The following is a 69,820-nucleotide window of genomic DNA, read 5'->3' on the forward strand; positions in this document are numbered from 1 at the left end:
TCCATAATTTTTCTTCAGCCAGTAACAAATTATATGATATACAAGAGATTGTGAGATTGTCAGTTCATATACGAGATATTTAAACAAGGTGGAATAACAGCTATTATGCTTTTCAAAGGTAATGAAGAAGGCCTTAATTCTGTATTTCCCAAAGAACATTACCAACATAGCAAGACTTACTAATAACCAATGGTTAATTACATAGAAAGCAGTTTGCTTGTTGGAACTTGATGCATAAATTGATATGCCTTAAGAGTGTAAGTATTTCCTGCATGATTCCTGCTGAAAAGATCTTCCTTTGATTCTACTCCAGGGAAGATGCTGAAATTGGTGTGCATACAAGATAAGCTACAGACGGAACTTTGATTATTTTCTTAACTTGAAAGGTAATTAAATCGCTCCATTGTCACATTTCTAGATCCAAACTTTAAGGACAAATTTATTTCTGGTCACTGTGTATAGTGGCAAGAACAGACAAAAATATTACAACTTAGAATCTAAATAAATGAGTACAACCATGTTAAAACCTGCTTCTGAAAGTATCACGCCTTTTCTTGAAAGTGCACAAAACTTTAGTCAGTGAAATTGCTTCAATGGAATGCTGTCATTGCCCAAGAAATTATCAAGGCCAACAATTAAAAAGGCACAAAGTCTTTACCATAATCAGTTCCTCTTAGAGGAAGAAACACATAAATTGGTGGCAATATTACCATATTATACTGGCAGATGTAGCCTTGCTATTCCTTGAAGCTCAGTTGAAAGTATTTTATTTGGTGATGCAAATGAACCTGTTTATTGGCCATAAGGATCCAGCAGTCGCCAGGGCTGAGAAGTTACTGTTCTTGCCTTACAAAGCCAAACTTTAACATCTTAACTGCTACGCTTTTAATAATAAAACCATAAAAACTGAGTTTCCGGGAAAGTTCGTATTTTTTTTCTTTTTTAAAAGCTCACTCTGTTATGGCGACATTCTCATTTAGAGAATAGCAATTTTTAATTTTTAACTATCAAACGTTCACCACTTGACCAAAATAGATTTTCAGGTATAGCTCCAGTCTAAAGATAGTTTGTATGCTCAAGAGCAGGTGCCCCAACAGGATGGTCCTCATACTTTTGTGATTTAGTGTTACTTTGACCGTTACGGGCATTGACTTGATTCATTGGTTGAAATACAGGCTCGGGAGGATTTTCATTCACGTCGAGCATGTTCGAACTGAGGGCTGTGCTAGAAACTCAGGATTGTGTGGTTGTCTTAACTGTAACACCCACGACCTCCATAATAACACTCGGCTCTCTCCTGTTCATCGGCACAGACGCAGCAAACCGCAACCTCAATAATCCGAGACTGTAGACTTCGCTTTTGGTCCTAACACAGGCCACATGAGACGTAAGCCGCTTCACCTCGTTAGCCACAAGTGCTATGTCTGCAAATGACGGACGTCTCTTCGTCGCAGATTTGTGCCTCTCGGTCACTCGTCGTAACGCACCGGCTCGCTCCGGCCGGTCTGGCTCCCGCACTCCGCCCATCGCCACCTTTCCAAACTGGGCTGTCTTCCCGCCGGCGCGCCTCCCGTCGCGCGGTGCCCGCTAACCGGGCCCTCAGGAAGAAAGGCGCTCCCGGGAACGAGCCCGGGGTTGGGGCTGGGTCCTAAGCTCCGCTCCGACAGATACAGCCTCTGGGGGTAAGCGAGAAACCAGAAGCCTCGGGCGCCGCACCTCCACCGCCGGGGCGGAAGTGGCCGCCGGGGCCGGCAGGGGGCGCGCTGCGGCGGCGGGCGGGCGGCGCGGGCCTGCGGCGCGTCTAGGCCGGAGCCGTTTCCAGGGTGCGCTCGGTGGCCACAAAGCGCCAGCTGAGGGGCCGCTGCGGGCCGAGCGCCGCTGAGCCTGCCCGCCTCCTAAGCTTCACCGGCCGGCCGCCGTGCCTCCGCTGCGTCCCGGCGCCCCGAGCAGCCGCGCGAGTCCGGGCAGGGAAGGCAGAGCCGGGCGGGCGCCGCCTGCGGAGAGACCCGGGGCCGGCCTGCGTGGGGCCGCGCGCGGCGGCGGCGGCGGCGGCAGCGGCGACGACGACGACGACTCCGGCCCGGGCCGGACAGCGCAGGGCCATGGCCGAGGCGGCCCCGGCTCCGGTAAGAGCGGCCCGCGCGCCGAGCGCTGCGAGCCCGGGACGGTCTGGGCGCCTAGGGCTCGGCGCCGCGGACCCGCGGGAGGGGAGGAGGTCGGGTCGCCCGGCCTGTCAGGCGCGGGGCCCCGGCGCAAGGGCGCTCCCGGGGTCCCGCCGGCGGGGAAGGGCCTGAGGCGCCGAGTGGGGACACCGACGCCGAACTCCGGCCCGGGACGGCGGCGCCCCCTCCCCCATCGTGCGGTCCCGGCGCCTCGGGTGCGAGGCCCGGGGCTCCTCCTTCCCATTCGGACGTTTAGAGCCGAGAGCGCGTCTTCCGCTAATGAAAGAGGAATGAGCGAAGAGGGGCTCCTCCCGCTCGGTGTCAGCCCCGCCACTGCCCGCCAGACGCGCGGCCGGCAGGAAGCTTGGTTGGGTGTTTCCATCAGCGTTCTCCGGCTCCGGCAGCCGTCCGCACAGAATCACGTTCGGGGCCGTCCGCCTGAGCCCCGCGCGGCCGCGGATGCGGCGGGCACGGTGGCCCCCGGGCGGGACGAAGGGCTGCGTGAGCGCCGGGGTCCCCAGCGCCCGGTAGATGACGACGCGCGCCACCCTAGGCCCGCCGTCTGTGCTGCTGCTGAACGACTGGTGCGGGTTCCGAGGACCAGATAGCCTTAGACGTGTTTATTCATCCCGCGGCTATTTCCCGCAGGCCGGCAGCGAGCCAGGCCCTCTCCCAGTTGCTAGGGCCGCGGAGGTGACCCACGTCGTCCCTGCGCACAAGAGCCACGTAGAAGGAGCAGGGACCGGCCCAGTAGCATAGGACTGACACGGACGCCGTGCATTTTGTCAGCCAGGAAGCCTTTGGTCGCCCCAAGGAAAGCCGTTTTAGTGAGTCAGGAAACAGAATGGGCAATGGAGTGCCTGGAAAGTGAGGAGGAAAAGAGGGAGCAGGTAGCAATGGGGTGGGGAGTAGGGTAGAGAGGAACGCAGTGTCTGCCCTTGGATCTGTTTTCCTTTTTCCTTTTTTTTTTTTTTTTTTTTTTTTACCAGGGTAAAGATGATCAAGCCTCAATGCCAACCCTATTTAATAGAAATAAAGTGGAAGCTACATAAATTTTCTAGTGCTGGCATTTAAAAAGTGCAAACAAATAGATGAATTTAATTTTAATATATTTTATTTAATCCAAAGCATACAGAATATTTCAGTGTGTAACCAATATTGAGAATGTTTTTTCTGGGGGGCAGGGGACGCCTGGGTGGCTCAGTCGATTAAGGATCTGACTGCTGGTTTTGGCTCAGGTCATGATCGCCTGGTTTTGTGAGTTCAAACCCCCTCCCCCTTCCCCCCCCCCCCATCTGACTCTTAGGCTCTGCACTGGCTGCTTAAGATTTTCTCTCTCCCTCTGCCCCTCCCCCACGTGCGCTGTCTCTCAAATAAACTTAAAAAAAAAAATTTAGAATTTTAGAGCACACACTAGTCGGGGGAGGGGGAGAGAGGCAGAGGGAGAATCCCAAGCAGGCTCCATGCTCAGTGCACAGCCTGAGCCAGAGGCAGACCTGAATCTCAGGACCCTGAGATCGTCACCTGAGCCAAAACCAGGAGTCAGATGCTCAACCCACTGAGCCACCCCAGGTGCTCCCAATATTAAGAACTTACTAATGAAGTTTTCCATTTTCCCCCCTCATACTAAGTCTGCAGAATCTGGTGTGTGTTTTAAACTTCCAGCACGTCCCAGTCACAATACCCACATTTCAAGTGCTAATAGCCACATGTGGTTCCCATATTGAATGGTGCGGGTCTGTCTTTACCGAGAAGAATTAGGAGACATTGAACTACTGACCATAAAAAAGAGAAAAGAACAATGTCCCTAAAAGTGTGGAAAGCGTTGGCATTCAGAGCATAAGTGGAGAGATTAGTTTTAAATAGGATGCGTGCAACCTTTTCCTGGGGGAAGGAAGGAAGAAAGCATGGATTAAGCTACTGATGAGTTTGAAGTGAGAAGCCAGTGTAATAGGAGAAAGTTGAGAGAGTTGCAGGCCACTCTTTCTTCTCAAAGTAGGAGGCCATGTTGTCCCCTGAGGTTGAGGGGGCCTGCAGTGGACAAGGGTCTCACTGCCCCACGTGTGCTCTCTGAACCACCAGCATCTGCATCACCCGGCAGCTTGGTAAAAATGCAGAATCTCAATTTTCCTCCCAGGCCTGCTGAATCAAAGTCTGCATTTTTATTTCTTAGTTTATTTATTGTAGAGAGAGAACGCGCGCGCGTGCAAGCGAGCAAGCACGAGTGGGGGGGGGGGGGGGCGGAGAGATGGAGACAGAGAATCCTAAGCGGGCTCCACACTGTCAGTGCTGAGCCAGATGCGGGGCCGATCTCATGACCTGAGCTGAAATCAAGAGTTGGACGCTCAACCGTCCAAGTCTGCCTTTTAACGAGATCTGCAGATGATTCTCGGGCACGTTAGTTTGAGAAGCGTTGTACTAAAAGTTTAAGGGGTGTGCGGGGGGTTGCAGTGGCTACTATATGGAATGGGAAGAAAAGCGTAGGGGGCACCAGGCAATGTTGAGTTCCTGCTGAGCTTAGAGACCACTGGTGTGGGGTGACACCAGTTTTCCCTGTCGTGTGACTTCCTTTAGTAGGGTTTACCAGCTTGCTTACAGGAACAGAGAAGGAACAGTTAGACTGATTCAGAGCTGGAGCAGGTGAGGCAGAAAGACAGAAAGGGGTTGAAGGTGGTTGAAATGATGCACCGAGGAAGGAAACGAAGCCTGTAACGGGCTGGGAAGCCAGGAGCAAATGGCTTGGGCAGGGGTTTAGTGGGATTGCAGAGCAGGTGGTGGGTGAGCTGGAGAGATGGGAGGTTGTGGCCGGGGAGCGGGTTGTCAAATTCGTAGAGTCGCAAGGCTTTGTGGAGGTCATTCTGGTCCAATCTCCCCTATGTTGTAGGCTCTTTCTTTCTTTCTTTCTTTCTTTCTTTCTTTCTTTCTTTAATTTTGGAGAGAGAGAGAGAGACCGACCATGAGCTGGGGAGAGGGGCAGAGAGAGAGAGAATATTTTAATGTTTTATTTATTTTTGATAGAGCGCAAGTGGGGGAGGGGCAGAGAGAGGAGAACAGAGGATCCGAAGCAGGATCTGCACTGACAGCAGTGAGCCCCGTGTAGGGGTCGAACCCAAGAACCGCAAGATCATGACCTGAGCTGAAGTCGGATGATGAGAGAGAAAATCTTAAGCAGGCTCCACGCTCAGCGGGGGCTGTGTCTCATGACCCTGGGATCATGACCTGAGACAAAAGCAAGAGCTGGACACTCAACAGACTGACCCACCTAGGTTCCCTGGAATTTCTTTTTTTTAATATTCATTTTATTTCACAGCATTTTCAGTGATGGGGCAGCCTGGTATTTTCTTGGAAAGATCTAGTTTCAAAAATTATTTATGTAGGACAGAGTTTGCCTGCCTGAAAATTCCATGTTCTAGTTCTGCCCTCTGGAATAAATGCAATATAATATTTAAAATATTAAACATTAAATAAAAAATGATAATGTTCTGGGGGCACCTGGGTGGCTTAGTCAGTTAAGTGTCCGACTTCAGCTCAGGTCATGATCTCACGGTTCGTGAGTTCAAGCCCTACATTGGGCTCTCTGCTGCTCTGCTCTCAGCGAAGATTCAGATCCTCTGACCCCCTCTCTCTTTGCCCCCCCTCCCTGCTCTCTTGCACATGCATCCTCTCTCTCAAAAATAAGTAAACGTTGGGGCGCCTGGGTGGCTCAGTCGGTTAAGCATCCGACTTCGGCTCAGGTCATGATCTCGCGGTCCGTGAGTTCAAGCCCCGCGTCGGGCTCTGTGCCGACAGGTCAGAGCCTGGAGCCTGTTTTGGATTCTGTGTCTCCCTCTCTCTCTGACCCTCCCCCGTTCATGCTCTGTCTCTCCCTGTCTCAAAAATAAATAAACGTTAAAAAAAATTTTTTTTAAATAAAATAAATAAACGTTAAAAAAAATTTTTTTAAATAAAATAAATAAACGTTAAAAAAAATTTTAATTAAGGGGGCTCCCGGGTGGCTCAGTCGGTTAATCATCCGACTTTGGCTCGGGTCATGATCTTGCGGGTTTGAGGGTTCGAGCCCTGCGTCGGACTCTGTGCTGACAGCTCAGAGCTTGGAACTGCTTCAGATTCTGTGTCTCCTTCTCTCTCTGCCCCTGCCCCTCCTGCTCGCTCTCTCTCTCTCAAAAATGAATAAACATTTAAAACATTAAAAAAAATTTTAATTGAAAAAAGTCTGTTCTGCCTAACGTTTTAGAACCATCAAATATTTGAAAATATGTTTTCTCCATACTCAATGCTCTCAGCTTTTTAAAGTATTACAGAATGGTACGGTTGAGGTTCGTAAGCAGGGTGGTGGACAGGGCTGGAGCATAAATCAATAAAGGATTTATCAGAGGGCAGTGAGTTCAGAGGAACCTAGAAAGATCTGGTGCACGTAGGCCTTTTCCAGAAATAGAGGATGCAGCAGCAACCCGAGCCTCTGGACAATTGGCTCTACAGCGTAACACCCCAGGGGATAGGCCAGGCTGGTTCTGAATCCAGTGTCCCTCACTGACTTCATTCATCCCTGAACCGCCAAAGCGGTCCTCTTGGCTTTTGCTGCTGACGAGCACCATAAAGATGAAGCTTTTGCAGGCAGTGCTAAAACTGTATTTAGATGAATCACAGCTGGTTAACCAGCTAACCAGTCCTTCTTTGATTTTAGTTTGGCTTAGGTTCCTTCCAACACTCAGTGTCTTGTCTCCTCTCTCCACCGCGTACAGACTTCTGAATGGGACTCTGAATGCCTTACCTCCCTGCAGCCCCTTCCTCTTCCCACGCCCCCGGCAGCAAACGAGGCCCATCTGCAGACGGCAGCCATCTCCCTGTGGACGGTGGTGGCAGCCGTGCAGGCCATTGAGAGAAAGGTGGAGGTCCACAGCCGGCGCCTCCTGCACCTGGAAGGACGGACGGGGACGGCGGAGAAGAAGCTGGCCAGCTGTGAAAAGACAGTGGCTGATCTCGGGAACCAGCTGGAGGGCAAGTGGGCCGTGCTGGGGACCCTGCTGCAGGAGTACGGGCTGCTGCAGAGGCGGCTGGAGAACTTGGAGAACCTGCTGAGAAACCGAAACTTCTGGATCCTGCGGCTGCCCCCGGGAATCAAAGGGGATATCCCAAAGGTAATTCCCTCGCCCCTTCTGGGTGGAAAGTGGTACCACTAGTCCATAGACTAGGAGTAAGGGATCCTGTTGGCCAGTCAGGCTAAAGGAGCGATTAAGTTGGGTTTTGTTCATCTATTTGGGAAACATTTCACGTTCAATTTAGCTGTGATTTGAATTGAAGTGTCCGACTGAAGATTAGAAACCTCTTTCCAATTCAGAGTTGGCTACCTGGCAGATTTTGTTTTTCTCTTCAGCTTTCTCCTGTTCTTTATCTCCGAGTCCCTTTTGTCTTTGTTAACCTGTCTGCTTCGTTCTTGGTGCGGAAGCTAAATTAAATATCATTTCAGTCGGCCCTTATGAATTTGTTGGTAATTCTGGTGAAAGGAGGAGTCTGGGGGAAGAGCTGGCAAGTAGATGGTTTGGGGCTCTCCGTAGGCCTAGGATTGGCATGATCCTGCCCTTTAGTACCCTTTACGGAAGTATGTTGTGGGGCTAGGGCCCGGCCCTTCTGCAGGGAGTGGCCCATACACCAGAAGAAAATAAACTTCATTCTTAATCTATGGAACATAGCCTCGAGGCATCTGGTTTTCCTGAGCACGTACTGTCTACTGAATATCTATATCCTGGAGGCACAGCACTGAACAATTCATGTAAGCTTCTCTGGAGCTTAAATTTTAGTGGAGAAAGACAGAAAATATAAACAGACAAGAATATAAATCCCTTTAGGTGCAAGTAGATTAAAAAAAGTGCTATTCGGTGATTTAGTTCTTGGTGGGTTTTCAGAGCAGCTCTCATAAAGGTGCTAATATTTAGGCTGAGACTGAATGACAGGAAGGACGCAGCTGTGAGAAGATCTGAGGAAGAACTTTCTAGGCGGTGACGATGCCCCGTGCAAAGTCCCGAAGACAAACAAACGTGGAACACTGAAGGCAAGGGGAAACCCATTAGCTGGTATGCGGTGAAAACAGGCCTGTGCCTAGAGAAATGGATGAGGTCACGTCATTTAGGGCAGTGTTTTTCAGCACTGACTGTACATAGGAATCACCCGAGGGCTTTTTCCATTTTGGTGGGCATCACACCTAGAGATTCTGATTTAGTGGGTCCTGGATGAGGCTAAAACACAAATCTTAACAGCTCTGTGGTGGGGTCTAATGTGCAACCGGGGCTGTGAATCACTGATGTAGGGGTCTGAGACCAAGGTGAGGAATTGGTTTTATCTTGGGTATAATGGAAAGAAATTGAGGGTATTAAGCAGAGGAGTTCTATCTGGTTGATATTTTGAACAAATCACTTTGCTCCGTAGGAGACGGATCAGGTTGGTAGGAATAGAGGCAGGGAGAAAACAAGAGGCAGCTGCAATAGTGGGAGGGATGAGAGTGGCTTGGGTGAGGGTAGCCGTGGTGGAGACGGATAGTGGGCAGATTCTGGACTTTTGGCGGAGATGCTGGGTAGAAGTCACGGATGGGAATTTGGTAATGAAGAACAACGATAATTTTAAATTTAGTGTGTGATAATTTACATAGAACTTGTTCTAAGTGCTTTGGTTATTTTCATAGGAACCCTAACTTGCCCAAGATCATTTAGTTACTAAATATAAGTAATAGAGTAGTATTGCAACCCAGCTGGCTCCAGAGCATATGCTCTTAACCACCTTAGGTTTACTGACTGTTAGGCTTTTGGCTCCAAGAACCCGATGGATGGTGGTGACATTTACTGAGATGGGGACTATCTTGAGGAGTGGGAAGGAATTAGGAGCTCTCTTTTGGCAGTATTAGGTTTGAGGTGCCCGTGATACAGTCAGGAGAGATGTTAAGTGGTCCCCGCGGCTCAGAGCAGAGTAATATTTGGCAGTCATGGGTGCACAGACCCTGTTGAAAGTCCTGAGACTGGAGGTGATTGCCTCAGGAGAAAGCATGGCGAAGCAGGGAGAAGAGTCCAAGGACCATGCTCCAGGGGCAGGCAGAGCTGGCAAAGGAGACCAAAAGGAGTGGCCAGCGAGATGGAAACAAGATAGGAGTGTATGTGGCATCACAGGACGAGGAGGAAAAGCATTCAAGGAGAAAGCTGTCATTTGGATTGCATGTCACTGAGAGGTGTAGAAAGATGCAGACAGAGTATGATTTGGCAACACAGACCTGGCCGGAGACCTTGCTAAGACGCGGGGCATAGAAGTCTGGGAAGGGCAGGTTGAAGAGTGAGTGGGAAGGGAGAAAAGGGAGAGAATGATGACCGATGCCTCTTTCCAGGTTTGCAGGGAGGGATATCAGAGTCAGCATCTGATAGAGAACCTTCCCCAGTGTGTTTTACTTGTGTGTCTGGAGCCCCTCCAGGAGTTCTTTGGGATAATTTATACTTAGTATTGCCATAAGATTAGTAGAAAAGGTAAGTTAAGATTAGTAGAAAAGGTAAGTTAAAGTGTGCACCCATTGTCTTACCTAGATAAATGGATAATGTTTAAACTCTCCATCTTAAACTCCAAAATCGTATAGAAGATAATGTGATATTTCTTTAAGATATCTTCATAAAGTTAGAACATATTAGAGATTTATTAGCTTTAAATATGGGAAGCAAAATTTGCATTTTTGCTTTGTTGAAAATACTCTTCTTATTCTGTCTTTATTATTTTTTTTATGTTTGTTTATTTCTTTTTGAGAGAGAGAGAGAGAGCTGGGGAAGGGCAGGAGAGAGAATCCCAAGCAGGCTTCTCACTGTCAGCACAGAGCCTGACTCAGGGCTCAAACTCACGAACCATGAGATCATGACCTGAGCCAAAATCAAGAGTCGGACACTTACTGACTGAACCCCCCCCCCGCCCCCGCCGCCAGGTGACCCTGTCCTTACTTCTGAGTGCCAAGTTCAGAATAATCTTCCCTCAGTTTTCTTCTTACTTTCAATTCTAAACTGTGGTAAAATGTGCACAACCTAAAATGTACCATTTTCGCCGCGTTTAAATGCCCAGTTTAGTGGTACTCAGTACATTCACGTCACTGTGCAACTACCAACACCATCCATCTCCAGAACTTCCCAAACTGAAACTCTGTCTCCATTAAACGCTAATCCCCCAGCCCCTCTGCCCCGGCCCCTGGCGCCCACCATTCTGCTTTCTGTCTCTGTGAATTTGACTCTTCGGAGTCCCTCATATAAATGAGATCATACACTATTTGTCCTTCCGCGACTGGCTTATTTCTCTCAGCACAACATCTTCCAGGTTCACCCATGTTGTATCAGCATTTCCGTTTTAAGGCTGAATACTCCACTTCTCTCAGAATTTTAAAGGCATCGGTCCTTTGTCTCATAACATCGAATGCCATTGATGATAAACCTGAATACCAAATCAATTCCAAATTAATATTTCTGCATTAATTCCAAATGAACACCAAATCCGTTTACAAGAAATCTGTTCTCTAGAATCTTCCCATTTGTACTTGGTTTTTTTTTTTTGTACTTGTTTTTCTAAAACGTGTTGAGGGTGTGTCTTCGTGTAGGTCTTTTAACATTTGTGTCACACACTTGGTGTTCTCTTTCATTCGGAAGATGGGTGTCTTGTTCGGCCCTGGAAACTTTTCTTCCATAATCCTGTTTGTAGAATATTTCATCCCCATTTCTCCTGTTTTTTCTGGAACTACCATCTGACTCATGGTGGGTTGTGATCTTTGTCTCTAACTTTCCCTTCCTATTATTCACCTTTTTCTGTTTTTTATTTCAAAAGAATTTTTTTATGTTTATTTTTGAGAGAGAGAAAGGGCGTGAGCGGGGAAGGGGCAGAGAAAGAGGGAGACACAGAATCTGAAGCAGGCTCCAGGTTCTGAGCTGTCAGCACAGAGCCCGACAGGGCTCAAACTCATGAACTGTGAGATCATGACCCGAGCTGAAATCAGACACTTAAGCGACTGAGCCACCCAAGCACCCCCTATTCGCCTTAAAAAAATTTTTTTTATTAAAAAAAATGTTTTTTGATGTTTATTTACCTTTGAGACAGAGAGCGTGAGCGGGGGAGAGGCAGGGAGAGAGTGAGACACAGAATCTGAAGCAAGCTCCAGGCTCTGAGCTGTCAGCACAGAGCCCGACGCGGGGCTTGAAGCCACGAGTCATGAGATTGTGACCTGTGCTGAAGCTGGTCGCCCAACCGACTGAGTCACCCAGGTGCCCCTCACCTTTAAAAATTTTTTTTTAAGTTTGTTTATTTATTTAAAAAAGAATTTTTAACATTTATTTGTTATTGAGAGACAGAGACAGAGCACAAGCATGGGAGGGGCAGAGAGAGGAGGAGACACAGAATCTGAAACAGGCTCCAGGCTCTGAGCTGTCATCACAGAGCCTGATGCGGGGCTCGAACTCACAAACTGCCAAGATCATGACCTGAGCTGAAATCGGACGCCCAACTGACTGAGCCACCCAGGCGCCCCGTATTTATTTATTTATTTAGAGAGCGCACGCATGTGCAAGTGGGGGGAGGGAGAGAGAGAGAATCCCAAGCAGGCTCCGCACTGTCAGTGCAGAACCTGATGCAGGGATCAAACCCACGATCCATGAGATCCTGACCTGAGCTGAAATCAAGAGTCAGATGCTTAACTGACTGAGCCACCCAGGAGCCTCTTGTTCATCTTTTTAGAGTTTCATCACCTTCCTTTCCAGCCTTTCTCATTTTTATTTTAAAAATTACATATTTAGGGGCGCCTGGGTGTGGCTCAGTTGGTTGAGTGACCGGCTTCAGCACAGGTCATGATTTCATGGTTCATGGGTTCGAGCCCCGCGTCGGGCTCTGTGCTGACAGCTTGGAGCCTGGACCCTGCTTTGGATTCTGTGTCTCCCTCTCTCTCTCTGCTCCTCCCCCACTCACGCTCTGTCTTTCTCTCTCAAAAATAAATAAACATTTAAAAAAAATTACATATTTAATTTTCAAGAATAGTTATTTCTATCTCCTTTTTTTGAAGCAACCTGAATTTATTTAAATGGATGTGATATTCAAATGTCTCTGGGAATATGTATTAGAGGCGTGTTTGATTTGTTCATTGTTTTTTTGTTTTTGTTTTTTTTTCATGTTTGTTTATTTTTGAGACAGAGAAAGACAGAGAATGAATGGGAGAGGGTCAGAGAGAGGGAGACACAGTCTGAAGCAGGCTCCAGGCTCTGAGCTGTCAGCACAGAGCCCGACGCGGGGCTCAAACTCACGGACTGTGAGATCATGACGTGAGCCGAAGTCGGATGCTTAACCGACTGAGCCACCCAGATGCCCCTGTTCATTGCTTTTCTTCTAGGATCGTTTGTAGTGTTTGTGTATCCTCACAGCATCATTTTTTTAATATTGAGTAAACCTAGGTTGTGTATCCATAAGTGACAGGCTCAACTGATTAATAGGTTAATGACAGGAAGCTGGCATGTCTCCTCGGCCACTGTGTGAGTCTGTTTAACCAAAAGATCTTTCCTTTACAGCAGAGAGCTGCCTCCATTGATGCTAGACATAGTTGGGCTTTGCTTTGAGGTGCCCTGGTGAGGAGCAAGTAGGGGGTGCAGGGACCACCCAGAGACCAGGAGGGAAGCGGTACTCTGTGTCATCACATGCCCCCTGGAAGTGCATGCTGTCTCCAGGCGGGCTGGACTGTTAGATGTCCTTAGAGGTGATGTCCGCCGTTTCAGCTCTGGGGTAAACGCTGCCGCTTCCTCCCTCTGCCAGGGCAGTGGAGGGGTCCCTGCTAGTCCCAAGATAGACCTTCAAACTGCAACCCATAATCACTTTTCTTCCCACTCATTCATTGTCTCTGCCAGCTTTGAGCTTGGAAATCTCTGGCTTCTTCAACTGCAGTCTGTCCTTCGCGGAGTCGCGGAGCTGCGGCTTCCTCTTACACCCTGGACCCCAGAGTGTGCCCATCGTTTGGGTCTCGGTGCGAAACTCATCAAAAACTCTGGTCTAGTGATGGCTTCTCCTTATTCTTGGCATTGCTTTAGATTTATGGGGCGTCTAGGTGGCTCAGTTAAGTGTCTGACTTCGGCTTAGGTCATGATCTCGTGGTTCATGAGATCAAGCCCTGCATTGGGCTCTGTGCTCCCAGTGAGGAGCCTGCTTTGGATTCTCTGTCTCCCTCTCTCTCTGCCCCTCCCCTCCTCAAAAATAGAAAAAAATTAAAAGAAAAAAGATTTAGTCCCTGCTGATCTTATTTACTGTCATTTCAGTAGAACTCAGGGAGGGAAGGAAGATACATATGTGTTTAGTTCATAGCCTTGAACCAGAATCCCATCCTGATCCTTTTTTTTTTTAATCATTATTTTGTCATGTGTTTTTGTTGTAAGGTGTCACAAATCTTTTGTGTAGTGACATTAGATACAATTATGTCATCTACACTTGCCCTCACCCTGGCTTCAGGTGCTGAGCAAGTGTAAAGTAAGTAATTTAAAGTTCTAGCCCCTAAAGAACAAAATTTCTAGTTGGAAAATGAAGCAATTAGAAAATAAACCCAGTTGCCTCATAGTATTGTATAGACCTTTGACTCTTAATGGGTATGTTAAGTTTATGAAAATAAATATGTATGGTTTTCATTGAATTTTTTAATTTTGGGAAAAAAGTGTGTGTGTGTGTGTGTGTGTGTGTGTGTGTGTGTGTGTGTATAGTAGATACCAGAAATGTTTCTTCTTCTCTGATCTTATAGCATCCTGTTTTTATTTTACGGGTGGTGTAATATCTCTCAAATCTTTGTGGGAATACTAGTTAGGAGGTGGTGGTGGTTTGTTTTTGTTTTTTAAATTCTGTTGCCTGGGTATTTGTTTCCTTCCACATTTTCCTCCCTCATTTTAGTCTTTCTTGTTCAAGTGGCTGACTTTGCTAAATGGGCATTGACACTTAGTGCTTAGCTTGTATTTCAGAATTTAACTACAGGAAGCTGTCCAGTGACAGGAGGGTGAGCTATCCTTATGACCAGCTAGATGCCAGAATGAGGTGATAGTGCCCATACTAGGTACCTTAAATTCCCCAGGAAACTCTTATACTTCATTACAGAAGAACCTTCCATTTTTCACCTAGGGAAAAGTGCCTAGCTTTGGATGAAACGTTGCCAGAGGGTGGGGGGATTCTGTTCTGCATATGACCATTCCCTACATGAAGCCCGAGCTCCCAACTCGGCAGGCTTCATCATTGTTCTCTGAAAGTAATCTCCGGTCTTCCATGCTTACATGTTTTTCCTGTTCCCATTAGGCCTGTTAATAACCCACCAGAGCCCCATCTCTTCTAGACTCATCCCAGCCCTATTATAGCTCGATATCCAAAATTTCTGGTCCATGTCTTCAATTTGAATGTGACCATATGCTTATTTTGGGCAGAAACCATATTTTTGTAATCTTGGCACTTAGGATAAAGCTTGTACGTAGTGGGTATTCAGAACATGTTGTATTGTGTGAATTATATACTGCTTTGCATCTGTGCCTCTCTCCGTGAGGGACTGTTTACAAGTCATGTGCTCCAACCTCCCAAAACTCGTCGCTCTAAAGTTTATTGCCTTTCTCCTTGAAAATGTCTTCAACTCCTAGAGGTCGGGTCTGTGCCCTGTTTTTCCTGTATCCCTCCTGCATCCCACACAGTCTTTGTGTGACAAGTAGGCACTTAGTAAGATTGGCTAAATGACTGAATTGCAGTGGGAGGGACTAACTCCAATATGATTATAATTTCAGGTGCCTGTGACATTTGATGATATCTCCATCTACTTTTCCACTCCAGAGTGGGAAAAATTAGAAGAATGGCAAAAAGAGCTTTACAAGAATATCATGAAGGGCAACTACGAGTCTCTTATCTCCATGGGTGAGGCTAAGTTGGCGCCTTTTGAATGAGGGGACCCCAGCTCCACGGGGGCTTAGAGCAGTCCCTTTCCCTCCAGTGGTCCTCATTTTCCCTCTGTCCCCACACACTTCAGATTCTAGGTGCAAGCCAGAGATTTCCAGTTCACCCTTCACAAGTAGGAAATCATAATCTCTCCTGCCAGTTCATCGGATGGAGAATGAAGCTCAGGGTTAGGGGTCTCCCAGTTGCAGTGGTTTCCATAGGTGTTCTTCACGTTGAAAGGGCCTTGTTCTCCCCCTTGAGGCAACTGTCCCTCTTCCTCAGTGAAAGCAGCAGGTGGGCAGTGCTAAAGTAGCACACATGCCTTTCCCATCACCTCTCCTCTCGTGTGCGTTCCCAAGAGATGTCATCCGTACAGGAGGGGAACGGAAGGGGAGGAGTGCTCTAGAATCTGAAACAACTTCCCTGGGACTGTGGACCTCAAAGCCTACAATTCAGCCTTAATGGCAATTAGTTGTCATCCTCATTGAGCTCTTTGTCATATCTCCTTTTCCTTCTTCCTCTCCTAGATTATGCCATGAATCAACCTGATGTCTTATCTCAGATTCAGCCGGAAGGAGAGCATAACACAGAGGAGCAGGCAGGACCAGAGGAGAGTGAGATTCCCACTGACCCCAGTGAAGGTAAGTAGGAGACGAGATGATCCCCTCCTTGTCTCCCCTTCCTGGTCAGAGACGATGGCTCAGAACTAAGTAAGCAGGGCTTGGGGCTTCTAGAGCCTCTCCAATCTCAATCAGCTAGACCGTGAGTAACGCGTGACCCTCAGACACTTAAATAGGAGGGAGTATTAGAGATTGCCAGTCCGTGGCCTGTCCCCACGACTACCTCACCTCTGAGGGCTATTCATGGTGTTCCGTGACAGGTTCCCACACCTAATTATCTGGTAAAATTAACATCCGTAGATGGCAGGGGAAGCGGTAATGCTTTCCTGGAGGGAAGTGGCTTCAGTGAATATACACCGGGCGGGTCAGAAATGGTGGGGGGGGGGCGGTGGGCGTCCGCAGGGTCCCTCAGAGATGCACTTAACCGGCGGAGCCCAATGATGGCCACCTGGGCAAACCTCACCTGGTTTGGGAGCCAGCTGTCATTAATGAGCCCTCCCTACTTTATTTGGTTGGCAGCTGCCTGCTGTTGTGTGCAAAGACTGCTCAGCCAAGTACAGTTGTATTGTTTGTCTCAAGTCCCACCCCTGCGGTCAGAAAAAGCTCACCATTTCGTTCTTTGTTGGACAGAAAGCTCACAGAAAGTTCATCCTTCAGACCACTCTATTAGATGAACTTTTCTTGGAACCCACCCCCTCTCCCGGGCACTATTTTTTTCCTAATGTTTCATTATGAAAATTTCTAAATAGAAAAGTTGAAATAATTTTACAGTGAACACCTAGATACCTACCACCTAGATTCTGTCACTAACAGTTTACACGTATTTATCCATCTCTGCATCCCTATCAACCCTTCCTATTTTCAGTGTATTTCCAGTTCAATACACACATCAGTACATTTTCCCATAGGGGCGCCTGGGTCATCTCAGTTGGCGTGGCGCCCAACACTTGATTGTGGCTCAGATCATGATCCCAGGGCTGTGGGATTGACCCCGCACTCAGTGTGGAGCCTGCTTAAAATTCATTTATTCTCTCCCTCTCTCCCCCCTCTCTCCCTCCCTGTCCTCCTTTTCTTCCTTCCTCCCTCTGCCCCTCTCCCCTGCTTGAGTTCTCTCTCCTTAAAAAAAAAAAAAAAAAAAAAAAATTCCCCATATGTAGTTCAGTATGAATATCATTAGCCTAGAGTTCAATATATATTTTTTTAAGTTTATTTATTTTGAGAGAGAGAGAGTACGAAGAAGAGCAGGGGAGGGGCAGAGAAAGAGAAAGACAGAATCCTAAGCAGGCTCCGCACTGACAGTTCAGAGCCCAACACGGTGCTCGAACCTACGAACCATGAGATCATGACCTAAGCCGAAACCAAGAGTTGGACACTTAACCGACTGAGCCACCCAGGAGCCCTGAGTTTTTTATTTTTAAATGTCTGTTTCTTTATTTTGAGAGAGTATGCGAACAGGCGAAGGGGCAGAGAGAGAGAGGGAGAGAGAGAATCCCAAGCAGGCTCCACGCTGTCAGCACTGAGCCCAACGTGGGGCTTTATTTCCCAAACTGAGATCATGACCTGATCTGAAATCAAGAGTTGGACGTTTAACTGACTGAGCCACCCATGCACCCCGACAGTCTCTGAATTTTGAAGAATGTATATATCTGCCACACATTATGTTATTCTACAGTCTCTGTGGGTGGTGGTATTAAGCAATCAAACAGGTTGAATTTGACGAACTTTATATCATGGATCTAAGTAATGAATCTAAAATCATATCACAAAGATGGGTGACTCGATTACAGAAATTATTGGAAATTATGCCGTAGTTGATGTTATTGGCTATCTAACATAGTTTTCAACCAGTATAAATCAGTGTGTCATCTTATTTTTGAGGATGAATGGAAAAGGTGTAAATAATTTGGTTTTATAATAATATATGAAAATTTCATTTAGCTGCCAGTTTCTCTATTTTTACCATGGTTTTTTTTTTTTTTTTTTTTTTTTTTTTTTTTAATGTTTGTTTATTTTTGAGAGAGAGAGAGAGAGTGCACGAGTAGGGAAGGATCAGAAAGAGGGAGACACAGAATCCGAAGCAGGCCCCAGGCTCCGGGCTGTCAGTACAGAGCCCGACGCGAGGCTTGAACTCACGAACCATGAGATCATGACCTGAGCTGAAGTCGGATGCTTAACCGACTGAGCCACCCAGGCACCCCTTATCATGGTTTTTAAGGCTCCATTTGTGGGTGGTCAACCAAATGTATTAATACGTGTTTACGGAAAATTAACAAACAGTGTAAGCATTGAATTTCTTTAATGCTCTGGTTTGATTCCGTACAGTTTTAGCTTACATTGGTGATTATCAACCTAGGTACTTACTAGAACTTGAGGACAGGCTTCATATTATTTGGGCAGATCAATATATAGCATTTTTAAAACCCCCTCAGATGTCTCTACTTTAGAATCCTTTATATTTCCCCCCTTATAGATTTAATCATATATTCATGCCTTTTCATTCATTTAAGCCTATTTTCTGTTGGTTGCTGAAATTGTCAACTTGGCAAGTGAGATGATTTTTAAATGGTTTCCTGTGTCTTTCCAGTACTGCCTCAGTACTTGTTTTCTTAAAAAAAAATACGCGGGCGCCTGGGTGGCGCAGTCGGTTAAGCGTCCGACTTCAGCCAGGTCACGATCTCGCGGTCCGTGAGTTCGAGCCCCGCGTCAGGCTCTGGGCTGATGGCTCGGAGCCTGGAGCCTGTTTCCGATTCTGTGTCTCCCTCTCTCTCTGCCCCTCCCCCGTTCATGCTCTGTCTCTCTCTGTCCCAAAAATAAATAAAAAACGTTGAAAAAAAAAAATTAAAAAAAAAAAATACGCTCCAGTCTATTCTGGGGGGTCCCCAAGGCCACCCCCAGGTTCGGTCCTTCACTAGGAGGACACGCAGGATTCAGCATAATGTCATGCTTAGGGCTGAGGTTTATTACAGCAAAAGGATACAGAGCAAAGCCAGCAAAGATAAAGGGTGCCCAGGGCAAAGACTGGAGGGAACCAGGGGAACCTTCCAGAGTCCTCTGTCAGTAGAGAGTCTCTCTCAGTAGAGTCTCACAGGACACACGCGGTTCCTCCAGCAGGGAGTTGTGACAACATGCGCAGCATGTTGTCTCCCAGAGAAACTTAGAGACTTAGCATCCAAGGGTTTCACTGCGAGCTGGTCACATAGGCATCCTCTGCCTAGCATATTCCAAAGTTCTGGACTCCCAGAAGGAAAAGAAACGTTCCGCATAACCTCCGCTGCACAAACAACTAGGCCAGGCGAAGCCCTCCTAACATTTGGGGGAAGTTTCCAATTGGTGTAGGGACGTAAACCTTGCAACAGGCGTTTCTGACGACAGGCAGGCTCAGGCTGTTGCCTTAACGCAGGCCCAGCAGAGTTTTCTGCTCCTAACACACACGCAAAATCCCAATTCCTTTCAGTGGAGAATAAACCGGTTATTAGGGTGCATACAAATACTAGGCAGAGGTACTCATTCTAGGCCACTTTAGTGACATAACTAATAAAATACCTTTTTGATAGATTATTCTCCATTTAGGTGTTGTTGTTGTTGTTGTTGTTGTTGTTTTAAAGTAATCTCTACACCCAACATGGGGCTTGAACTCACAATCCTTTGGTCTCATGACCCTGAGATCAAGAGTTGCATACTCTACAGACTAGGCCAGCCAGGCACCCCTCTTCCCTTAGAGTTCTAACCATTTAAATCCTATTTTCATCTTGTTCTAATGGAAACACTAATCATTTTTGTTTTGTTTGTTTGCTTTTTTACTTTTGTGCAAGCAGCTTTTCTTCCATAAAGGAACATCATATTTTTAAAAATCAATTTTAGGTGTGCCTGGGTGGCTCAGTTGGTTAAGCATCCAACTTTGCCACAGTTTGATCTCAGTTTGTGAGTTCGAGCCCTGCATCGGGTTCTGTGTCTCCCTCTTTCTCTCTCACTTTCTTTCTCTCTCTGCCCCTCCCCCCTCCCCCTGCTTGCACTCTGTCTCTCTCTTTCTTAAAAATAAACTTTTTTAAACTTTTACTTATTTTTGAGAGACAGAGAGAGAGCATGAATGAGGAAGGAGCAGAGAGAGAGGGAGACACAGAATCTAAAGCAGGCTCCAGGCTCCGAGCTGTCAGCACAGAACCCGATGCAGGGCTCTAACTCATGAACTGTGAGATCATGACCTGAACCGAAGTCAGATGCTTAACCATCTGAGCCACCCAAGCACCCCTAAACAAATTTTTTTAATCAATTTTAACACATTGTATAATTTATTATTGTCAGTGTATTTATATTGGAATAATTGATGGACTTCTAGAAACCTTAGTCTTCTGAAATAATTTGGATTTTATCCATATTTCTCATAAAATAAAGCCCATTATTATTGTATTACATTTTAGAGCTTTAGAAAGAACTGTGCGTTACAATAAAAATATGTAGTTAGAATGGATTTGAGGATAGTAATGGTACCATGCGAGTCCCCTTCCTTTTTATGGCCAAATATCTTGGAATTAATGTTACATTCTGTCCCTATCACCATCATCTGAATCCAATGAAGGGAAAGAGAAATTGTTATACCTCCCTAGGCAATGGTCATGGATACCTATTGATGTGTTGGATAAAATTCCATACAATCAGTAGAGAAGAGTGGTGAATGGGAGAATACAGAAAAATCTTGAGATTTTCTGAAATTCTTCTTTAACTCTATTATTAGGGCCAAGTGCAGATCAGCTGTGTGGGGGGTGGGGTGGGGGCATGGCCATTATTTGGTCACTAACGGTTTGAATATTGAACTCCCAAGTTTTTGCAATTCTTTGGAGAAAAACTACCCAAGAAGTTCCAATGGAATAATTACTGAAAGTCCATTATCTTTGTCCTTCTTCTAGTTCAGAAGCCATGAACTCAAGCAATGATTCTAAAATGACCCAAAAGTAAAACAAATTCGTTTCTAAGTCTTACACCTCTGGGGAGATCTCCTTGGTCATGGTTTCAGGTGCATTGCCATTAGCCCCTGTTGATGCCTGTTGACCCTAGTCCAGTGAGGCCATCGTTTCCTATACAAACTCAGTGATTAAGGCGCATCCCAGTATGATACCCCTTTGATTTTGCTTTATCCTATTTGAAAACAAGAATCATCCTGGGAATGATAAAACTCTGAGGTTTTAACTCACACAAATACTTAACACATTCATCTGGCAACGTTTCCGTTCCACACCTGTTTCACAAAAAGTTTAAAAAAAAATTTTTAATGTTTATTTATTTTTGAGAGAGAGATGATGGAGTGCAAAAGGGGAAGGGGCAGAGAGAGGAGACACAGAATCCGAAGCAGGCTCCAGGCTCCCAGCTCCCAGCTGTCAGCACAGAGCCTGACGCAGGGCGTGAACTCACAAGCTGCAAGATGGTGACCTGAGCCGAAGTTGGATGCTTAACCGACTGAGCCATCCAGGCGCCCCTCACGAAAAGTTTTAAAAGAAAGTTTTTATATTTTTACCAATGGTTGTTTCATGTATCAAGTATTGTTCATTGTCTCCTTAAAAAGTCAGATCTATGTACCATTTTTAACTCCGTTTATAACACCTTTGTATATATCCCAAAACCTCAAGGTTCCATCTCCTTTTCAGACGGCATGGGTCCTTACCTGTTTCACACACACACACACACACACACACACACACACACACACACTCACACTCCAATTTCCTCATAGTTAAAATAATATTTAACTGGTGTAGACGTTAAATTTTTATATTTTCTTGTGATCAGCTTTTCTGTTTTTAACTACCTCTCAGACCTAGAACCTCAGCATTTTTTGACTTCCTCCTCATTGCTATTCAGGTTTTCTCTATTCTCTGGCTTTTCCAAAGCCTGCTGCTTGCATGAACCTACGATTTGACTTTCATTTTGTTTCTGTAAGTATCCACCGTTGGGACTCCGCAGGCCTGTGAGGAATGTGCTCTGAAAGTTGTGGTGGCCCGGCCGGCAGCTGCCATACTGTCACCGAAGTCGGACGCTTAACCGACTGAGCCACCCAGGCGCCAGTGGGTTTTAATAAAGTGGAGAACTGGGTTGTTTTTTTACCCTTCCATAACTTTTATGGTTAGCTGCTAACAAAAGATTGGACAGAATCCAAATACCCATCAGTAGGGGACCCTTGAATAAACAATGGTATAGCTACCTAGTACAGCTCTAGAAAGGAATGAGAAAGATCTCTGTACATTAATTTATGTTTTATCTTTATTTTTGAGAGAGAGAACGTGAGCAGGGGAGGGGCAGAGAGAGAAAGAGAGAGAGATACCAAATTGAAAGCAGGCTCCAGGCTCTGAGCTGTCGGCACAGAGTCTGACGCGGGGCTCAAACTCCCACACTGTGAGATCATGACCGGAGCTGAAGTCGGACACTTAACTGACTGAGCCACCCAAGCGCACTACCTTGTAATTATTTTATATAATTAAAAAAAAACAATTAAAATTTAAAAATCAAGCATAGGCTGAAATAATTAAACTATATAATTCATGTGTGACATAAATACATAAAATAGATTTCTTTCAAATGGCTTTAAAACATAATATTTGAGGTGCCTGGGTGGCTCAGTTGGTTAAGCATATGACTTCGGCTCAGGTCATGATCTGGTGTTTCGTGGGTTTGAGCCCTGCATTGGGCTCTGTGCTGACAGCTCAGAGCCTGGAGCCTGCTTCGGATTCTGTTTCCTTCTCTCTCTGCCCCTCCCTCACTCATGTGCTGTCTCTATCTCTCAAAAATAAATAAACATTAAAAAAAAGTTTTTTAATAAATAAAACATAATATTTTAACTATATATCCCTAGAGGATATATAAAAGAGTCACAAAATAATCTTAAATCAAGTTCATATTTTTGTTTATAACGTTGCTATTATTTTGACACACGTCTTCAGATAAAGCAAAGATTATATTAATGTCATTAGGAACCAAAATTTTCAAGGTAAGGAGAAAAGATACAAGTATAAAATGAAAGGATTTAATGAAAGCCGTGTAATCTTACATATGAATCATGAATATGAATGTAAACTCATGACATTTTTTCTAAAAGGTATGTATTTCAATAGCTGTGTCCATTGAAAAGAGAAGTAACAACAACCTGTTAACTGTTGGCATCCTCATCATCCAGATTGCGGTCTCTAAATTCTGTTTCTCAGATCAGTGATTGTGCTTGGAACAGGAAATGTCCAGGATGAACCTGGGATAGTCTGTCATGCCAGAAATGGAAGAAACTAGATGTCTGATGATATGAAAAGACATGGAGCCGCTCTGAAGAGGCTCCCACTGGCCAAAGAAGGCACAATTTGAGCAATGGATTGAAACTCATCAAATATATTACACCCCCCCCCCCCCGCAAAAAAAAAAGTCAAAACCACTTGAATCACAGTTAGAGGTTTCTAAAGCACTGTTTTAAAAGTCTCGTAGTTTTGATGAATAGTTCATCCTCTGGATGTCTAAAAAGACCCTCTTCGTTACACCTAGTCTGTCCCCTCCTGCTCTTTTCCATATATGTGTGTGGGTATAAAATCTGGAAGAAAAAAAGATATGGTTGGACTATGTTTAGTACATTTCAGCCTGTAGTTTAAAGCAGGAAGTTGGAAAGGCAACCTGCTGTGTGCACTAGAACCTGTATTTTCCTGGTCTTGCTGCATAACCTGAGAGTCTTTGGGGCCTTAGTCTTGTCCACGTCATATTTCTGCTTTAGGCACACCAAATTTCAGTGGACTCTAACTGATTTTAAAGGCACTGGGCAGAACAGTGAGTTCTGCTCATTTGCTACAAATAAAACCAGAACCTACCTACAAGGCTTTTTTGAGAAATAGTATAGTTTGAATTTACTCTCTGTACCTTCTCAGCTTGCCAGCTTGTCCTTTTAGGCCAAAAAAGGCCATATAGGCCTTGGCTCGAATAGCAAGCACAGCTGTTTCTGTACTGACCAAATGAGGCATGTTACGTGCAAAGCGTTTGGAGGCTGTTCTTTTTTTCTTTCCAGAAGAATCCACTAGGCCTGAGGGATTTGGAAACACTATTCTTCCCTCTCCTGGGGGTTCAGGGAACAATGAGCTGTATCATTTAATAGGCAAAAGTAATATGATCTTGGGGCACCTGGGTAGCTCAGGTGGTTAAGTATCCAACTTCGGCTCAGGTCACGATCTCGCGTTCTGTGAGTTCAAGCCCTGCATCGGGCTCCACTGACAGCTCAGAGCCTGGAGCCTGCTTCAAATTTTGTGTCTCCCTCTCTCTGCCCTTCCCCTCCTCACACTCTGTCTCTTTCTCAAAAATAAACATTAAAAAAATATTTTTAGGGGCACTTGGGAGGCTCAGTCGATTAAGCATCTGACTTTGGCTCAGGTCATGATCTCGTGGTTCGTGGGTTCAAGCCCTGCATCGGGCTCTGTGCTGACAGTTCAGAGCTCAGATCCTGGAGCCTGCTTCAGAGTCTGTGTCTCCCTCTCTCTGTCCTTCCCCTGCTTGCTCTCTCTCTCTCAAAAATAAATAGACATTGGGGTGCCTGGGTGGCTTGGTCGATTGGGTGTCTGACTTCGGCTCAGGTCATGATCTCACGGTCTGTGAGTTCGAGCCCTGCGTCAGGCTCTGTGCTGACAGCTCAGAGCCTGGAGCCTGTTTCAGATTCTGTGTCTCCCTCTCTCTCTGCCCCTCCCCTGTTCATGCTCTGTCTCTCTCTGTCTCAAAAATAAATAAATGTTAAAAAAAAAAAATAGACATTAAAAAAAATTTTTTTTTTTAATTTTTTAAAGTACTATGATCTTTTAGAGCCTAGAACTGAGAACCTGAAAAGTATGTTTCTGAGGAGTCAGATCTGTGTTTAAATAGGCCTAAGTTTGTAATTCTGGGAATGTATTTGTTTTTTAATTAACATCTAAGAAAAACTTGTTGGTCAATATTGTTTCTTCTGCCTTTTTCCTGCTACATTTTAAAGCAGACCTTTGATAATATGGCATTTCACCATACATACTTCCTTACTGGCAATTTATTTAACCTCTGGGGGCCCTCTCTACCGAAATGGAGAAAATATTCCCTACTTTATTATTTCATTAAAAAGCTGTGAGAGAAGGTGAAAACATTTTGGAAGTAAGAGTGCTAACAAAATGAAAGCACTACTGATTCTAGGTTATGTCAGGGTGTCCTCTCCAAGGTAAAAACTGATTTGTTTTAAAATGAAAGTAGTGAGGGACACCTGGGTAGCTCAGTCGGTTAAGCGGGCAACCTTGGTTTTGGCTCAGGTCATGACTATCTCACAGTGTGTGGGTTTGAGCCCTGTGTCGGGCTCCCCGCTGGCAGTGTGGAGCATGCTTGGGATTCTCTCTCTCTCTCGCTCTCTCTCGCTCTCTCTCTCTCTCGCTCTCTCTCACTCTCCCTCCCTCCCTCCTCACTTGCCCTCTCCCTCAAAATAAATAAACTTAAAAAGTATTCTAGAAATGTGGGTGTGCCTAGGGCACTCATACTGTATTGAAAAAAAATGAAAATAGTGAATCAAGGGATGCTTGGCTGGGTCAGTCGACAGAGCATTCGATTCTTGATCTTGGGGCCACGAGTGAAAGTTTACTAAATAAATAAAAAGAAAGAAAATAGGCTTCGGTATACCATGTAAAAATACATAAATCAGGTTCTCTAGATGTATGCCTTTTTTTCAAAGGCTGGTTTAGTTTTGGTTTTCCAGTTGGAGATAAATATTTGGGCAAAACATAGTGTTCAGCACACCAACCCAATCATTGTCACTTTTGGAGTCAAGCCCTGAAGGCCATTCTCTTTTCCCCACAAATAGAGCCTGGCATTTCAACATCAGATATTCTGTCTTGGATCAAACAAGAGGAAGAACCCCAGGTTGGGGCCCCACAGGAGGCCAAGGAGAGTGACCCGCACAAGGGTGCCTATGCTGGTGAGTGAGGACTTGGAGATGCCCCTGTCCAGATTCTGCTCAGGCCAGGACTGACTGAGGAAGCGGCAGGTGGGGGGCGGGGGGGGGGGGGGCGTGTTGTGGAGGCAAGGATGGGGAAGAAGATTGGGGAAAGGGGGAAAAGGACACACTCAAGTAGGTTAGAAATAATGAAATCAAAGTAAGATGAATTTTATGTGTGAAAACACACCCTTTTAAGTGTAAAGACAAAGTCGATTTGTTAGAGGGAGAAAGATAAGTGCCCATAGGATGTACCAAAAGTAGGAGGATGAGGAAAGACCGAAGACCATCTGAGGATTGTGTAGAAAGGATAGAACAAAAACGGGGGGAGGGCATGAGCCATAGAGACAAGAATGTCCTTGGAGAGGCGCAAGTGTTGACAAAGCTCTCCCGCGGGACAAAGTGATGGCAGAAGCAGCAAATAGCTTCCTTCCCAGAGATTTAGCACCATCTATATTTTGCCATCTGAATTGTAGAAGAGAATCCCAAGGTCAGAAGGAACCCATTCATATATATGACTTGCTGCAGCCTGTTTTAAATATCTTCTATGCCCTGTGTTCCATTAGACTCTAGGAAACAAATAAAAAATACCAGTTGGTGCTCTTCCAGATATTTATATCGGACACCTCCCCCCGCCCCAGGACTGGGCACGCCCACTGTTAAGTCTCCAGGGTGAGTGGGGTGGATGACTTCTATAAGAGAAATCAGGAGTTTGGAGAAGATCCATTAGTTTTAGTTTAGGTGTTTAGTTGCGGCCTCTAGCCAGTTGTGAAGCCGGAATTGGGCCTTGCAAGATTGGCGTGACATGGTCGGGTGTGATTTGGGAAGCTGGGAAGAGACGGATGGAGGCTACAAAAGGGAGGGCAGAACGAGCAAAGATTCAGAGCCAGAAATGTGGACTGGATTTTCAGGCAAAGTAAAGAGAGCTAATAGTCATGAAGCATTTATCTGGCCGACCGAAGAGAAGTAAGAGTAGACGAATGTGTCATTTTTAGGCCTTGTGCCGGGAGTTGCCATCAGACGGCTGTTGACAGGGGTGACCCTGAGTCCTTTCTTTCAGATGAGGAGCTTGTCATCAAAGCTGAAGGCCTTGCCCGAGCCTCCCTGTGCCCCGAGGTTCCCGTCACCTTCTCTTCTCCACCACCGGCAGCGAAGGACGCTTTTTCCGATGTGGCTTTCAAAAGCCAGCCGTCTGCGTCCATGGCACCTTTTGGACGTCCAGCCGCCGACCTGGCCGAAGCCTCTGAGGGACAAGTGACTTTCACGCAGTTGGGCAGCTACCCCCTGCCGCCTCCGGCCGGGGAACAGGTATTTTCGTGCCACCACTGTGGCAAGAGCCTCAGCCAAGACATGTTGCTGACCCACCAGTGCGGCCACACAGGTGAGCACCCCTTGTCCTGTGCCCAGTGCCCTAAGCACTTTCCCCAGCAGGCCGACCTCAGCAGCAGCTCCCAGCCCCACGCCAGTGACACGCCCCCCACCTGCCCGCACTGCGCCAGAACTTTCACTCACCCTTCAAGACTCACCTACCACCTCCGGGTCCATAACAGCACCGAGCGCCCCTTCCCCTGTCCCGACTGCCCCAAGCGCTTCGCGGACCAGGCCCGGCTCACCAGCCACCGGCGAGCGCACGCGAGCGAGAGGCCCTTCCGCTGCGCGCAGTGCGGCCGGAGCTTCAGCCTGAAAATCAGCCTCCTGCTGCACCAGCGGGGGCACGCGCAGGAGCGGCCTTTCTCCTGCCCCCAGTGCGGCATTGACTTCAATGGCCACTCGGCCCTGATTCGCCACCAGATGATCCACACGGGCGAGCGCCCTTACCCGTGCACTGACTGCAGTAAGAGCTTCATGCGCAAGGAGCACCTGCTGAACCACCGGCGGCTGCACACGGGCGAGCGGCCCTTCAGCTGCGCGCACTGCGGCAAGAGCTTCATCCGCAAGCACCACCTCATGAAGCACCAGCGCATCCACACGGGCGAGCGGCCCTACCCCTGCGCCTACTGCGGCAGGAGCTTCCGCTACAAGCAGACGCTCAAGGACCACCTGCGCTCGGGCCACAGCGGGGGCTGTGCGGGCGACAGCGACCCCTCTGGACAGCCGCCCGACCCCCCGGGGCCACTCCTAACTGGGCTCGAGACTTCTGGCCTGGGCGTTAACACCGAAGGTCTAGAGACCAGTCAGTGGTACGGGGAAGGGAGCGGAGGGGGAGTTTTGTAAATCTCGCTCCTTTCGCGGTTCTCCGTGCCCGCTGGCCCCTGGGCCCTCTGCAGTGATCGCCGTGTGGCACGTCCGTGAGTTTGGGATCTTACACACTTGACTACAGGCAGGCCGGAATTTGGAACTTGACAACATTACGAGAACACCACACTCTGAAACCCAGAAAGACCTGGAAAGGGACCCAGCATCCCGATCGTTTCAAAAGTATTACCTAAGCAGAAGTTGTATAAGAATGTTATATACGAATGTTGCAGAGAGGTTAGGAAGCAAGATTTGTCCTCTGGTAATCCATCACGGGGTCGTAAGGTAATAATGATTGTGGCTCTAGGTAGGAAGAGCCTCCAAGGTTCGAAGCCCATCCTGAGGCATGAGAATGTCTCACCGAACCTCTGGTTAATTCCTTGATGGTGAGGTGGTTGTTAGGAGGGAGTGCTGGAGCCTGGGTCGCGTACGCCCCTTCCTGACACCAGCTAAAATCTGCTCCTGTGCTGATGTACTGCCTCTCGAGATGAGAATTCAAGACTGCCTTCCTAGGTTTCCTAGATTAATTCTTCGAATACATTTTGTTAATATCGGGGGAGCAAGAAGCCTGACTTTAAAAGCTCCTTAAGGAGAACAGTTCCTGACTTTGAATAGTTTGGTTTGAAGAGTTCAGGATCTTATTGGCATTTAAACTGCTAGGAGCCTTTGTGGAGGTCCCCGTTAAAAAAGCGGGAGCAGTGTCCTTCGCCCCAGCTTTTAAAATCTAGAGAGCCCAGAGAAATGACAGAACAGCCTGAAATTTGTGCCTGAACCATGACATATAAATTTATGTCAGATTTTCCTTATTTCCAAGCTAATAAGCTGGTTTTTCCATTCCTGCTGTCTCATCTTCTTGACAGTCATCAGCAGAAAAGATCACGGCGCTTTCCAGAAGCGTTACGGAGTTTCAGAAAGTGCCCGTGGCTCTCAGCTTTCCTTTCCTCAGTAGTGAGATGATGGTGCTCTCCTGCAGCTTTCTTGAGTTATCAGTGTCTGCGCGCCCCTTCTGGCTCTCCCCATTGGCAGTGGGCAGGCTGAAGGGCTTTGTGGGTCCCTGAGCACTAAGCACCAGTACAGACAAGGACAGCCCCTTCTTGTCTGTTCTGCTTTTAGGGACCTTGGCTCCCGTGTGCTCGAGATCATTCAGTCAGAGGAGGGCGTCGGAGTGTGGTCCTGCTACTAAGTGGCTTTGCAGTGGGACGTAAGTCCCTTTCCCTGTACAGACTGCAAATTTTCATCTGCAAAATGATGAGGCTGGTGGAAGGGAAAAAAAGTGAAATTAACAAAGAAATTAACAAAACTCGTGGTTCATTTCTTCTGCCAAAATTCTATCTCTAACTCTGGCTTCTCTCCAGGCGAAGCCAAATAAGACCCCCCAAATCCAAGCAGAGACGTTCTTGTTGAAACTTGACCGAACTCGATTTGTTTTATTCCGGCTGGGAGCCTGAGGTGGAAGAGACTGCCCTAAGTCTTGGGCTGTAACGCTGTTGATTCCTACCCTCTCGTTTCCCCTGAATCTTTCTCAGATGCCTGGAAACAAGGTCTGCAAGTACTTAGGACAGTTTCTTGATGAAATGATAAGGGAGGCACCCATTTTTCCCTTATCACCTAGCCCAGCCTTCACCCAGCCTAGCTATGCATAAACACACTAGGAAAAAGGTTTTGCCCTGGCTAGCTTTGCTCCTGGGAAGGCTCTGTCTGAACATGCTGCCCTTAGAGGACAATTGCATTTATGAAACATCTGCTCTGTGGCATTCACAATACCAGGGATCACAGGAGATCTAAGAATGAGTGTGAGACCCGATTCCCTGCCATAACTTATAGTCTGAAGGCAATGAGAAAATCCAGTGTAGAACAAACCAGGACAACTGATGAAAAGAACCCCAGCATATTGGGATTAGTGCTTTCTAGTTAGAATCTAGACCAATACTATAGGTAAATGTAGGGGCTCTGGGGCTCCCAAAGCCAGGGTTCCAGCTTCACTGGTGACCTACTAGGAACTTGGTGTGAGATCCAGCTCTGGTTTGAACCTTGTCTCCTCATTAAAGGGGACAAGAATCAAAGCACTACCTTTAGGTGGTGAGTTCCCTTTTCTGGAAGGATTTGAATATTTGCCAGGGTGTGCTAGAAAGGGATTCCTACATTAGGTGTGGTGCTGGTCTAGATAACGTCAGAAACTCTCTACTCAAAGATTTAACGAGGGTACAGAGCTTGTTAATGAGAGAGACCTGTGGTTAAAATGCTACAAATACATCCCACAGTCTTTTCTGCAAGGAACTGTAGTCAGCAGGGACCCACGCTCTGGCAAGAAGTTGAACACGGTTCAAATATCAACGAGGTGGTTCAAATGCCATGGCAATAGCCATGAAGCTGAATGACAGGGAATGGGCAGGGCCATGCCAGAAAGATGGAAGTCCGTGTTCTACTCCTCAGCCCCATACACACCAGGGGTTTTCGATTGTGCATTCTGGTCTCCTTTCCCTGCACCGATCCTCTAACAGGTAGAACTCCGGGCCAGCTCTAGAGTTTGTTTGCTTAAGATTCCTGAGCGGATGCATAAATGTATCGGTGGAAAACTTAAGTCCAACAGAAAGGTTTCAGAGTGTGGAGAAACTTGGTCCATCGAGGGCTCTTGAGAGAGACCATTTAACTGAAGTTGAAGTAGCTGAGGATTGGTTGTCATGACCAGACAAGATAGGAAAGACAAGAACCCAGAAATGTGCTCTCCGTCTGCCCCTGGGCTAAGAGGTATGTCACGTACAAATAGGCATATCCCCTTGAAGTAGATCCAGATGTTGACTCTAACCAGATTCACTCTTTGCTTGCCAAGTTTTTCATCGTCACCATTAGATGAGCCTCTGTTTCAGCCACAGGTGTGAAAATAAATGGAAGTTGATTGCTTGTCTAGAAAGTGAAAGAAGACTCTGGTCCTTTCTGCTGGATATTTAATATTGGAAACACGGTAGCTGGGCTCTGGCTAGAGCAGTGCTTTACGTAACTAAGACTGCAAGGTTCCAGTGGGAGACCGCTGGGCTGCTTTTTGGAGCGTTTCGGAAAGACTTGGGTGACCATGCCCATCTCAACCAGGATGAGATCAGATGGCTGCTTACTGGGGAATAACAAACGTTCACTGTCTCAGTCCGCAAAAACTTTGTTGATAATAAAGGACCTGGGTTCCTTTATTCATAACATGGGATGGAGAACCCAGTTTCTGCTCAGGTTTTCTCCGAGGAGAGTCAGAACACCCTGGTCCTTCCCCCCACCTTCCACCCCATATCGAAGCTTCTTAGACAACAAAAAGCTGTCTGAGGGCTGCTCAGTAGCAATGAGTCAAAGCAAGTCTTTCCCCAAATGGCTCTTATAGACGAGGAACTCTGTTATCATCAGATAGGTTTCTTCTGTGTGTTTGGTGGATGCTTTGACCCTGTTCCGTTAACTCTACAAACTCACAGGGTCTATACATAGGACATCCTTTGAGTAGGGAAGTACCAGGTTCTTTAAGCAAAAGAACCTCAAGTTAGGTCAAACTGGCAGGGAGGGGAGGAGGAGGAGGGGGAGGGGGAAGTGCACAGGGCCTTAACTGAAGGACACACGTGGGTTAGTAGAGCTTAATGGGCACAGACTCTGAGTCAGACCTGTATTCAAGTCCTAGCATCATCAGAAATATCATAACATATGCTATGTAACCATCATGAGCCTAGTTTCCTTATCTGTAAAATGGAAAGACATCTAGGTCTCAAGAGGGTTTGGGGCTTAGAGGAAAAGGAAGCCTGTGTGAAGTGCTTAGCTCAGAGCCTGCCAACACAGGGGTCAGTAGGGAAACTATCCAGAAAGGTTACGGGACCGACTGGAGAGACGATCCTAAGTCTGGGCTGCTCTACAGAAGCACTTAATTGCCTGATGTCTCAGCTTTTTGACCGCCGTCTTTTGCTTCTGTTTAACCTGTTCTTGTATTCTGTCTTTCCTGTACCTCCTGGTTCCCACAGGTTTCTGTGTACCTTGACCCCACGTGGCTCTGATTCTTTTTTTTCTTCAGATTCTAAAGCATGCGATGTGGCCCAGCTCCCCTTTCTATACCAGGTCACACAGGTTTCCAGCCAACCCTTGGATTGGCTGCCCTTGGGTTGCATGTTCATCTTGGTTCAGTCAGCTGTGGTCAGGAGGAAACCTCCTGTGCTTCCTGCACCAGGGTCTGTGGGCCTGGGAATGGGCAAACGGTGGCACAGGGTTGTATTTCTGGCACCACCAGGACAGGGGACAGTCTCTGTTTCAAAGACGTCTACTTCATTAGGACTTTAAGAGACCAGAGCTTATTGTCCCCACCATAAGGGAACTAGAAGGTACTATTTACGTATCTTGCAACGTGAGCAATCTCTTGCCTTCTAAGGTGTTAACTCCTCCCTTTCTGGCCCCGCTCTAGTTTCTTTTCAAATGTGTAACTCTGGCCATGATCCTATATATACGCATACACAATGACTTCTGTCAGCTAGGTCAAGTTGTCTCTTCAAAACAAAAAAGTATTTCACCCCTAGGGCCAATCAACCACTAAAGGAGGCAGAGAGATATGGCCCAATCAGAGAAGCCTCAGAAGCAGTGTGCTGCGATGCTCTCAAAAACTGCCAGGTACATTTGAAACATTTGATAAAGTCTCATTGAACTATGTGGCTTTAATAGCAAAGCCATTATTTACTGTAAAATCTTGAAACTGGTCTAAAAAGTGAGCTAATAACCAAGAACACGGGCCATATCCTGTTTCGTATCCCTCACGGGCCACGTGCTGATAGGGACATGGGTGTTCAGTGCGTAATCATCCAGTGGAAAGACCACCTGAGCAGGAGTTAAAAACGGGATTCTGGCCAAGCTGAACACTATTTATTTGATAGGGAGCAAGCCACTTAATTTGTAGGTCTCATCTTCCTAATTCTAATATGCAGACAGAACATGATGGTTCTTCCAACTCCAAAATCGTGGAATTTAACATTTTACATCTGGGTCCTGTTTTCCTTGTCTGGTTTCTCCCCAGATTCTGCCCTGTTGAGAGATTGCATCTGACACAGTAGAATAAACACCATGGAGAGGTATGCATTCTTAGACTCCTATTCTAACCGTATTATAATTACTCCAAAGCCATACAAACTGACAAAATTCCAGCAAAACTATAACATTTTGTTTTAAATACACATTCGACTGCATTTTACTTAAAGCACAGGAAAACAAAAAGAAGGCATACCAAAATAACAATGATGGATCTAGGGTACTGGGGCCATTCAGTGGTTCTTTTTGGAAAGTGGTTCTTCCTCCCCGTGTTTGTAATGTAAAATACTTTATGTCCAGCATCTATAATGCTTTTATAAGAATAAGGCTAATCGTAATGAAAAAATTATTGGAAAGGGAGTCAGGAGGCCAGAGTTTCAATCTCATTTTGGTTTTCTCATTCCTAGTATGAGGATAATGCCCACTTTACTAACTTTACATAGGTCACTCAAATGAGGAAAGGTCTTTGAAAGCACTTTGAAACATACTGCAGGCCTACGAAAGTGTTGACATCGATGCAGAATTACTTGTTGACCAGTTAAACAATTTCCTGGATGTTGTTGGTGCATCTTTTCGCTCAAGGCCAGGCAGCGGTTGTTTCTTCGCTTCCAGTCTGCCTGCCCGTGCTGGGGAGAAGCTGGCCCGAGACGGCAATTTGGGAAGCAGTGGGAAGAACAGTATGTGTGAGCAGAGACTGAAAACAAAGCTTGATGCAGAAAGTGTCAGACCTATATAATGCGTTCACTTCTACCAGCAACTTATGCCAGATAACCAGTTTTATGTACATGAGGAACTGAAACAAATTAGAAAGGCAGGCACATTACTGGAGAGACCGGGCTAAACAGGCTGAATTCAAAATCAAGGAAGTACAGAAAGCAGTCTACATAAGGCAGTTCTTGGCGTTGAATTGTAGTTGTAAAAAAATTGTGTAAGAAAAACAATATCTACAAGCCAAGCTCACTGAGTAAACAGCAGGATAAAAACAATGGACAAGAATAGTTCAATCAGTCCCATGTTTATTAGCCAATAAGTACTAATTCGGGATGCTCATTGCCACAGGGTGATCCTGTAAGGCGGAGACAGGCACACTGTTTTGATCTCGGCTGAACGTGAGACGAAGCCGGGGACCTTAAAAAATAAATTTGTGCCAGGGCCCACCCTGGCATGATCTAATTTTCCTGGGGTGGAGCCTGGGTGTTTTGTTTTTTTTTTAAGTCCCCCCCACCACGCGATTCTACTGTGCCTGCAAGTTTAGAAGATCCTAGAACAAGAAAGTGAATTCTTGGACTGGAAATGAGCAGTTAGCCTGCTTTACTGGAGCAGGGAGCTGTGGATCGGAGATTCATAAAGGGTCACTGAATCCACAACGGGCCGTCCTAATTTCGTAGGAAGTAAGGCTATGGGCATGGTGGTTGAAAAAGTTCTGACTGATCGCAGTCGGTAGGACCTCTAGAGGCCGCGGGAAAAGCCGCATTTTCTCCGCTGCGCCCACTGCGGGCTCTGGCCAGAGAGACCTGGTGTGTGACACACTGTCAGCATACCGGACGAGCCCAGATGGGATCCGTTCCGATGCCTGCAGTGTACCCTGACTCGCACTGTGACACTAGCAGTTTGATGAAGAATGAAAAGGGATCTTGGTGATGTCCTTACCGGCTCGGCTTTAACAATAATACGGGGTTTCACACCTTATTTGTCGCATTTAGGAAAACCAGTATAGGAGCACTGGACTTCATTTGGAATGAATTTTGACCATTTTTAATAATCAAATCCACGCTTGAAGTGACGCCCGTCGGGAGGATTCAAGAGAACATACTGCGATTGTTAATTTACCAACACAAAACCTGTCTTCTGCATGCACAGAGTTTCTAAGCCCTGGACACCTGTCGCAGTAGAACTGTTGAGTAGCTAACTCAGGCACCCAAGCAATCACATATTTACTGACACTGAGCAAAGTACCGTAGTCATTAAGAACTGAAGAGCCAGGGAACTTCACTCATCTGCTGTGCCAAGACTTGTAAAGAAGGTGATGAAATGCCTACTTGAAGTAGGCTGAGAATAAACTCAGGAGGGAAAAAGTATTTTCTCTAAACTTTCTGCAAAGCAGGAATTCTCAGAAGTTAGTGAGAAAGAGGGAATGTGTGTGTGCATGCACGCGCACACTGAAGTTTGAATAAAAACGTTGGTAAAGGTGGGTCTGAAAGGGCAAGTATGTTGGAAACTCATTAGCGAGAGCAAACTGACCTTAAAACTGTAGAATACAAAACATTTTTCTGTGACCCTGCCATCAGCACTCTGCCTCTTCAAGTAGCCGGAGCTTTATCACCTCGCCCTGCAGTGCCCGCCCCTCCATAAGCCCTGCCTGATTTTTTTTTTTATAATTTTTTTTAACGTATTTTTTTTTTAGTTTATTTTTGAGACAGAGAGAGACAGAGCATGAAGAGGGGAGGAGCAGAGAGAGAGGGAGACACAGAATCTGAAACAGGCTCCAGGCTCTGAGCTGTCAGCACAGAGCCCGACGCGGGGCTCGAACTCACGGACCGTGAGATCATGACCTGAGCCGAAGTCGGACACTTAACCGACCAAGCCACCCAGGCACCCCAGCCCTGCCTGATTTTTAGTCACACTTAGGATATCAGCAACTTTGACACCCACAGGTTACCCTTCCTTGGAGGTTGGCAGCACTAGAGCCTAACGTGAAGACAGGAAGTTGTCACCACAGACACGCCAGCGGGTGAGGGGACCTGCCGCTGCTCTGTTCTCCTTCCCGTGGGTTACACTGTAGGCCCTAAGCCTGCTTTGGTAAATTAGGCGTGGGGAGACCACCGAGATAGGAGTGCAAATCCGGTTACCCTGTTGGCTTCGCTGAGTGAATCTGGAGGTTCCCTTCCTCAAATAAAGCTTGTGATTGTTGAAGGGGCATGGAGTGCATGGGGGCAGCAGGAATACCTAGGAAGTGATAGACACACGTGATGGGATTCTCCGGAGAGAAAGAACTAAAAGGGTATATGGAGATACATTCTAGGAATTAGCTCATGCATTTACGGAGGTCCCGAAGTCCTATGATCTGCCACTTGCAAGCTGGAATACCAGGAAGGCCAGTTGTGCAATTCATTCTGAGTCCAGAGGCCTAAGAACCCGGAGAGGTGATGTCCAAGGGCGGGAGGAGATAGATGTCGCAGCTCAAGGAAGGAGTTAATCTGCCCTTCCCCTGCCTCTTTGTTTTATTCAGGCCCTCAATGACTTGGATGAGGGTATCTTCTCCATAATCAGTCTACCAATTCAAATGCTAATTTTTTTCTGGAAACACCCTCCTAGGCACACCCAGAAATTAGGTTTTACCAACCATCCGGCCATTCTTGGGCCCGACCAAGTTGATGCGTAAAATGACCCATCACAACACATAAATGTTCTGGCATTTATGAATGCCCTCTCCTTTGGCCTCTCCCACATCCTCTGGTTCAGCATCTATCACTTCAAACACCCTGTCCAGAGCAGTAGTTATGGAACTTCTAGTGAGGAGATGAAAAGCAGTTCCCACCAGAGAGACAGAGGGTCCACAGCCTGGGTCTCTTTCCCTCACAAGAGCTGTTTATTAACAACGATACTTGACATTTTATAATCCACATTGTCCAGCTGCTTACTCTGCCCCTCAATAATTTAAACTGCCTCTTGGTTACCCAGTGACTCAGAGAAACAGGTCTAATGACAGGACAGCCCTCCCAGTATGAGATCTCCCCGCCTTCCTAGCACAGCCCTCAGCCCATCAGGCCATCGGTCACTGGAGTACCCAACAGAGGGTCTGTGGGCAGTGCCGCTCCGGCAGCCCCTTCCTCGGGCCCTTCTTGTTTTCCTTTTGGGAGGTGTCCCTGATCCATTCTCCCCCGCCCCGCCCCACCCCCCCTTCCCTCCCTCCCACCCAGCTGTAGCTACCACTGGTTTTTGTGGCCTGTGGTCACCGAGCGTGATTATTCTAGAATAATGCTGGTATAGTGAAAGCTGTACATTTAAATTCTATTTGAGTTGAGTAGCTTTGAGCTTATCATGCAGGGAATAGAACCTTCACTAGCCTGTAAGCTCCTTGAGGATATGACTGTCCACAAGAGACTCATTCTGTATCTGGAAAGGGTGTCTAACAGAGAAACCACTTGATAATTATTCATCGGAATATGATGCTGTAAGCACAGGTCTCACCTGGGCCGATAATGCCCTTTATTTTACTAAGTGCAATGGGACCAAAGGGTACCAGTCTGGGGTGATTCTGTGGCAGGCCTGCCTCTCCACAGGGCAGTAAGTAGCTTTGGAGATCTTGGTCTTTAGAAGAGAGGAACTAGTCCTTTAGGAAGACAAAGTAGATACAATTTTAAGGATAATTGTAAGACATCTTTGGGGGGTAACTACCTTAGTTGGGTGCCTATTATGTGCTAAGCACTGTTCCCGTCTCATTTGATTTGACAGCTGTGGAGTAGACATTTGCTTCATTTCTATAGGAAGAGACTGAGGGGAAGGTCAGAAGTTAAACTGCTCACGGTCACAGCTAGCGAGTGGTGATTTTGGAACTTAAACTCAGGTATATCCAACTCCAAAGCCCACCCTCTGCCTAAGCAGTACGGGGCACATAGTAGCTGCTCAGTAAATATTTGTGGAATGAATGAGTGAATTTCCCCCTCACCCTAATCTCCATCAGCCTACCAGGGCCTCCCCCTGGTTCCTCCTCTGATTTAACTGGACGTTTCAAAGTGATGTTGACCTATATTTAAAGGTTTTGGAAGAGGCTGCTATTAAAATACGGTGCACCTTACCTGGGAGGAAGAGTTCGGCCCTCTTCTGACACGTTGGCCCAGATCACTTCTCTGTCATCCAGACCAATGCAAAGGCCTGGAATTGGTCGCGGTAAATTTGGATTGGGAAGAGGGAGAGTGGGAGGTAAAGCCCGTAAAGGAACGAGGGAAGGGGAAAGGCCAGAAGATACAGTCCGCAGGCACAGTTACTCTTGCAAATTTTTCAGTAGGGTCAGACACCATTTCCCTTGGGGATGCCCAATACATATTTGCAGCATTAACAGAAATCGGGACCCGGCATTGTTTGGGACTCTGGGGCCAGGCATCCCGCACGCAGGGATCCAACGAGCATATCCACCCAGGGCCACCTGGGGGGCGGCGGGGGGCGTGGCCCAGGCCCCGAAGTGGCCCCCGCCGGTCCCCGCGGGCGGGCAGGAGCTCGGAGGCCATTGGCTGGCGAGCTGGCGGCGCAGGGGCGGGGAGCGCCGCCGAAGGGGACTGTTTGCTCCTACGGGCTGTAGATGGAGCTGTCCGGCCCCGGCGAGGGGGAAGGCGCCTGGAAAACGTTCTTCTTCTCCCTGGCCGGCCCGAGCGGGGAACAGCACTCCCAGGATGCAGTTTGTGTCAACACGGCCGCAGCCTCAGCAGCTGGGCATCCAGGGCCTGGGGCTGGACAGCGGGAGCTGGAGCTGGGCCCAGGCTCTGCCCCCGGAGGAGGTCTGCCACCAGGAGCCGGCGCTGCGCGGGGAAATGGCCGAGGGAATGCCGCCCATGCAGGTGGGTGCAGCCCCCGCCCAGCGCCATGGCCGCGCCGCCTGGCCGTGGGGGCGGGGCGCGGGGCTGCGGGCGCCCGGGGGCCCTCGGCGTGCGGGCGCGGAATCGGAGGCCCCGGTGGGCCCGGGGCCCGGGCGGACTCGCGCGGCAGGCGGGGCGCGGCGTGGCGCGGCGGCTCCGAGCAGGCCCGGCCCCGAGCCCCGCGGCCGGCCCCGGCGCCCGAGCAGGCCCGGCCCGCGCGCGCCGCCGAGCAGCAGGCCCCGAGGCCGCGTGCACGGGGTGCGGGCGCCCGGAGGAGGCCCCGCGGGGAAGGGGGCCGAGACCTGGCGGAGCCGTGACCGCGGCTCCCCTTCGCGCCCGGCGGCGGAGCGCTCGGCCCGCCGCACTCGTGCCCCGGCCCCGGGCGTGTGCGCACCTGCGTACCCCAACAGGTTTACACCGTAGCCACTTTGACAAAAAGATATTTTTGGATGTTGTATTGCCATCTTGCACCAAGTCTAACGAGTCATTCGCTTTTCCCTTGCACCGGGTGTGACGGAGGAGAGGGGCCGTCGAGAGGTGACTTTGCCTTCTTTTCAGCCGTTGGCAAACTTGGCTGCACGTTAGAGTCACCCGAGCAGCGTTTAAGACTCCTGACGCCCAACTTGGCCCCAACCCAGTGAAATCAGCGTCTCTAAGGTTGAGAGGAGACACCAGTCAGTTCTTTAAAGCTCCGTGAGGACCTCAGTGTGCAGAGGAGTTTGATAGCCAGTGCTTGGGAGCTGTGTACTGTGTAAAAGGCGAGGAGGTGGTGCCCATGGAGACCTGGACGGGTCTCCCCGCCCCACCCCCCCCCACCACCCCCCCCCCCCCGCCCCCGGAGAGTGTGGGAACCGACCCTGGGCGGATCCCCCAGAAGCCCCCTCTGTTCCTGGCCTGCTTCTCGACCGGGTTCTGACAAGTTAGCCAGGAGCTGCTCCGTTGTGTTGGATCATTTTTCAGCCTTAGGTCTCTAAACCTTCCAAAAGCAAATTGGGCCTGGGGACGCTCTGAGCTTCCGCTGTCGGCCCTTGTCTCCTCCTACGGGCCCGGAGGAGTCAAGCCTAAATCTGCTCTAGATGGATGGCTTTGATGGAAACATCGCCTCTTTCTTCTGCAGGGCCTGGCATCCAGGGCCCTGTTCCCCTTTATCCCAGGTCACCGAGCGATTCCCTAGAAGCTGTGGGGTGTTCCTCTGTGACGGTCACAGCTGCTTAGAGTTAGAGCAGTTGGCATGCTTGTCCCTAGCCTGCCCGGGTCACCCCTAAGCAGCAAGCCACCACGTTGCCCAGCCTGAGGGCCTCTTTAGCAGCAACAGGGAGAAAAGAAAACGATACCTCCTCCCATCGCACATGTAAGGAGAATTGGCTATCATCCCTGCTGTTGTCCATTATTAAGCCCTGGTTGCTGCTATGGTATGGGGCTGGTTCCCAGGTCACCAATGAACTGTGACCACCCCCTCTTGGTCACAGGGTTTAGCTCCCAACTTGTACCCAGGGGGCCTCACCTTCTGGGGACAGAGCTGCACCCTGGGGTGCCCCTCCTCCAGGAAGCAAGGACGGGACTGGGAAGTCTCCTCTTCCTCTTAGGCACGTCCTCTTCTCCCCTCGTCAGTGAATGTTTTCTGGTGAGCCTATTTTCATTTTAGAAAATATGAATAAGTAGTTGTATATGGAAAAAAGGCTGCCCTTCAGCTCACTCACTGGGGCTCTCTGGTGGCTCCTTGGGTCACAGCCCTGCTGGGTATGGTGGCACTTTGCTCAACTGTGTTTTTGTTCCCTGCGGCACCTAGAGCTGCCCCATTTGGCGGTGAAACCGGGTGCCGTAGAATGACCACCACTTCTCCGTGCCTCAGTTCCATCATCTTGAAGGCGGAGATAATCATTCTTGCCCCAACCTGCTTAGAGATGGCTGGGAAGATTAGGGTCAGATGACTTACAAGAAAATTCTTACTCTGAAACAGAAAGCACTAGGCAACTCCAGAGAGAGTTCATCACTAAGTCTAGCCCCTGAGGAAAGCGGCTGTTCTGTGAAAGCGATATGTGACATTGTAGGCGGGGGGGGGGGTTGTCCACAGCCTTGACCTGCCAAGGGTCGAGGTAGGTGAACCAGTGACCATGGCAGGAAATGGGAAGGTTGGCTGGGCTGCTTGAGCTGTCACTGGGGACATTAACGAACAGCGTGGCCTGGAGGGTGGGGGCATGGCGGAAGGGCGAGAATCTGAGGCATTTGATTCGTTGTTTCCTGTTGTCAGGCCCCACTCCCCACTCACATGGGGTCTCATCCCAGACTGTCACTTTCTCGCTCCGCACACAGGCTCAAGAATGGGACATGGATGCCCGGCGACCGATGCCTTTTCAGTTCCCGCCCTTCCCAGATAGGGCACCCGTCTTCCCTGACCGCATGATGAGAGAGCCCCAGCTGCCCACAGCAGAGATCTCGCTCTGGACCGTGGTGGCCGCCATTCAGGCCGTGGAGAGGAAGGTGGATGCCCAGGCCAGCCAGCTGCTAAATCTGGAGGGGCGGACGGGCACCGCCGAGAAGAAGCTGGCAGACTGCGAGAAGACGGCCGTGGAGTTCGGGAACCACATGGAGAGCAAGTGGGCCGTGCTGGGGACCCTGCTGCAGGAGTACGGGCTGCTGCAGAGGCGGCTGGAGAACATGGAGAACCTGCTGAGAAACAGGAACTTCTGGGTGCTGAGGCTGCCGCCGGGCAGCAAGGGGGAGGTCCCCAAGGTACGTAGCGGTCCTCGCGGGCAGAGATGGAAGCGAGGACCCACACATGTGAACAACTCTGGATTCCAAATTGCCAGTCCTGCCCATGAAACTCTCTGGCTCCCCCATGTGGGATTTCAGTTTCTCTTAAAGCCTGCCTCCGCTTAAACAACCTAGTCTTGAATTTTCTAGCTCCGTGAGGCTGCCCTCTACCCATTCCCCGCGGAATCCGTGTGCTGCTTTTCTCTGTTGGCCTTTCCCGTCACCTTTCCCAATACCCCCAAGGTACCTGGGTGTCTGCAGACTCCTGCAGCCTTCATTGCTTGGGGTTTCCCCTTGGCACCTACAGACGACCATGAGTCATTGGTTATCTTCGGATGAACTTATCTGAGCGTGGCTGAGACACACCCCAAACCATGCTAACTGGAATTGCTAGGAAGTTGTGACCGTCCCCTCTGTGGGCCCCTCTTGCAGCTCAGAATTCATGCTCCATTTCCCCCTTCCATTCGCTCTCCCACTGTCCCTCTGGATCCTCAACATAGCACGGTTGATCGATGACCCAGCCTCTGGTCCACTGAGAAAATGGGAGTCCCCAAAAGAGATGCACGTGAAGCCACCACATTCATCCGATGCTGCCTCGGGCCTGCTGCCTTCCCTGTTCCTGCGGCCTTACTGGCCCACCCTTCACCGACCCCGGGGCTCACTCGGGCCTTCTCCCCCTTTCTCCTCTGGGTCGTCCACTCCTGCCTCTACTGGTTGCTCTAGACATCTTCAAACATTGCCTGTCTCTGTAACGAAACCGTCCCTAGACCCTGCCTCTCCCTCCAGCCCGTGCCTCATTTCTCTGCTCCTCATTAGAGCAGAATTCCTTAACCGAGTCATCAGTATTTGCTGTCTCCAGTTCCTTCTCTCCCTCCCCTTTTTCATCTTTTTATTATAGAAAATTCAAATATACACACAAGTAGATAGAATAGTGTGATGAACTGTCCTGTACCCGTCATCCAGTTTTGTTTTGTTTTTAATTTTTTTTTTAATGTTTATCCTTGAAAGAGGCGGGGGGGGGGGGAACACAGCGTGAGTGGGGGAGGGTCAGAGAGAGAGGGAGACACAGAATCCAAAACAGGCTCCAAGCTCTGAGCTGTCAGCACAGAGCCCAGCACGGGGCTCGAACTCACGAGCCATGAGATCATGACCTGACCTGCGGTTGGACCCTTAACCAACTGAGCCACCCAGGTGCCCATCCTTTGTCCAGTTTCAATGGCTGTCAGCCCTTTGCCCGTTTCTTCTAAATCCCTACCCACATCCCCTCCCATTTTATTTTGAAGCCAGTCTCAGATATCAGTCTTTTTTTTTTTTTTTTTTTTGTAAATATTTCAGTGTATAGCTCTAAAAAGTAGAGTCTTTTTCTGAAATAATGTCTCAATATTGCTACCACCACAAAAGCCTCAGCCCACTCAGACATCCAGTCAGTGTTCACATTTTCTGGTCTTCCAAACATGTTATAATTTGTTTTCTATTAATTTGTTTGGATCAGAACTTAAGAAGGTGCTATTTTTTTTTTAAGTCTTTTAAAATCTGTCAGTTCCTCCTTCGTCTCTTTCATTTTTCCATGAAAAGTGTCTGTAGAGGGGCACCTGGGTGGCTCAGTTGGTTAAGCATCTGACTTCGGCTCAGGTCATGATCTTGTGGTTCGTGAGTTTGAGCCCCATGATCCCCTGTGTGCTGATAGCACAGAGCCTGCTTTGGGTCTTCTGCCTCCCTCTCTCTTTGTACCTCCCCAGCTCTCTCTCTCTCTCTCAAAATAAATAAACATTAAAAAAAAAGAAAAGAAAAGTGTATGTAGGAGAAAGTAGGCCATGTGTCCTCCCAAGTTTCTGACTGTCTGGATTCTGCCTCTGCGTCCTCCATGGTCTCGTTGAACGTGTTCCTCTATTCTCAGTATCCCAGTACCTTGGTAATTGGATCATTCTCCCTGGAACCTCTGCCCACCAGGCTTTTGCTGTCACCGCTACATCCTGTTCATCTTGCCAAAGCCTTCATGATGTCCACAGTCAGTTCTGTCTTCGTCCTCTCTGCCCCGAAGGTGGCAATGCATACAGGAAGCCACCCCCCTCCTTGAAACACCTTTTCACATGGCTCCCAAGTCACCTCTCTTGATTCTGCTCCTATCTACTCGTGGCTCCTGCTCAGTCTTCTGCACTGGTTCACCTCCACTTCCCGACCTCTTCTGTTTGGAGAGGTCCGGAGCTGGGTGTTGACCTTTGACTCATTATCTACACTCCCTCCCTCATGATTTCATTTCGTCTTGGAGTTCTGAATGCAGCCTGTGTGCTGTTGGCCCCGAATGCAGTCTCCCCCTCCCACACTCTTTCTCTGTCTCTTGCCCAGACTTCCTTCTTAAATGCTAGATTCACATGTCTACCTGCTAATCCAGTGGTATTCAATCAGTATCTTAGATTTAACACGACCAAACTGAACTCCCATCTTCTGCCTGAAACCTGTTCTAACCGAATCATCCTCGTCTCCATGGAAGACGACTCTACCCTTCCAGGCGTTCAAGCCAAAAACCTTGGGGTCACGTTTGCTTCCTTTCTTTCTCAACCCTCCTTCCAATAGATTGGTAAATGCTGTCTGCCTGACTCTTCTTCAAAATACTGTCCATGGTCTAATCTCTGCTTTCCATCTCCACTGCTCCCACCATCATCTGGTGGGAACCTCTGTCGCCATGGTCTCCTGCCTGGTCTCCATCCTCGTCCCTCACCCTGTACAGTCTGTTCTCAGCAGAGCAGCCAGAGCGATCCTTCAAAAATATAAACCAGTTAGTGGCACCTGGGTGGCTGATTTAAGCCTCTGACTTTGGCTCAGGTCATGATCTCGAGGTCCGTGAGTTTGAGCCATGAGTAGGGCTCCGTGCTGACAGCTCAGAGCCTGGAGCCTGCTTCAGATTTTGTGTCTCCCTCTCTTTCTCTCTCTCTCTCTCTCTCTCTCTCTCTCTCTCTGCCCCTCCCTCAATTGTGCATGTTCTCTCTCTCTCTCTCTCAAAAATAGACATTTAAAAAAATTAAAAAAAAAAAAATCAGTTACTTCTGCTTGAAACCCCCAAATGGCTTCCCCCTCATGCAACATAAAAGCCCCTGTTCCATCAGGAGCCCTCTCTCCAGCTGCACTTTTCTGACCTCCTCTCCCCTCCGCCCTTCCTGTCCACTCCTTCCCGGCCACGCAGTCTCACCTCAGGGACTTTCCTCCACTAGCAAGCTCCCTCCCTGAGTACCTACCTGGACCCCTCCCGTTGCTTCCATCCATCCAGGGGTCTGCCCTTCCATGCCCCTCCCCCCAAACAAGAAAACCACGCCCCCCCATCCCTACATGCTCTTTTCCCTGTCCCTGCTCTGTGCCATTGGGCACCGTAAGTATGTACTTCCTTTTTTTTTTTTTTTTTTTTTTTTTTTTGCCCCCTTGGATGGTTTTCTCTGACCGGAATGTCATTTCTGCACGGTTCACTGCTGTGTCTCCTTGCCTATAGCTGTACCTGACTTTAGTCAGTATTCCAAAAGTATTTGCCGAGTGAGTCTGTCCAGCTGGAGAGCTCCCACCTCCAAATAAGGGATTGGGTCTCCTCTGTCTCCATATCTGCTGAGGCAACCGAGGCAGTGACTTTGCCAGCAGAGTGGTGTGACGGCAATTTATTGCGGGCTCCTAGAACTGAGTGGTAAGAGTGGTTTGGTTCCTCTCTCGAATACCCCCTCCCGCTGCAGCCACAGATGCTCCTTCTCAGTGTGGTTTGGCACACTGCTTATCTGGCCCAACCGGCATCTCTTCACACACTGCCCTGTCCCCTTCTCCGTGCCGCATGCTTTAACCCGGCTCCGTGGCCTCCGGTGGCACCTTTGTGTGTTCTGTGCATCGGATCGGGCGTTAGGCGTTCCAAGTTGACATATGCCCTCGCAGAACGATGGGATGGGTATGGGGTCTGGGATCAGAGGACTAGGGTGTGAATCTCGGCTTTTGCCACGTCCTGTCTTCCCACACCTGCTGAAGTCTGTTTTTGGTTGTCGCGGAGCCTCCTCAGTCCCTCTTTTGAAAGAAGTGAAGGAGAAGTAAATGATGCTGTAGGTAAATGCCCAGCTGGTCCTTCTGAGTTTCAGTATTCTCACGGGAAATGAAAATGATGATACGTGTGTCGCATGAGTTGTGAGGATTCGTTGATTTTGTTGATGGGACAACACTGTGTAGCTCGCTGTGTGTTAGTTACCTGTGGCTGTGTAACAGATTACTCCAAAACTTAGCGTATTTACCATCTTGTGCTTTCTGTGGGTTAGGAACTTAGGGAGTTCTGGCTGAGTGGTTCTGGCTCAGAGTCTCATGAAGTTATAATCCAGTTTATGGTCACCTGAAGGCTCGGCCGAGGCTGGAGACCCTGTCTCCGGTATGGCCCACTCACTTGGCTGATGGCAGGAGGCCTCAGTTCCCCACCATGTGGACCTCCCAACACGCCTGTTGTGTCCTCACGACATGGCAGCTGTCCCCCAAGACTGAGTGACCCCAGAGAGAGACCGGCGCGGAGCCGTAATGTCTTTTATGACCTGGGCTCAGAAATCGTACACATCGCTGCTTAATTTGTTTGTTAGAAGTGGGTCACTGAATCTTCTGCCCGCACTCAGGGGGAGGAGAATTGGGCTGTACTTTTGGAAGGGACGGTCAAAGAATTTGTGGGCCTGTTGTAAAACCCACGCCCGTAAAGCACCATGAGAAAGTTAATTAACGTTGCTAGTAATAGTTACAATTCGTCGTGTACTCTTGGCCATGCTAAATGCATCCGCTTTGTCAGATCCAAGGAAGGCTGTTGTCTCTCAGATCCTCTGTGCCTTTTGGGTTCTATTGTGTCTGTTAATTGGCCGACAGATAATTCACGGATGGTTTTTCTGTCTAGCCAGACTGTAGGCTCCCTGCAGTCTCCAGCCATGTCTCAGACTGTCTGCTGTATCCTGGCCCAGGGAAGTTTTTATGAAGGGATGTCTATTTCCGACCGCGAGAATATGATTCCAGAATTGTGACTCTTCATAGAAATGATGAAGTGAGGCCGAGGAGTCGGCCTGTTGGAAAAGAGAATGAACTTGGTTTTGGATACGTGTAGTTTGAGGTACCTAAAAGGCGACTGAATGGAGCCACTCAGAGGGCTGTGGAAATCTGAACTCTGAAGGCAACAAGGAAAGCTGAAGAGTGTCATGTGCAAAGAGGTAACCACTGAGGTGGTGCAGGGGATGAATTTGCTGAAGAAAAAGCGAAGGAACAGGGAAGGGGAAGGGCAGAGCCTTGGGGTTGGGGGAGGAAGAGGAAGCAGTAAGCTGTGGTGGGCAGGAGGAAGCAGAGTTGTGGAAACCAACAAGGAGAACATTCCAGAAAAGCGATCTGCCCTTTCAAAGAGGTCTGAAAGGGTGAGGGTTAACAAGAGGCCACTGATGACCATCCAGGGTGTGGTTTCAGAGTGTGAGGGGTTCATAGCCGGATTGTAAAGGGTTAAAGGAGGCATGGGTTGTGGAGAAGAAATGCCAAGTGTGTTTCAAGCGAAGAGGGAGGGTAGGGTCTCTTGACGCAGCAGAGTTGGATTCATCTTAGGTTGGGTGACCCACAAGGGAGAGCCTGGGATGTCAGAGAGAAAAGATTGTTTGGGTTGAGTTTCCCGGGCAGGAGATGGAGGAGAAATGAGGGGCACGTTAGCAGGAGGGTTGGCTTGGTGAGACGGGCCAAGAAGGGGAGCTTGCCAGCAGCTACCTGTGAGCAGAATCTGGGACCGATGGGGGTAGGGGAGGGTTGGGAGGAGGGAAGAGTTTGAAAGATGCCTCTCAGGGAGCACAGCAGATGTCAACAAGATCAACGAGAGGCTTCCAAAGCAGCCTTGGGACAAGTGGCACGAATGTATGGTGGGTGTCACCTGCAGAATTTTGTGACTTTTGTCTAGCAGCAGGAAATTCAAATGCGGAAAGTGGTCTGTGTCGGTTTTCCCAGGTTGGGGATTTGCCGAAGTCTGGTGGAAGATCCGGGAAATTAGGAATTCTGTTCTGTCTCTAAAGATGGGTGATGCGTGAGCTATCACTCAGCGGGTGCCATATAGGTGTGCAGGATGCCCGTAAGGTTATGAGCACCTGATGTGAGAGCAGACAATTCTGTCATTTTTTTTTTTAACATTTATTTATTTTTGAGACAGAGAGAGACAGAGCATGAACGGGAGAGGGTCAGAGAGAGGGAGACACAGAATCTGAAACAGGCTCCAGGCTCTGAGCTGTCAGCACAGAGCCTGACGCGGGGCTCGAACTCACGGACCGTGAGATCATGACCTGAGCCGAAGCCGGCCGCTCAACCGACTGAGCCACCCAGGTGCCCCTCTGTCGTTTTTTTTTTTTTAACGTTTATTTATTTATTTTGAGAGGGAGAGAGAGGGCATCATGTGTGAGAGTGGGAGAGGGGCAGAGAGAAAGAGGGAAAGAGAAAGAGAATCCCAGGCAGGCTCTGCACTGTCAGCATGGAGCCTGACAAGGGGCGTGAACCCACGAACCGTGAGATTATGAGCGGAGCAGAAGACAGACACTTCACCAACTGAGGCACCCAGGTACCCCCAAGACATTTTTAATTTATATAAAGCCTCTGCCCACTCACTGAGCTGGGCACCAGCGGGTCTGGTGTTTTTGTTTTTGTTTTTGTTTTTTTGAGAGAGAGAGAGAGTGCATGAGTGGGGAAGGGGCACAGAGAGAGGGAGACACAGAATCTGAAGCAGGGTCCAGGATCTGAGCTGTCGGCACAGAACCCGACATGAGGCTTGAACTCATGAACTGCAAGATCATGACCGGAGACGAAGTTGGACGCTTAACCGACTGAGCCACCTAAGTCCTCTCTTTTTTTCTTTTTTTTTAATGAAAGTTTTTTTTTTTTTTTAAGTTTATTTATTTGAGAGAGAGAGAGACAGCACCAACGGGGGAGAGGCAGAGAGAGAGAATCCTAAGCAGGCTCTGTACTGTCGCTGCAGAGCATTATGTGGGGACTTCATCCCACGAGCTGTGAAATTGTGACCTGAGCCAAAACCAAGAGTCAGATGCTTAACTGACTGAGCCACCCAGGGGCCCCTAGACATTTCTTCTTCTTCTTTTTTTTTTTTTTTTTAATTTTTTTAGTGTTTATTTATTTTTGAGAGAGAGAGAGAGAGACAGAGCATGAGCAGGGAAGGGGCAGAGAGAGAGGGAGACACAGAATCTGAAGCAGGTTCTGGGCTCTGAGCTGTCAGCACAGAACCTGACTCAAGGCTTGAACTCGTGAACCACGAGATCATGACCTGAGCCAAAGTTGGACGCTTAACCGACTGAGCCACCTAGGTACCCTCTTTTTTTTTTAATGAAAGTTTTTTTTTTTTTTTTAAGTTTATTTATTTGAGACAGAGAGAGAGAGAGAGAGTGCGCGCACCAGCAGGGGAGAGGCAGAGAGAGAGAATCCCAAGCAGGCTCTGTACTGTTGCTGCAGAGCCTGATGTGAGGGTTGATCCCACGAACCGTGAAATTGTGACCTGAGCTGAAACCAAGAGTATGCTTAACTGACTGAGCCACTCAGGGGCCCCTAGATATTATTATTATTATTATTATTATTATTATTATTATTTCTTCTTCTTCTTCTTCTTCTTCTTCTTCTTTTAAATTTTTTTACTGTTTATTTATTTTTGAGAGAGAGAGACAGAGACAGAGCATGAGCAAGGAAGGGGCAGAGAGAGAGGGAGACACAGAATCTGAAGCAAGCTCTGGGCTCTGAGCTGTCAGCACAGAGCCCGACGCAGGGGTTGAACTCACGAGCTGTGAGATCATGACCTGAGCCAAAGACTGAGCCACCCAGGTGCCCCTAGACATTTCTAATTCATGTAAAGGCACTGCCCACTCACCGAGCTGGACGCCAGTGGGCCAGGTGCCCCGAGGGCTGTCCTTATGTAATGTGTCCAGAGGTGCCGCAGGGGCTTGCCTTGGCCACACACGTGGGTCAGGTTCGGAGCCTGACCCACTCCAGTTAGGGCTGGGGAGAATGGAGGGTGGGAGGCCAGGGTGCGAGCGATGGCGACAAGGCCATGTGTCCCGGAGGGGAAGCTCAGATAATAAAGTCATGAAGCGAAACCATTTTGAAAGATTTGGTGCGAGGCTGGGCCATGCCGGTGAGCGTCTGAGGGGAGTAGAGACAAGGACCCTTGTCATACCGAAATAGGAGTCCTGGAGAACAGACTAGACTGGGTGGAATCACTATGGAGCCGCACCGGCGATGGGTGAGCCAGGCTGCAGTGGACTTAGCTGCCCAGTACTGGCAACAGCCGTTCAACATAGTCAACACACAGTTACTGGCTCCAAAGCAGGTGCCTCCAGATGCTTGGGATCTAGCGTCGAACCATCGAGATCAAGGTCCTGCAGCTTTAGTACACGCCCTTAGATTTACGTGTTTTGGTGACAAAAATGTAAGCGTGTACCTTGAGCTAACCTGACTGGAAATACAGGTTTGGGGACAGGGACCCCCCCTCTGAGAACCTTCCACACCTCTGACACCTGGAGTGCCAAAAGCAGCATGTGGATTTCAGCTCTGCCTTCAGGTACCCAGTTTACCTGAAAGCGAACTTACAAAGGATATGGTTAAGTGCGTTAAAAAAAAGGAAGGGGGGGCGCCTGGGTGGCGCAGTCGGTTAAGCGTCCAACTTCAGCCAGGTCACGATCTCGCGGTCCGTGAGTTCGAGCCCCGCTCTGGGCTGATGGCTCGGAGCCTGGAGCCTGTTTCCGATTCTGTGTCTCCCTCTCTCTCTGCCCCTCACCCGTTCATGCTCTGTCTCTCTCTGTCCCCAAAATAAATAAAAAACGTTGAAAAAAAAATTAAAAAAAAAAAAAAGGGGGTGGGGTGATGGCATGTTGACCATCCCTGTTTTGGAAGCATAAGAAGATCGGGAGTAGAGTGGACTGTGCCCACTGAGGTGGACTGGGCTGGGATCTGGGGGGCAAGGAGCCGTGGAGATCGAAGGCCAGGCTCTGGGGTGAAAGGGTCCCCGTGGCCCCTGGAGGGGAGGCTGTGGGGACAAGCAAGCAGATGCCAGACTGTGACTCTTGTCGGCCCAGGTTCCGGTGACCTTTGTCGACATCGCTGTCTACTTCTCTGAGGATGAGTGGAAGAACTTGGACGAGTGGCAGAAGGAGCTTTACAACAACCTTGTCAAGGAGAACTACAAAACCCTGGTGTCCCTGGGTAAGAGCGCCCTCCCTCCTCTGGGGCAGGCAGCGTGTGCAGAGGGCAGTGAAACGCTCTCCAACCCACGTTCACACCACCCGGGCAAGGTGTTCGTGTTTATCCCTCAGGGAAATGCAAGAAACTCTGTGCTTATAATGCCCTAAAGATAGAATGATTCTAACAACACGATGGTTGAAAGCCCAGTTACGGGAACTGTCACTATAGCACTCAGCTCGGGGCTGCTTTGTTCTGGAATGTAGCCAAACCGCATCACTGGCACCTGACTACACGCCTCATCCCAATAGCCTTGGACGAGCCACGGTCTGTCTGCTGCTGGCTTTCAGAGTCCAGCTGTTTCTACACCAGAACCTGGGAATCCGTCCGCTGGTTCTCAAGGTTCCTCATAAGAGATTAGCTCGTATACGTGATGGCCACCGCCTCGAGGGGCCCTCTGGTGGGGAGGGCATTTGGGGTGAGGGAGACTTCTGCCAGCGCCCTTGATCGGGATCCGTTGGTCAACTTCGCTGTGTCCTTCCTTCCCCTCCAACTCATTCTAGACGCGGAGGGCGCAGTGCCCAAGCCGGATGCGCCATCCCAGGCGGAGCCCAGGGAAGAGCCTTGTGTGTGGGAGCAGCGTGACCCAGAAGAGCGAGAAATCCTAATGGATCCAGACACAGGTGATGGCAGCTGAAAAAAAGCCCCGGGCCAAGGTCAGGGCAGGAGAGAAGCCTCACCATCCTTGCTTGAGTTCAAGACGGGCTTCCCTTGAGTCGTTCTTGGGGCCGGTTCTGCCACCACCGAAATAATGGCAGTCACTTACAGGAAGAGGCTTCTGGGCCCAAGGAGCACCGAGCTTGTCTGTTGGGTCAGAGCCAGGCAGCTGTGGAGGCCCAGGTGAGCTGGGCAGAGAGAAGAGAGGAGCAGGCTCGCAGCCTCCCAGGCCTGACCTCCGCCTGCAGGGAGAGGCTGGAGACCTGGGAGCAGCCGGGCCTAGCCCCGGGGCAGATGGAGAGCCCGCATGGATACGGGGTTTTGCTGGGGCCTCACCACAGGCAGATTCACACTTCACGCCTTCCTCACTGCCTTCCTTACTCAAGAGGGGATGTGTGGTCCCCAGGAGATCTAGTTCCTGACATTATGAGTAGGGGAGGGGGCGCGGGGACAGAGGATCTGAAGCAGGCTCGACAGTGATAGCACAGAGCCCAACTCGGGACTCGAACTCAGCCTTGAGACCGTGATCTGAGCTGAAGTCGGACGCTTAACCAACTGAGCCGCCCAGGTGCCCCTGAACTCTGTCCTTTTTAAGGAAGCTCCCTTAGAAGGTAGCGACCCCTCCTTGCCAGTCTGTTCTCTTCATTGAGATGTAATTCATGTGCCATAAAGTCACTCTTTTATTTATGTATTTATTTATTTTAATTTTTTTTTAAGTTTATTTATTTTTGAGAGAGAGAGAGAGAGAGAGACAGAGTGTGAGCAGGGGAGGGACAGAGAGAGACAGAGACACAGAATCCAAAGGAGGCTCCAGGCTCTGAGCTGGCAGTACAGAGCCCGACGCAGGGCTCGAACTCACTAACTTCGAGATCATGACCTGAGCTGAAGTCGGACGCTCAACCGAGCCACCCAGGCGCCCCTAAAGTCACTCTTATAAAGTGTGTAATTCAGTGGTTCACAAAGCTGTGTGACCGTCACCACTGTCGAGTTCCAGAACATTTTCCTCACGGGAGACCCTGGACCCATGAGCAGTCACTCCTACTTCCCCCACCAAGCCCCCGGCCCCCAGCCACCGGCCACCACTGATCAAGTTTCTGTCTCTGGACAGTTCATCCGAGCGGCCCCTTCCCTGCCTTCCAGCTCTGCAGGCGTTCACGTTTCAGTCCGGTACATCAGCAGTCTCCCCGAGTTCTCATCCATCCCTGTGCGGGAGCTAGAGCTGTGGTCGCTATGCCCACATTGTGGGGGGAACGAGCAGGCCGAGAGAGAGGTCGGGTGACTCGCCTGCTGGGCTGCGGGCAGTGTTGAACCCAGTCCCTCATCTAATCTGTCCCCCTCCACCCAAGCCGCCTGCTGCCGGGGCTGGTACATCACGCCATGGAACATCAGAAGGACCTGGCGTGTGTGTGTGTGTGTGTGTGTGTGTGTGTGTGTGTGTGTGTGTGTGTGTATCTGGCCACCTCTTTCTGACTGGGGTGAAAAGTGAAAATCAGTGACTCCTACACGGAGGTCAAACTTCTGATCTGGTCCTGATTAGCCCCGAACCCAGCCTGGGCTGTTTCTGGAACTCTCTCCCGGCCTTATTACACCTCATCTTGTGGCCAGGACTACCCCTTTGTCCTGAATACTGATTGTTTCTCTGCTCCCAGGACCTTCTGCTTCTCGGGGTCCCCTGCAGTTGCCCACCAGGAACCTGAAGCCCCCGTGTCCTTCCCTCACAAGTGCCGTCAGCCGTGCTCCTGACCCCAAGAACATCCGGGTGATGTTGTTCAGAAAGGACACCAAAATGACATGATTCCCTCTCCCCAGGAGCGGAGCCCCTGGTGCCTGCACAGGATTCGTCCTCTCAGGTAAAGCGGGAGGAAGCCCTATGTATCCGGGGCCAGCGGGGCCTGGAGGAAAGAGCCATCCCCACGGAGTCCATTACTGGTGAGTGAGTCCAGGAGCTGCCCGAGCCAGGGAGGGAGAGGAAGGGCCCGGCATGGTCTGACGGCCCCCAGCATTGTCCATTGTGTGTGCCAGGCCAGAGGCCAGAGCTAGAAATGGAGGAGCTGGACCTCGGGCGGGCAGAGAGACAGGGTTTCCTGAAGGGGCACGAACATGGCTCCGGCAATCTGCCGCACATCCGGGCTTAGCTTGTCCTGTTTCTTGTCTTTTTTGTATCAGTTTTCAACTATTTTAACTATTCCCGAGAACCCACAAGGTGAGTGTGGGTGTGTGTCCGGGTGTGGAGAGAGAGAGACAGACCGATTGATTTTAAGGACTTGGCTTCAATGATTGTGGAGGCTGCCGTATCCAGTCTGCTGGCCAGATCCCCTCTTCTTTGGGGGTGCTCGGTCTTTTTCTATGAAAGCCTTCAGCTGTTGGCATGAGGCCCACCCACGTTGTGGAAGGCAGTCCGTTTGACTCAAGGATTCCTGATTTAAATACCAATCTCTGAAAAAAAAAAAATACATTTACAGAAATATCTAGAATGACGTCTGGCCAACTATGTGGGTTCCATGGCCTAGCTGTCACAAAATTACCCATCACAGGATCTCGTAACATACTATAGCTCATTACTTATCCAGAGGTTAGAGTTCCACAAACCTCAGCCCCCACTTAGTCAGAGCCTCACGCCCACAGGTAAGGGATCACATCATCTGAGTGGAGGAAAGCCCGTTCCCTTTCCATCAGGCACGCTCCCAGATGGCATCACACTATTAGTATCTTCAAAGAGAGCTTTGAGAGATAAGAAGGCAAGAAAGAGTAAATGAGGTTGAGCAGACTGCAGAAGAGAGAGCATACATCTTAGAAAAACCCCAATAAAATGGTGAATCTAAAAGGCTCATGGAAGGCCTCATTTTCCTGGAAAATCCCCTCGCGAGGAATACCTCTGGCCACGGTGGAGCTTTGTGCTCAAATGTGACTCTTACTCTAACGACTGAAGTTCCCGAAGCACAGAAAGACTCTCTGTCGAAGTCACCGGTAATGATGCTCCCCCCACAGTATCCACTCATCTGCTGCAAAAGCTCCATTAAATGGGGACAAGCTGACTTAAACCTTTAATTAATTAGTGTGATTCAATTATGCCTGAATTTTAGGGAAAAGAGATCGTTGCAGGAGATGAGAGATTTACTCAGAGCACAGACTTGCAGGCCCCCTCGTGTCCCCTGAGGCCTTTGTTGCTGTATCCCCACAGACTCACCAGCCTCCGCCCAGGACCTCTTGTCCCGGATTAAACAGGAGGAGCACCCGTGCGTATGGGATCAGCAGGATCTGGCAGAGAGAGATATTCCAACGGACCCCAATTCAGGTGAGCAAGATACCAGGATGAATGTCAAGGACACGGAGACTCTCTCTGAGTTTTGTAACTGCTGGGAAGTCAGTCTGATCACTTTTGGTTAAAAGCCAGTGAAAGGCTCAGGGGATAGAATACAGCGTGTCCCTCAGCAACTTCGTACAGATTTTGGAATCTAACCATTCGTAAAGTACAGAGGGCTTTTCTAAAAGAATCATTACATTGACAGTTTATTGCGTCAACGTAACTGACGCGACAGTTATTTCAGCAATGACAATTTTTGAGCAATAAATATAACCAGAAAGACTTTTAGAACTGGTGTATATTTCTGTGACAGAATGAAAGTAATTTACATTTTTTGGAATTTTTCATGAGTGGACGCTAGTTAAATCTCTTCTGAGAAACTTCTGGGTATGGTCCACGCATACAGAACAGTGAAGTTGCACCTGTCTGGGACGTGTGTGTGTGTGTGTGTGTGTGTGTGTGTGTGTGTGTGTGCGTGTGCGCGCACATGCGTGTATGTGTTTTCACGTGTGCTTGTAGAGCTGGAGAAGTCCCGTGTCCTCATATTTGGTAGCGATGACCCCAGGGTCTCAACTGACCCCACACACCAGGAAGACAAGATCAGACATAAAAGCTAGCATTCCTGGGGCGCCTGGGTGGCTCAGTTGAGCATCTGACTTCGGCTCAGGTCATGATCTTACGGTTCGTGAGTTCAAGCCCCGCATCAGGCTCCGTGCTGATAGCTTGGAGCCTGGAGCCTGCTTTGCATTCTGTGTCTCCTTCTCTCTGCCCCTCCCCTGCTTGTTCTCTCTGTCTCCCTCTCTCTCAAAAATAAAATAAACATTAGAAAAATTAAAAAAAAAAAGCTAGCATTCCTTGTTTCAACTTTAGAACTTAAAAAATTTTTTTGTTTAATGTTTATTTATTTTTGAGAGAGAGAGATAGAGACAGAGAGAGGGAGCACAAAGAGGGGAACAGAGGATCCAAAGCAGGCTCCATGCCGATAGCAGAGAGCCCAATGCGGGTCTCAAACCCGGGAACCGCGAGATCATGACCTGAGCTGAAGTCAGACGCTTAACCAACTGAGCCACCCATGCGCCCCTGCCATTGCTGGTTCTTAAGTCCTATTACTCGTACCCCGGTCCCATGGGCCGTCAGACACCAGACCTCCCTCTGGCCTCTTGTGGACCCGCAGGCTGCTCTGGGGCTCCGTGGACAGATTGGAAGATGCAGGTTCTCATCTGGGTTCTGCAGCTGCACAGACTTTGGGCGAAGCCTCCTCCTCCGTGGCCAGCTCAATGTCTCGAGCACAAGCGAGATCCCATCCATGAGGGCGCTTGGGAGGGTGAGGAGGCCAGGAAATGAGACAAAGATGCCCCACTGCCACGTGCCCTGTGAGCCGGGGCGGCGGGCCTTGCATGTGAGGGTTTTCTAACCCTTGATGGGCTGCTCAGTGGGAATGAACAGAATCTCAGGCTGCCTTCTTTCCGCGAACAGAGTCTCTGATCTCAGCACATGACATTCTGTCGTGGATCAAACAGGAGGAGCAGCCATACCCGTGGGGCCCACGTGACTCCATGGAAGGAGAGCTCGGATTAGACTCTGGCCCCAGTGAGTAACTCGTCCCCTGGGGCCCCTGGGTATGTCGTCCACAGGGATGGTTGCTTGCCTTGGTCTACCCCCTGACAGGGTGATGTTCTATATCAAAGCACTGTCTCCTTTCCTCTTGGAAGATGGCAGGCATGTTTGTGTCCTTGTGCTGTCGTCTTCTTTTTTTTTAATGTTTATTTATTTTTGAGAGAGAGACACACACACACAGAGCATGAGTGGGGGAGGAGCAGAGAGAGGGAGACAGAATCCACAGCAGGCTCCAGGCTCTGAAGTGTCAGCACAGAGCCCAACGTGGGGCTCGAACCCACAAACTGTGAGATCGTGACCTGAGCCGAAGCCGGCCGCTCAACCCACTGAGCGCCCCTCCTAGTGCTGTCTTAACAAGGCACCACAAACGGGGTGGCTTAGAACAACAGAAAGGTATTGTCTCTCCGTTCTGGAGGCCAGAAGTCTGAAATCAAGGGGTCGGCAGGGTCATGCCCTTTCTGAAAACCTCCTAGCTTCTGGTGTTTGTGGCAGCGTTTAGCATTCCTTGGGCTTGCAGATGCATGGCTCCACCTCTGCCTTTACCCTCGCGTGGTGTTCTCCCTGCGTGTCGGTGTCCTCTCCTAGCCGTCTTCCTTTAAAGACATAAGTCAGATGGCGTCAGGGCCCACGCTACTCCAGTATGACCTCATCTTAACTAATTACGTCTGGAAAGAGGCTGTTTCCAAATAAGGTCACTTTCTGCAGTACCTGGGGTTTGGATTTCCACATCTTTTTGGGGGGCTGTAGTTCAGCTCGTAACAGCAGGGAAAGGAGAGGGGGCTGGGAGAGAGCCGAGCCACTGGCGCCTGAGCAGGAGTTGATGACACCAGGTGGCTCACGTAATTAGAAGACGCTGGCCGTAGTCCCAAGCCAGCCCTGAGCTGACCTCCCAAAGTAGCTGGTAAAGATACTAAAGCTCCAACAGGCAGAGGGGATTTTTTTTTCCCCCAGTAGGTAAGGGACCAAACGTCTCACATGACTTGGGTCTCCTGGGTCTTTTTTGAAGTTTCATTTATTGGCCAGTGACCTTAGGCATATGTTCGCGGGTCATTTAACACCCTTAGCGTCTGGCTGGCATTCCTTGCCAGACTTAGCACTATGTCCTTGCCCTCGAGATGGCTGACTTAGTGTCTTCTGGTCAGTATGCTCCCTGTCCATACTCCTGAAACCCTCCAAGAGCCTAGAATCCAGGGAAGAGCTGAGCACATAGATTATTTCTGATCGGGAAGGCCATTTAAAACCCAGGCAAGTGGATCCCGCTCTCCGTGAGACCAGTTGAGTCCAGTCTGGAAGAGTTGGCGGGGGCTGGAGGACTGGTCAGGGAGCCGGAGAGGAGCCGCGTGTGCCCTTGTTGAAAATAGAATTTAAAGTGGTCCTCTTCCGACCTGCTGCTGGGCTGGGGTGAGACCGGGCAAGCCAGGGGACTGACTGAGGCCGGGAAGAAGCGACCGCAGTTTTCCACTTCCTTCTTGATGGTGCTCAGGCCGTTTCTGGCCTCGAAGACGTAGGTGCTAGTTCATTAAACCCCGTGCCAGGAATTCTGCCCAAACCTTTGTCCCTCAGCACGACCGCTTGATTTCTCCAAGTTGCCTGGGGGTACGTGGGCCTGGAGGAGCCTTTTCCTGGAGACCTTGTGTGGCCGTGGGAATGATCGAGGGGAGTCTATACAGAGACTGCAAAGCTTTGCAAGTGAGCAGACCATTTTACCTACTTGGTTTGGATATTCTGAGTCACAGAACGATTTGCCTCGTGCTGTTTTCTCTCTGGGAGGCCTTCGAACCTTGGCATTTGGGAGGCAATGCCCAGTGTTTGGGAGACAGGAGTGTCGGGAAATGCTCCCACCGGCCTAGTCACCAGAGCCTCTTATCAGAGCTTCCTGACTTTCTCCCGAAGGGGGGGCCCGCCTTCCACTTGTTCGTCTTGAAATTAGTATCTCACCTGTGGTATCTCTGAGGTTTAAAGAGTGCACGTCCTTTCTCAAGGACAACAGGATGGACTTTTGGTGAGACGTGGGATCACGTCTTCTGGAGAGGGTTTGGGACTGGAGAGGGTAGTGGAATTAGAGTAAAACACAGAACCCTAGGATGCCCGTCTCTGCCAGCCTCCTTCCCCCTGCCCCGGGGTGTGCAAGAAAGACCTGGTGTCCTATTTGACCCAAAGTCAGACTTCAGCCTGATTGGACACTACATTGTAGTAAAAGGGATTCCTCAATTATATCTGATAGCTAGTGTAAGACAGGAAGAAAAATCTAACTCAGCCAAAGGGAAGGGAATGTGCGTGAGGCTCCATCGAAGCAGGAAGTCTGAGGAGGACTTTGGAGTCCCGTGGCTACCAGATGCTTCTGGAGCGAGTGGGGTCAGGAGCCTAGAGCCAGACTCCCCTACGCAGATGCCAACACCTACAAAATGCGATTTGAAGGCCCACTCCTGAAATTCCCACGTTGTTCGCTGCCTTGGGTTAAAGTTCTGGTCCCCGCCTTTTTCAGTTTCTGTTATTTGAGAAAGATTTCCTCAGTGCCTACTCTGTGCTATGCAGTATTACAAGTACTTAGGAACAGCAGGGAAAAAGAGCCTGGGTCGCTCCTTATGTGGGAAGGTGATGGGGGACAAGCAAGTTCATGAGCACACCAGATAAAGTCAGGGGCAGTCTGGACTCTGAGGTGATGACTCAGGGGGAAAGCAGGCAGGTGGGGTGGGGGCCGGGGGGTTAAGTCAGGAAAGGCCTCCCTGGGGAAGAAACAGGTTAGTGACATGATCTGGTTTCCTTTTCTTTTTTTTTTTAATGTTCATTTATTTTTATTTATTTTTGAGAGAGAGAGAAGGGGAGGGACGGGGGGGGGGGCGGGGGACAGAGAGAATCCCTGGCAGGCTCCATGGGGTCAGCGTAGAACCCGATGTGGGGCTCGAACTCACAAACCGTGAAATCAGGACCTGAACCAAAATTCCATTTCCTGGAATGGTGAGTCCTGGGACAGAGCCGGTTCACTGTGTAAATCAAGTGCTCTACTTTGGGCCTGTGAGATCTGAGATGGCATCCAAGTAGGCAGATGAACACAGGAGTCTGAAGTTCAAGAGAGAACTCGGGGTTAGATTCACCTGGGGTTGTAGGTGGCAATGACTTCTGACAGCAACTCCCTGGAATTAGACCAGACTTCCCAGGTGAAGTACCCTCCTCCACGAGACTGCTCTGACTTCAGACACCAGCTGCAAATTTGAGGGTCCCCAACCCACTCACTTGTGACCATCTGGGTACAAATCCAGGGGTTCCCATTAGCCCCTGGGGTTCAGTTCACTAGAACAACTCACAGAACTCAGGAAGGCATCTATACTCATAGTTAGTTTTATTAGAGCGAAAGGAGAGATCCACAGGACCAGTTCTGGAAGGGTCCTAAACATTGAAGCTTATGTTGTCTGCTCCCTGTGGGATCAGGAGTGTCACCGTCCCAGCACAGTGATGTGTGACAATACGCAGTATGTATTGCCTATTAGAGAAGCTCACTGAAGCTTCTGTGTCTAGAATTTTTACTGGAGTTTCTTTGCATACTTCTGATTGATTGAACCACTGGAGGTGAGGTTGAGGTCGTTCTCCAGCCTGTCCCCTCTCTCCAGTAGTGGGGACGGTCTTACAGGCATAGGCAGCCCAGATCCTGAGTCATCAGTTTTTGGCTTCCACTATCTAGGCACTCACCACGAATTGCCTCATTAGCATAACACCAGAGCCTACCTTGAATAAGAAAGACACTCCTTTCACCCTGGAAATTCCAAGGATTTAGAGGCTACCTCCTAGGGACCAGGGACAAAGGCCTGCTAAATTATTACACATAGGTTATTTTAAGGCTGGGGACTCTAAGAGATCTAGGGAGAGTGTAGACAAAGAATTAAAGAGCCATGAGGTGTGAACCTGGAGGAAATCCAGAGGCTAAGAGAAGAGACTCTCAAGGGAGGGAGGGTTAACTACAAACACAACGAGGGCCTGAATATGCAGGACTGCGAAGAGGCCATTGGGTTGGGCAACTTGGAGGTTGTTGATGACCTTGAAAAAGTTGTTTCAGCGGGGAGAGTTTGAAAGAGATCAGTAAAAGCAAGGGTAGATAACTCTTCAAGAACATTGGTATGAAAAGGACCAAAGATGAGGTGAGATGGGGTAGCGGAGCCTGGGAGCACATGGGGTCCGGGGAGAATGTTCTCTTAAATTGGGAGATACTGGACCACCGTACCTGGTAGGCTGTTCTCCACTGCTTTAGACCCCTGATTGAAACTGCCCTCAACAATGAAGACATTTATTCCACTGCATAACTAAGAGGCAGTTGAGGTTCAGCCTCAAGTTGATTCAAGGATGAAGCTACATTATCCGGGACCCGGGTTCTTTCCAGCTCTTTGTTCAGCCTCCTTGGAATGGCTGGAGCAAGGTGGGCACAGCTCTTCCAAAGCAGTCACATCCAGACCAGAGGGAAAGGAAAGGCCGTCTCTTTTCCTACACTCGAAGGAGTGAGGAAGCACCCAGAAGCCTCCTACTCACGTGTCATCGGCCAGAACGAGGTCACATGCCTAAGTCTGAATCCATTACTGGCCAGTGAGGGCGGGAACAACAGTCCTCAGGCTGGCGGCTGGAAGAGGTGGGATGTACGCCCCATAAATCAGGGCACGCTGAGAAGTAGAGTAGGGTGCCAGGCCGGGTGGGGGCCCCTTTTGAGATCTGTGCAGTTTTTGCCAGCTGTCTTCAGCTGCTCAAGCATGGTTGCTGTGTTGGGGTTCCCCAGGCAAGCAGAGCAGAGGCATAAAGGGTGTTTCGTGGCCCAGTGACCCCGGTGCTGACCACGGGGACTGAGCTGGGTCAGCAAGGGAGGGCAGAGGGGAGCGGGTGCATGATGGGAAGGTGAGAGCAGTGGATTGACGCACACACCGAGTTGGAAGAATTATCAGAGTAGAAATTAGGACTGTTTCAAGTTGGGTTTCCTGGGAAACAGGCCCTGAAATGGAGGCTTATGTGCATGTGGTTCCTTGGGGTCCCCTTGGGAATGAAGGGGTGAGAGAAGCAGGTTGGGTGGAGGGAGAAACAAGGCCCATGGTGCAGCTGCGATGGAGGCCACAGCCCACGATCAGTCCTACAGGATTGAAGGCCTGGCACCCTGGATCGAGGCCGGGAGAGTTACTGTGGCTTTTGCCCCTGGCCAGTGTCCTATGGAGTTGGCTCTCTACCTTGTCAGTTTTTTGGGGTTTTTTTAAGTTTATTTATTTTTGAGAGAGAGAGAATGCTTGGAGGAGGGGCAGAGAGAGAGGGAGACAGAGAATCCCAAGCAGGCTCCACACTATCAGCGTAGAGCCGGATGCGGGGCTTGAACTCACGAACCACGAGATCATGACCTGAGCCAAAATCGAGAGTTGGAGGCTTAACTGACTGAACTGCCCCCCCCCCCCCCCGTTGTCTGGTCAGTTTTGATGGGGATAGAGACGGCAGGCTGGGCCCAGTGGTCCCGGCACTGTGCTGCTGTTCAAGTCTGAAGGCCAGTGGCTTGAAAGAAACATGACTGAAAATGGCCGTGTGGTTCTGGTCCCCACTCCCTGCATTCCATTTCTGTAGGCCCCCCAGACAGGCTTTCGCCTTGGATAAGTTCTGGTAAATTCTTTCCCTCTGGCCCAGAGATTCTCCTTAGATAAATTAGCATCAAACATCAGAATGCGGTTTTCTTATTTCCTGGCAATTCGGCCTTCCAACGTGACTTCCGCATAGCCCAGCCCCCACCCCCACCCCCCATCCCTGCCCCTGCTTTCTGCAGGTGTTTCCTCTCCTAACTGAGTGCCACCTGCCGGACCTGCTTCTGGTGCTCTCTGGCCAGCGGGTGGCTTTGGGCATGTCAGAGGGTCAAGGAGCCCCGGAACCATAGGGAACATGCCCCCTGCCCTTGCTCAGTCCCCTCATTTTTTCGGAGAAGCTGAGGCCCAGATAGCTGCAGAGGAAATCCGTTAAGGGCCTGGGCCCCTCTCAGGGAGGGTGTGCGGGGGGGCGGACCCCGGACAGAGCGCCATCAGCATGTCACTTCTCCGTGTGTCCTCCTCTGCAGGTGACAGCCTGCTGCTGGTGAAGAACCCGCCCCCCGCCCCGCAGCAGCCGCAGCAGCCGCAGCCGCAGCCGGCTCCGCCGAGCCTGGCGGTGCTCCCGGCGGCCGAGACGGCGGCGGGCGGCGGGCCCCCGGACGACGGCTTCCCCGCGCTGGCCGGGGAGCGGGGCGCGGGCGGGGCGCAGGGGGGCGGCGGGGGCGCGGGCGGGGGGCCCGGAGGCGGCGGCGGCTGCGGCAGCTGCTGCCCCGGCGGGCTGCGGCGGAGCCTGCTCCTGCACGGCGCGCGCAGCAAGCCCTACTCGTGCCCCGAGTGCGGGAAGAGTTTCGGGGTGCGCAAGAGCCTCATCATCCACCACCGCAGCCACACCAAGGAGCGGCCGTACGAGTGCGCCGAGTGCGAGAAGAGCTTCAACTGCCACTCGGGCCTCATCCGCCACCAGATGACGCACCGCGGCGAGCGGCCCTACAAGTGCTCCGAGTGCGAGAAGACCTACAGCCGCAAGGAGCACCTGCAGAACCACCAGCGGCTGCACACGGGCGAGCGGCCGTTCCAGTGCGCGCTCTGCGGCAAGAGCTTCATCCGCAAGCAGAACCTGCTCAAGCACCAGCGCATCCACACGGGCGAGCGGCCCTACACGTGCGGCGAGTGCGGCAAGAGCTTCCGCTACAAGGAGTCGCTCAAGGACCACCTGCGCGTGCACAGTGGCGGCCCCGGGCTCGGCGCCCCTCGGCCTCTCCAGGCGCCACCAGAGCACGACTAGGGCTGGGCTGGGGGAGGGGAGGGCCCGGCGGCAGGAGCAGGGGGTGGGGAGCGGCCCCGGGCTGGGGGCGCGTCCGGAACACCCCCCCCCCCAACCCGATCCTGCCCGTGGTTCATGGTTCTCCGCGCGCCTTCCCTCCCTCCACCTGCCGCCCGCTGGAAATTGGGAAGAGGAATTGCACTCCAGACAGGGTCCTCCGGGGGGGGGGGGCGGGAGGGGGGGAAGGGGGGCTTTGGCAGGGGCCCCTAGACCTGTCCGGCCTGAACGGACGGCCAGCTCATCTCATAGGGTGGACCAAGGGGCCAGCTGAGCGTCTTCCCCAAGGGAAGGTGCCAGAGGGACAGTGAAGAGGCGACAGCCTTCGGGCACTCCCCTCAGACACCTGGCGCGCCCCATTGGCCGCGGGGGTCACAGACTGTGATCAGGGGAAGCAACTAGGGAGTCCCAGAAGGCTTCTGAGCGAAAGAAATGAGGTCCTAAGGTTAAGAGATGCCGAGTAGGTTAGCCAAAGTGTGTCGGTGAAATGAGGGATGGGCTAAGGGGTAACGTGTCTTATGACAGCACTGCCTCGCGTTCCAATAGCGCTTTGTACTTTTTTAAACGTGTTTTCTATCCGTCAGCCGTTTTTACCCTTAGCCTGTCCCTCTGAGGTGGATGGGGTGTAGGATCGTCCCCACTTGGCAACTGAGAGAAGAGAGACCCCAGATGGATGGCTTACCCAGGATCCCGCAAGAAGAGTGGCAGGGCTCCTGGGCCCCAGAGCAGTGTCCCCCACCACACACACTGCCTACCTCCCGCGTCTGAGAGACTATTCTGGCCTGGCTTCTCTCAGTCTCTCTCCTGCCTCCTTCCCCTGACCCACCAGAAATCAGAAGCAGCGGGGGGCCCAGTCCCCGGGTTACCCCGAGGCGGGGAACCAAGCAGCTCCGCGATGCCCTGGCTGGTGCCTCCCAGAAAGGCTCTTCCTGCGTAGGCACTCCCGGGCAGTAGGTCCCCTGCCCCCAGCCTGTTCTTCCCACCTCCGGTCCTTCAATCCGGTGCGTCTTTTTACTGAACAGTAGTGACCCGGCCCTCCAGAGGCAGCCGGTGCCCTGGGTCAGACCTCACTTTGTTGATTTATTCCAGTTGATTTATTCCCAGGGCGAAGGGGTGAGGGAGAGGCTGTGGCCGCAGGAGCAGCGATCAAGGAAGTGAGTCTCTTCCCGGGAGGGCCGGGCAAGCGGGTGCTAGAGTCTGAGAGCCTCGGTCTCCTGCCCTGAGCCTCCCAACCGGTGCTATCTGTTATCTGACCATGCTCGTGGACAGCATACCCTACTCTGCCCCAGACCCTGCAGGCGCCTCGGGAGGCGCCCAAAGGACTCCCTTCGGTTGGTGCATCTGCTCCGTGGTCCTGAGGGGCCACGGTCTCTATTTCTGCATCCTGCATGACCAGGCACTGGGATGGGGTGGCGCGCCCCAAGACCCTTGTTTGCGTCAAGAATGACTTGTTCTGCCCCTCCCGTCGCTCCTGCTTCTGTCCCAGTCGGGGCAGCCCAGCCGGCACCAGTTTGCGAGTGTCCTGCTTCCACCCTCCCCTCATCTGCGCTGCGCTGCTTTGCTCAGACCCCTTTCCGCCAGGCAAGGGGAGTTCTTGAAATTAAATAAAAGGTGTCCAGATTGCAGACTGCATTTTCACAAGGCCAGAGGGCTCTGCAGCATGGCTTCCTACGGTAAAGCCTCGAGGAACCGGAGCCCGACTGCGATTTTCTTTTTTTCCTTCCTTCTGCTTTCTGAAGAAGGCAAATCTTAAGAAGAGGAGTTGAGATGAGAAGTTAAACAGATTCCGTGGAGTTTTGGTAGAGCAGAAGGGAACCTTCTAGTCCAGTGTTTTCCTTTTGGGAGGAGGCAGTATTCTGCTTGTAAGAGTATATGCAGGAAATCAATATTTTCAGAATCTAAATCATGGAGAATAAGACCAACTTTTTCTTTTTTCTTTTCTTTTTTTTTTTTTTTTTTTTTTGGCTGTTGAGAGTGTGAAGAAAGGGGAGAAGTCACTGTTGAGACATGGGTTTGAAACACCTGAACGCATAGCCGGAGTCCCTCCCTTTATTTTAACCTCAAGGAGCTGATTCCCAAAGAGGTTTAGTGACTGAGCCAGTGAGAGGGGGGGCCAGGGCTGTCTGGTTCCTGCGTCCTGGTCTGGTGGACGCCACTGCATCAAGTGCCCCTCGGCTACACCACGAGACACCCCAGCATCTGGCACCGGCCTCGGGCATGTCCTAGAGTGAACTCCACCCCAGGAGCTGATCAAAGGTGGTGACACTCAGTGTGGACCTCTCCCAGGCAGCAGGGGACCTCAGTGTGGACCCTGGAGTCCACTTACTGAAGCAGGACAAAGGTCAGGGGTCCTGCTTTGAAGGTGGATTTTTATTTTCCTTCTGACGATGTGTTAATTAAAATTAACTATTTTAATTTAAAAATTAATGCATGCAGTAAAACTTTAAATGGTTAAAAAAAAGAAAAAAGACACAAGAGTAAAACTCTTTCCTACCAGACTCCCTGTTAAGAGATAATCCACAGCTAAGAGCTTCTGTCTCCTTCCAGAACTGGAGAAGTCACGGCTTGCAGGATGAGTTGGATGGGGCAGGGGGAGGCGAGGTGGGAGGCCATGTGGGGGAAGGATGAAAGGCGGCAGGGAGGCATGAATTGGGGTCACAAAACAGCAGTCTGGCCCGGCCATACCTGGGAGATGAAGAGCTGGTCAGTGATGCAGTTTCAAGGTGAGTCAAGGCCAGGCCATGGGAGGACCTTGAATGCCAAGACTATTCCATAGACAGGCTGTCAATTAGCCTGGGGTCTACTGGGCCACAGATTCTTCATAGGACCGTTAGAATTCTTGGGAAGCCCAGGGGTGCCGGGCTGGTTCGGTCAGCAGAGCACGTGACTCTTGACCTCCGAGTCATGAGTTTGAGCCCCACGTTGGGTGTAGGGATTACTTTGAAAAAATACCTATTTTTTTAATGTTTATTTTTGAGAGAGACAGCATGAGCGGGAGAGGGCAGAGAGCGAGAGAGGGAGACGCAGAAGCAGGCTCCAGGCTCTGTGCTGACGTGGGGCTTGAACCCACGAGCTGTGAGATCGTGACCTGAACCAAAGCCAGACGCTCAACCAGCTGAGCCACTCAGGCGCCCCAAAAATCTTTAGAACTCTTTAGAAGCCCAGAGTGTATAGCTCTGAGAGGTCAGAGAGGGTGAAAATGGGACTCTTGAGATAGCAAGTTTAAGCTAGCCCCCACTGAAAAGGAGAAGACACACAAGGGGACGGTTCTCTTACCAGCAAGGATCTGGGCACCATAACTGACTCTGATATTCCGGGATATTGGGTGTTGTTGGAAAGTAAGGTGAAAGAGGGAACTTCACCCCAGGGTCAAGATGAACCAGCCTATGCTTGTATTTTAGGGTATTGATCTCTGGTGGTTATCATCAGGAAAACGTGTAATAAAAGCATCTTATCAGCCTGGGGCCCTGACAGCACCATTTGGGGGAGGCCAGGACTGGCTCTCCATCTGCCACCCACTCAGGGAGCCACTGTGGAGGGATATCTCTAACAGAGTAAAAAAAAAAAAAATATGTTTATTTTTGAGAGCGAGCAGGGGAGGAGCAGAGGGGGAGACACAGAATCTGAAGCAGCTCCAGGCTCTGAGCTGTCAGCACAAGCCCAACACGGGGCTCAAGCTCATGAGATCATGACCTAAGCCAAAGTCAGATGCTCAACCAACCGAACCACCCAGCTACCCCTGGGTGTGTTTTAAACCCACCTCATCCCTGACTGTAGTAATTTCTCTAGGTTTATTCTCTCCTGTTGTAAAAGAAAACTATCTTTGATTAGTATCCCATTCAAGATTCAAGGGAGCTCCCATACCCATTCTTGGAAGTGAGAGCCAGTGTTGGTTACCCGAGCGTCCCCCCAACTTCCATCCCTAGGGGGTCAATATCCTCTAACTATAAAATGGCTTAAGTCCCCATCCTACAAATAATGTCAAAACCAGCAGCCCCTGCCCCACATCTCAAGGATGTGGGACTGAGGAAAATTTCCTTTTTCTTCATTAGCCCACGCTTCCTGGATTCTCAAGTTCAAGTATGTCTGCCTTCATGCTGCTGTCTCCTCTCACTTCTGCATTAGCCCAGGCAGCTCCTTCCCCAGATAAGATCTTATGTTTAGTAGACTTATACTTTGGTGGTTACAGAGAGGGTCTCATCTCAGCCTAGCACAGCATATGGCCCAAAATTTAGACCTAAAATATCCACTATCTCTGTTCTTAAAAGACCTTGAACAATTTTCACCATCAGCAATTTCTCGGAATTCAATATCTCCCACTCTTGGTCTTGTGTCACCTGCCTCTCGGAAAAGTAGCTCTCCTCCTCCTTTCTGAGGCCCCTCACCCCCTCCCGGAGTATCCAAGGAATTCCCCAAATCCTAATTGATTAAAGAGAGCAATTTAGGGTTTTTTTTTATTTTATTTTATGTATTTATTTTGAGAGAGAGAGAGAGAGAGAGAGAAAGAATCCTAAGCAGCTCCCTGTTGACAGCGTGGAGCCCGACACGGGGCTCGATCATGACCTGAGCCAAAATCAAGAGTCAGATGCTTAGCCGACAGAGCCACCTGGGCACCACACCCCCTCCCCCCTTTGAGAGCAATTTAGTTTTTTGGTTTTTTAATGTTTACTTATTTTGAGAGAGCGTTTGAGCGAGTGGGGGAGGGACAGAGACAGAGGAGAGAGAGAATCCCAAGTAGGCTCTACACCATCAGCACAGAGCCCCACTCGGACCTCAATCCCATGAACCGTGAGATCATGACCTGAGCCGAAATCAAGAGTCGGTGGCCCAACTGACTGAGCCTCTTAGGCGCCCCAAGAGATAGCAATTTAGTTCTATCTTTCCCTACCTTCTGCCTTCCAAGCCATTCCCTGAGGCCTGTTTTCCCACAATTAAAATGACCAGTAAAACTCTTTCGCAAAACAAAATGCTATTTCCTCCCTAAGAGGGATTCGGCACCAGGTTTTAATCCATTTATGGGGTTTTGAATAGATTTTACATTAATAAATTCAAAATGGGTAAAAGGATATGCTTTAAAAAAAAAAAAACAGACAAAACACAACTCCTTGTCACCCAGTCATTCAGTTCCTCTACCTGAAGCAGACTAGTCGACTATGGAGAAAGGGGACATTTCTGGAAGGAAGCTGGAATCATTCACACACTCAAAGGTACAGTTGAACAACGAATCCTGGACATAGACAAAAATGTATCTCTCGTCTCTAATCTTTTCTATGTGTTGGGATCATTCTTTCAAACCACTTACCCCCAAAATGGGGGACAAGACTGTTCCTGACTCATATATTTATAACTTCACCAGAGAGGAAAATAACCTGTCCTCTCAGCTCCAGTTAGAAAGACCCCAGGGAAGAACTCTGACTGCTCCAGCTTAGGTCATATGGCCACCCTTGGCTCAATCACTGTGGCCAGGAGGCTAGGGTGCTATGATTGGACTTGAGTCAGGTGCTTCAGCAATCACTGTCAGCAGCCTGGAATTGTCATGCAACAGGATGGCACTACCATTTTCAAGTACACATGGCTGGAGCCTAGGGAGGAGCCGTCCCCAAAGAGAAGAAGGTGCATCTATGCCCAGAAGAAGAAGGGAAAAGTGCTAAATTGACAAAGTTAACAGATGTCCACTACATGTGGACACACTGTGTGTGTGTGTGTGTGCGCACATGTGTGTGTGTTAACTGTCCACTGTGTCCATACACACATATATGGGGGCCAGAGGGTGGCATGCAGTTTGAACCAAGATGTATTCATTCTAGAATTCTCCCTGACCTGGAAGCCTAGCGTGCTCCCCAGGAGGGTGTTTATGAGCGAGAAGGGGCACACAAGACATTGTCTCTGCCATCTAGAGACTTGCAGGATAGGAAGGGGAGTAGAATAGAAAGGGTCTCAACTAAGTGGAGTAAAGCCACGGTCTATAACCTTTCTTGAGTAAAAAAAAATGTTTGGGCATATACGCACATATGTATGTTAATATGTAGGCTATAAATCATATGCATGATAGAAAATTTAAAGGACAAGACGTTTCTGAAACATTATCTCAAACTTAATTTGAATTATAGGTGATTCAAAGGATACTTTTTTTCTGTCACTAGAAATGAGGGGGTGGGTGAGATAATGTCTAAGGTCACCTTCAGCTCTGCATATTACATTCATATTTTACAGACGTAGAGACGAGTATACTAAGAGAGGTGAATATATTAAGTATATTTTCTTGATTCCTTTGGTACCACTGCCACCAATGAGAACAATTACGAGCCTTATTTAAACGTTTATTTAAAGGCCTGTGTCAAGATGTGAGTGTCATTGGGAAAGGACAAATAGGAAGCTTCTAGGAGACCAGAGAAGGTACCATTAACCTTGGTGAATTCATTGCAGCTCTAAGCTTGGACGCCGCCAAAGCACAAATGTACCAAACAGGTGAGAAATCACCTGTTACTGAATGCTTGCTATAGACCAGGCATTCAGCTATATCAACACTTTACTTACACACGTTATTCCTTTTAATGCCGTGAACAACCCTCAGGGGTGGTGTTTGTATTCCCAGCGGAAAGATACTAATTTGTGTCAGCCTTCCCTGCATGTGGTTGCCCAGTGGCTACATGGGAACCTGCCTCATCAGACTGCCCGGTGAACACAGCAGCAAAATAGAGAGTTCTAGAACTGAACCGCTTGGTGACCCCAGTATCCTATGTCCTGACATGTCTGTCTCCACAACCATGATCCATTTTTTTTCTGGGTCTAAGTTTTTGTTGGTCTGAGAAAGGAGGTCAGACCCTAGACGTATGTCAACGGCTGACTAGTTTCCTCGGCTTGACCACCCTGTTGATCTGGTTAGC

General features: G+C 49.5%; 2 protein-coding genes across 2 annotated transcripts; both read left to right on the top strand.

Moving 5' to 3' along the window:
• Positions 1 to 1,824: 1,824 nt before the first annotated feature.
• Positions 1,825 to 28,702, top strand: ZNF398 (zinc finger protein 398). Its single transcript, XM_042974781.1, has 6 exons — positions 1,825 to 2,126; positions 6,905 to 7,300; positions 14,942 to 15,068; positions 15,617 to 15,730; positions 25,530 to 25,643; positions 26,722 to 28,702. Exons 1-6 carry the CDS (start codon positions 2,103 to 2,105, stop codon positions 27,873 to 27,875), a joined length of 1,929 nt encoding a protein of 642 aa, XP_042830715.1. The 5' UTR covers positions 1,825 to 2,102; the 3' UTR covers positions 27,876 to 28,702.
• Positions 28,703 to 38,211: 9,509 nt separating this feature from the next.
• Positions 38,212 to 63,086, top strand: ZNF282 (zinc finger protein 282). The gene is made up of 8 exons (XM_042974813.1): positions 38,212 to 38,485; positions 40,817 to 41,236; positions 50,338 to 50,464; positions 51,004 to 51,123; positions 52,967 to 53,086; positions 54,339 to 54,452; positions 55,938 to 56,051; positions 62,140 to 63,086. Exons 1-8 carry the CDS (start codon positions 38,321 to 38,323, stop codon positions 62,895 to 62,897), a joined length of 1,938 nt encoding a protein of 645 aa, XP_042830747.1. The 5' UTR covers positions 38,212 to 38,320; the 3' UTR covers positions 62,898 to 63,086.
• The last annotated feature ends 6,734 nt before the right edge of the window (positions 63,087 to 69,820 follow it).

This window comes from Panthera tigris, chromosome A2, assembly GCF_018350195.1.
Source record: "Panthera tigris isolate Pti1 chromosome A2, P.tigris_Pti1_mat1.1, whole genome shotgun sequence".
Lineage (NCBI taxonomy): Eukaryota > Metazoa > Chordata > Mammalia > Carnivora > Felidae > Panthera > Panthera tigris.

What these genes read in the sequence shown, in the direction of transcription:
- ZNF398 (XM_042974781.1), top strand. Translation starts at nt 2,103, where the DNA reads ATGGCCGAGGCGGCCCCGGCTCCG. An exon ending in CGAGTCTCTTATCTCCATGG is followed by an intron (nt 15,069 to 15,616) that starts GTGAGGCTAAGT and finishes TTCCTCTCCTAG; the next exon opens with ATTATGCCATGAATCAACCT. An exon ending in GCACAAGGGTGCCTATGCTG is followed by an intron (nt 25,644 to 26,721) that starts GTGAGTGAGGAC and finishes CCTTTCTTTCAG; the next exon opens with ATGAGGAGCTTGTCATCAAA.
- ZNF282 (XM_042974813.1), top strand. Translation starts at nt 38,321, where the DNA reads ATGCAGTTTGTGTCAACACGGCCGCAGCCTCAGCAGCTGGGCATCCAG. An exon ending in CCTAATGGATCCAGACACAG is followed by an intron (nt 51,124 to 52,966) that starts GTGATGGCAGCT and finishes CCCTCTCCCCAG; the next exon opens with GAGCGGAGCCCCTGGTGCCT. An exon ending in CCCCACGGAGTCCATTACTG is followed by an intron (nt 53,087 to 54,338) that starts GTGAGTGAGTCC and finishes GTATCCCCACAG; the next exon opens with ACTCACCAGCCTCCGCCCAG.